This window comes from Mytilus edulis, chromosome 13 (genome assembly GCF_963676685.1).
Source record: "Mytilus edulis chromosome 13, xbMytEdul2.2, whole genome shotgun sequence".
NCBI classification, from domain to species: Eukaryota; Metazoa; Mollusca; class Bivalvia; order Mytilida; family Mytilidae; genus Mytilus; species Mytilus edulis.
Genome location: NC_092356.1, coordinates 69556421 through 69628509, shown reverse-complemented (window position 1 = coordinate 69628509; position 72089 = coordinate 69556421). Strand labels below are relative to the sequence as shown.

At 35.8% G+C, this 72089-nt stretch overlaps 2 protein-coding genes and 1 long non-coding RNA gene across 3 annotated transcripts in view; 2 read left to right on the top strand and 1 right to left on the bottom strand.

Annotated features, from left to right (window-relative positions):
• LOC139501367 (uncharacterized) overlaps positions 1-93 on the top strand; it is a 2654-nt gene extending 2561 nt beyond the window's left edge. The window contains exon 3 of the long non-coding RNA XR_011658530.1: positions 1-93. This exon is cut by the window's left edge and continues 456 nt beyond it. This is a non-coding gene — a long non-coding RNA (uncharacterized lncRNA).
• Positions 94-20868: 20775 nt separating this feature from the next.
• LOC139501559 (C-type lectin domain family 10 member A-like) lies at positions 20869-28210 on the bottom strand. Its single transcript, XM_071290677.1, has 6 exons — positions 28111-28210; positions 24800-24894; positions 23216-23306; positions 22323-22451; positions 21718-21811; positions 20869-20946 (listed from the first exon to the last, which is right to left on the bottom strand). Exons 1-6 carry the CDS (start codon positions 28157-28159, stop codon positions 20916-20918), a joined length of 489 nt encoding a protein of 162 aa, XP_071146778.1. The 5' UTR covers positions 28160-28210; the 3' UTR covers positions 20869-20915.
• A 4151-nt stretch (positions 28211-32361) lies between these two features.
• Positions 32362-33273, top strand: LOC139500518 (uncharacterized). Its single transcript, XM_071289264.1, has one exon. It carries the CDS (start codon positions 32362-32364, stop codon positions 33271-33273), a length of 912 nt encoding a protein of 303 aa, XP_071145365.1.
• Positions 33274-72089: the final 38816 nt, after the last annotated feature.

Below are 72089 nucleotides of genomic sequence, written 5' to 3'. Positions count from 1 at the left end.
ATCATACATGTTCAAGTAAACGATATGGACTGAGCAACGGAGGAAAACGTTACCATTACGGCCTATGGAGAATTAATTGTAAATGTATACCCATATACCAACGGCAAAGTTCCGAACCGGACCTAGCTCATTTTAAAGGTATTGACCCAAGCTATTCCCCACTTAAATATTTTTCTGGGATCCGGGCCCGTCTGGCCACCACAGAGGTTCAAAGTTGCCAATTTACGTATTTTCCAGATCAACCACACATTCGGTACTTTTCGGCATATACCAACGGCAAAGTTCCGAACCGGACCTAGCTCATTTCAAAGGTGTTGACCCAGGCTATTCCCCACTTAAATATTTTTCTGGGATCCGGGCCCGTCTGGCCACCACAGAGGTTCAAAGTTGCCAATTTACGTATTTTCCATATCAACCACACATTCGGTACTTTTCGGCATATACCAACGGCAAAGTTCCGAACCGGACCTAGCTCATTTCAAAGGTGTTGACCCAGGCTATTCCCCACTTAAATATTTTTCTGGGATCCGGGCCCGTCTGGCCACCACAGAGGTTCAAAGTTGCCAATTTACGTATTTTCCATATCAACCACACATTCGGTACTTTTCGGCATATACCAACGGCAAAGTTCCGAACCGGACCTAGCTCATTTCAAAGGTGTTGACCCAGGCTATTCCCCACTTAAATATTTTTCTGGGATCCGGGCCCGTCTGGGCCACCACAGAGGTTCAAAGTTGCCCATTTATGTATTTTCCAGATCGACCACACATTCGGTACTTTTCGGCATATACCAACGGCAAAGTTCCGAACCGGACCTAGCTCATTTCAAAGGTATTGACCCAAGCTATTCCCCACTTAAATATTTTTCTGGGATCCGGGCCCGTCTGGCCACCACAGAGGTTCAAAGTTGCCAATTTACGTATTTTCCAGATCGACCACACATTCGGTACTTTTCGGCATATACCAACGGCAAAGTTCCGAACCGGACCTAGCTCATTTTAAAGGTATTGACCCAAGCTATTCCCCACTTAAATATTTTTCTGGGATCCGGGCCCGTCTGGCCACCACAGAGGTTCAAAGTTGCCAATTTACGTATTTTCCAGATCGACCACACATTCGGTACTTTTCGGCATATACCAACGGCAAAGTTCCGAACCGGACCTAGCTCATTTTAAAGGTATTGACCCAAGCTATTCCCCACTTAAATATTTTTCTGGGATCCGGGCCCGTCTGGCCACCACAGAGGTTCAAAGTTGCCAATTTACGTATTTTCCATATCAACCACACATTCGGTACTTTTCGGCATATACCAACGGCAAAGTTCCGAACCGGACCTAGCTCATTTTAAAGGTGTTGACCCAGGCTATTCCCCACTTAAATATTTTTCTGGGATCCGGGCCCGTCTGGCCACCACAGAGGTTCAAAGTTGCCAATTTACGTATTTTCCATATCAACCACACATTCGGTACTTTTCGGCATATACCAACGGCAAAGTTCCGAACCGGACCTAGCTCATTTCAAAGGTGTTGACCCAGGCTATTCCCCACTTAAATATTTTTCTGGGATCCGGGCCCGTCTGGGCCACCACAGAGGTTCAAAGTTGCCCATTTATGTATTTTCCAGATCGACCACACATTCGGTACTTTTCGGCATATACCAACGGCAAAGTTCCGAACCGGACCTAGCTCATTTCAAAGGTATTGACCCAAGCTATTCCCCACTTAAATATTTTTCTGGGATCCGGGCCCGTCTGGCCACCACAGAGGTTCAAAGTTGCCAATTTACGTATTTTCCAGATCGACCACACATTCGGTACTTTTCGGCATATACCAACGGCAAAGTTCCGAACCGGACCTAGCTCATTTTAAAGGTATTGACCCAAGCTATTCCCCACTTAAATATTTTTCTGGGATCCGGGCCCGTCTGGCCACCACAGAGGTTCAAAGTTGCCAATTTACGTATTTTCCATATCAACCACACATTCGGTACTTTTCGGCATATACCAACGGCAAAGTTCCGAACCGGACCTAGCTCATTTTAAAGGTGTTGACCCAGGCTATTCCCCACTTAAATATATTTCTGGGATCCGGGCCCGTTTGGCCACCACAGAGGTTCAAAGTTGCCAATTTACGTATTTTCCATATCAACCACACATTCGGTACTTTTCGGCATATACCAACGGCAAAGTTCCGAACCGGACCTAGCTCATTTCAAAGGTGTTGACCCAGGCTATTCCCCACTTAAATATTTTTCTGGGATCCGGGCCCGTCTGGGCCACCACAGAGGTTCAAAGTTGCCCATTTATGTATTTTCCAGATCGACCACACATTCGGTACTTTTCGGCATATACCAACGGCAAAGTTCCGAACCGGACCTAGCTCATTTCAAAGGTATTGACCCAAGCTATTCCCCACTTAAATATTTTTCTGGGATCCGGGCCCGTCTGGCCACCACAGAGGTTCAAAGTTGCCAATTTACGTATTTTCCAGATCGACCACACATTCGGTACTTTTCGGCATATACCAACGGCAAAGTTTCGAACCGGACCTAGCTCATTTTAAAGGTATTGACCCAAGCTATTCCCCACTTAAATATTTTTCTGGGATCCGGGCCCGTCTGGCCACCACAGAGGTTCAAAGTTGCCAATTTACGTATTTTCCATATCAACCACACATTCGGTACTTTTCGGCATATACCAACGGCAAAGTTCCGAACCGGACCTAGCTCATTTCAAAGGTGTTGACCCAGGCTATTCCTCACTTAAATATTTTTCTGGGATCCGGGCCCGTCTGGCCACCACAGAGGTTCAAAGTTGCCAATTTACGTATTTTCCATATCAACCACACATTCGGTACTTTTCGGCATATACCAACGGCAAAGTTCCGAACCGGACCTAGCTCATTTCAAAGGTGTTGACCCAGGCTATTCCCCACTTAAATATTTTTCTGGGATCCGGGCCCGTCTGGGCCACCACAGAGGTTCAAAGTTGCCCATTTATGTATTTTCCAGATCGACCACACATTCGGTACTTTTCGGCATATACCAACGGCAAAGTTCCGAACCGGACCTAGCTCATTTCAAAGGTATTGACCCAAGCTATTCCCCACTTAAATATTTTTCTGGGATCCGGGCCCGTCTGGCCACCACAGAGGTTCAAAGTTGCCAATTTACGTATTTTCCAGATCGACCACACATTCGGTACTTTTCGGCATATACCAACGGCAAAGTTCCGAACCGGACCTAGCTCATTTTAAAGGTATTGACCCAAGCTATTCCCCACTTAAATATTTTTCTGGGATCCGGGCCCGTCTGGCCACCACAGAGGTTCAAAGTTGCCAATTTACGTATTTTCCAGATCGACCACACATTCGGTACTTTTCGGCATATACCAACGGCAAAGTTCCGAACCGGACCTAGCTCATTTTAAAGGTATTGACCCAAGCTATTCCCCACTTAAATATTTTTCTGGGATCCGGGCCCGTCTGGCCACCACAGAGGTTCAAAGTTGCCAATTTACGTATTTTCCATATCAACCACACATTCGGTACTTTTCGGCATATACCAACGGCAAAGTTCCGAACCGGACCTAGTTCATTTTAAAGGTGTTGACCCAGGCTATTCCCCACTTAAATATTTTTCTGGGATCCGGGCCCGTCTGGCCACCACAGAGGTTCAAAGTTGCCAATTTACGTATTTTCCATATCAACCACACATTCGGTACTTTTCGGCATATACCAACGGCAAAGTTCCGAACCGGACCTAGCTCATTTCAAAGGTGTTGACCCAGGCTATTCCCCACTTAAATATTTTTCTGGGATCCGGGCCCGTCTGGGCCACCACAGAGGTTCAAAGTTGCCCATTTATGTATTTTCCAGATCGACCACACATTCGGTACTTTTCGGCATATACCAACGGCAAAGTTCCGAACCGGACCTAGCTCATTTCAAAGGTATTGACCCAAGCTATTCCCCACTTAAATATTTTTCTGGGATCCGGGCCCGTCTGGCCACCACAGAGGTTCAAAGTTGCCAATTTACGTATTTTCCAGATCGACCACACATTCGGTACTTTTCGGCATATACCAACGGCAAAGTTCCGAACCGGACCTAGCTCATTTTAAAGGTATTGACCCAAGCTATTCCCCACTTAAATATTTTTCTGGGATCCGGGCCCGTCTGGCCACCACAGAGGTTCAAAGTTGCCAATTTACGTATTTTCCATATCAACCACACATTCGGTACTTTTCGGCATATACCAACGGCAAAGTTCCGAACCGGACCTAGCTCATTTTAAAGGTGTTGACCCAGGCTATTCCCCACTTAAATATATTTCTGGGATCCGGGCCCGTTTGGCCACCACAGAGGTTCAAAGTTGCCAATTTACGTATTTTCCATATCAACCACACATTCGGTACTTTTCGGCATATACCAACGGCAAAGTTCCGAACCGGACCTAGCTCATTTCAAAGGTGTTGACCCAGGCTATTCCCCACTTAAATATTTTTCTGGGATCCGGGCCCGTCTGGGCCACCACAGAGGTTCAAAGTTGCCCATTTATGTATTTTCCAGATCGACCACACATTCGGTACTTTTCGGCATATACCAACGGCAAAGTTCCGAACCGGACCTAGCTCATTTCAAAGGTGTTGACCCAGGCTATTCCCCACTTAAATATTTTTCTGGGATCCGGGCCCGTCTGGCCACCACAGAGGTTCAAAGTTGCCAATCTACGTATTTTCCATATCAACCACACATTCGGTACTTTTCGGCATATACCAACGGCAAAGTTCCGAACCGGACCTAGCTCATTTCAAAGGTGTTGACCCAGGCTATTCCCCACTTAAATATTTTTCTGGGATCCGGGCCCGTCTGGGCCACCACAGAGGTTCAAAGTTGCCCATTTATGTATTTTCCAGATCGACCACACATTCGGTACTTTTCGGCATATACCAACGGCAAAGTTCCGAACCGGACCTAGCTCATTTTAAAGGTATTGACCCAAGCTATTCCCCACTTAAATATTTTTCTGGGATCCGGGCCCGTCTGGCCACCACAGAGGTTCAAAGTTGCCAATTTACGTATTTTCCATATCAACCACACATTCGGTACTTTTCGGCATATACCAACGGCAAAGTTCCGAACCGGACCTAGCTCATTTTAAAGGTGTTGACCCAGGCTATTCCCCACTTAAATATTTTTCTGGGATCCGGGCCCGTCTGGCCACCACAGAGGTTCAAAGTTGCCAATTTACGTATTTTCCATATCAACCACACATTCGGTACTTTTCGGCATATACCAAAGGCAAAGTTCCGAACCGGACCTAGCTCATTTCAAAGGTGTTGACCCAGGCTATTCCCCACTTCAATATTTTTCTGGGATCCGGGCCCGTCTGGGCCACCACAGAGGTTCAAAGTTGCCCATTTATGTATTTTCCAGATCGACCACACATTCGGTACTTTTCGGCATATACCAACGGCAAAGTTCCGAACCGGACCTAGCTCATTTCAAAGGTATTGACCCAAGCTATTCCCCACTTAAATATTTTTCTGGGATCCGGGCCCGTCTGGCCACCACAGAGGTTCAAAGTTGCCAATTTACGTATTTTCCAGATCGACCACACATTCGGTACTTTTCGGCATATACCAACGGCAAAGTTCCGAACCGGACCTAGCTCATTTTAAAGGTATTGACCCAAGCTATTCCCCACTTAAATATTTTTCTGGGATCCGGGCCCGTCTGGCCACCACAGAGGTTCAAAGTTGCCAATTTACGTATTTTCCATATCAACCACACATTCGGTACTTTTCGGCATATACCAACGGCAAAGTTCCGAACCGGACCTAGCTCATTTCAAAGGTGTTGACCCAGGCTATTCCCCACTTAAATATTTTTCTGGGATCCGGGCCCGTCTGGCCACCACAGAGGTTCAAAGTTGCCAATTTACGTATTTTCCATATCAACCACACATTCGGTACTTTTCGGCATATACCAACGGCAAAGTTCCGAACTGGACCTAGCTCATTTCAAAGGTGTTGACCCAGGCTATTCCCCACTTAAATATTTTTCTGGGATCCGGGCCCGTCTGGGCCACCACAGAGGTTCAAAGTTGCCCATTTATGTATTTTCCAGATCGACCACACATTCGGTACTTTTCGGCATATACCAACGGCAAAGTTCCGAACCGAACCTAACTCATTTCAAAGGTATTGACCCAAGCTATTCCCCACTTAAATATTTTTCTGGGATCCGGGCCCGTCTGGCCACCACAGAGGTTCAAAGTTGCCAATTTACGTATTTTCCAGATCGACCACACATTCGGTACTTTTCGGCATATACCAACGGCAAAGTTCCGAACCGGACCTAGCTCATTTTAAAGGTATTGACCCAAGCTATTCCCCACTTAAATATTTTTCTGGGATCCGGGCCCGTCTGGCCACCACAGAGGTTCAAAGTTGCCAATTTACGTATTTTCCATATCAACCACACATTCGGTACTTTTCGGCATATACCAACGGCAAAGTTCCGAACCGGACCTAGCTCATTTCAAAGGTGTTGACCCAGGCTATTCCCCACTTAAATATTTTTCTGGGATCCGGGCCCGTCTGGCCACCACAGAGGTTCAAAGTTGCCAATTTACGTATTTTCCATATCAACCACACATTCGGTACTTTTCGGCATATACCAACGGCAAAGTTCCGAACCGGACCTAGCTCATTTCAAAGGTGTTGACCCAGGCTATTCCCCACTTAAATATTTTTCTGGGATCCGGGCCCGTCTGGGCCACCACAGAGGTTCAAAGTTGCCCATTTATGTATTTTCCAGATCGACCACACATTCGGTACTTTTCGGCATATACCAACGGCAAAGTTCCGAACCGGACCTAGCTCATTTTAAAGGTATTGACCCAAGCTATTCCCCACTTAAATATTTTTCTGGGATCCGGGCCCGTCTGGCCACCACAGAGGTTCAAAGTTGCCAATTTACGTATTTTCCATATCAACCACACATTCGGTACTTTTCGGCATATACCAACGGCAAAGTTCCGAACCGGACCTAGCTCATTTTAAAGGTGTTGACCTAGGCTATTCCCCACTTAAATATTTTTCTGGGATCCGGGCCCGTCTGGCCACCACAGAGGTTCAAAGTTGCCAATTTACGTATTTTCCATATCAACCACACATTCGGTACTTTTCGGCATATACCAACGGCAAAGTTCCGAACCGGACCTAGCTCATTTGAAAGGTGTTGACCCAGGCTATTCCCCACTTAAATATTTTTCTGGGATCCGGGCCCGTCTGGGCCACCACAGAGGTTCAAAGTTGCCCATTTATGTATTTTCCAGATCGACCACACATTCGGTACTTTTCGGCATATACCAACGGCAAAGTTCCGAACCGGACCTAGCTCATTTCAAAGGTATTGACCCAAGCTATTCCCCACTTAAATATTTTTCTGGGATCCGGGCCCGTCTGGCCACCACAGAGGTTCAAAGTTGCCAATTTACGTATTTTCCAGATCGACCACACATTCGGTACTTTTCGGCATATACCAACGGCAAAGTTCCGAACCGGACCTAGCTCATTTTAAAGGTATTGACCCAAGCTATTCCCCACTTAAATATTTTTCTGGGATCCGGGCCCGTCTGGCCACCACAGAGGTTCAAAGTTGCCAATTTACGTATTTTCCATATCAACCACACATTCGGTACTTTTCGGCATATACCAACGGCAAAGTTCCGAACCGGACCTAGCTCATTTCAAAGGTGTTGACCCAGGCTATTCCCCACTTAAATATTTTTCTGGGATCCGGGCCCGTCTGGCCACCACAGAGGTTCAAAGTTGCCAATTTACGTATTTTCCATATCAACCACACATTCGGTACTTTTCGGCATATACCAACGGCAAAGTTCCGAACTGGACCTAGCTCATTTCAAAGGTGTTGACCCAGGCTATTCCCCACTTAAATATTTTTCTGGGATCCGGGCCCGTCTGGGCCACCACAGAGGTTCAAAGTTGCCCATTTATGTATTTTCCAGATCGACCACACATTCGGTACTTTTCGGCATATACCAACGGCAAAGTTCCGAACCGGACCTAGCTCATTTCAAAGGTATTGACCAAAGCTATTCCCCACTTAAATATTTTTCTGGGATCCGGGCCCGTCTGGCCACCACAGAGGTTCAAAGTTGCCAATTTACGTATTTTCCAGATCGACCACACATTCGGTACTTTTCGGCATATACCAACGGCAAAGTTCCGAACCGGACCTAGCTCATTTTAAAGGTATTGACCCAAGCTATTCCCCACTTAAATATTTTTCTGGGATCCGGGCCCGTCTGGCCACCACAGAGGTTCAAAGTTGCCAATTTACGTATTTTCCATATCAACCACACATTCGGTACTTTTCGGCATATACCAACGGCAAAGTTCCGAACCGGACCTAGCTCATTTCAAAGGTGTTGACCCAGGCTATTCCCCACTTAAATATTTTTCTGGGATCCGGGCCCGTCTGGCCACCACAGAGGTTCAAAGTTGCCAATTTACGTATTTTCCATATCAACCACACATTCGGTACTTTTCGGCATATACCAACGGCAAAGTTCCGAACCGGACCTAGCTCATTTCAAAGGTGTTGACCCAGGCTATTCCCCACTTAAATATTTTTCTGGGATCCGGGCCCGTCTGGGCCACCACAGAGGTTCAAAGTTGCCCATTTATGTATTTTCCAGATCGACCACACATTCGGTACTTTTCGGCATATACCAACGGCAAAGTTCCGAACCGGACCTAGCTCATTTTAAAGGTATTGACCCAAGCTATTCCCCACTTAAATATTTTTCTGGGATCCGGGCCCGTCTGGCCACCACAGAGGTTCAAAGTTGCCAATTTACGTATTTTCCATATCAACCACACATTCGGTACTTTTCGGCATATACCAACGGCAAAGTTCCGAACCGGACCTAGCTCATTTTAAAGGTGTTGACCCAGGCTATTCCCCACTTAAATATTTTTCTGGGATCCGGGCCCGTCTGGCCACCACAGAGGTTCAAAGTTGCCAATTTACGTATTTTCCATATCAACCACACATTCGGTACTTTTCGGCATATACCAACGGCAAAGTTCCGAACCGGACCTAGCTCATTTCAAAGGTGTTGACCCAGGCTATTCCCCACTTAAATATTTTTCTGGGATCCGGGCCCGTCTGGGCCACCACAGAGGTTCAAAGTTGCCCATTTATGTATTTTCCAGATCGACCACACATTCGGTACTTTTCGGCATATACCAACGGCAAAGTTCCGAACCGGACCTAGCTCATTTCAAAGGTATTGACCCAAGCTATTCCCCACTTAAATATTTTTCTGGGATCCGGGCCCGTCTGGCCACCACAGAGGTTCAAAGTTGCCAATTTACGTATTTTCCAGATCGACCAGACATTCGGTACTTTTCGGCATATACCAACGGCAAAGTTCCGAACCGGACCTAGCTCATTTTAAAGGTATTGACCCAAGCTATTCCCCACTTAAATATTTTTCTGGGATCCGGGCCCGTCTGGCCACCACAGAGGTTCAAAGTTGCCAATTTACGTATTTTCCATATCAACCACACATTCGGTACTTTTCGGCATATACCAACGGCAAAGTTCCGAACCGGACCTAGCTCATTTCAAAGGTGTTGACCCAGGCTATTCCCCACTTAAATATTTTTCTGGGATCCGGGCCCGTCTGGCCACCACAGAGGTTCAAAGTTGCCAATTTACGTATTTTCCATATCAACCACACATTCGGTACTTTTCGGCATATACCAACGGCAAAGTTCCGAACCGGACCTAGCTCATTTCAAAGGTGTTGACCCAGGCTATTCCCCACTTAAATATTTTTCTGGGATCCGGGCCCGTCTGGCCACCACAGAGGTTCAAAGTTGCCAATTTACGTATTTTCCATATCAACCACACATTCGGTACTTTTCGGCATATACCAACGGCAAAGTTCCGAACTGGACCTAGCTCATTTCAAAGGTGTTGACCCAGGCTATTCCCCACTTAAATATTTTTCTGGGATCCGGGCCCGTCTGGGCCACCACAGAGGTTCAAAGTTGCCCATTTATGTATTTTCCAGATCGACCACACATTCGGTACTTTTCGGCATATACCAACGGCAAAGTTCCGAACCGGACCTAGCTCATTTCAAAGGTATTGACCCAAGCTATTCCCCACTTAAATATTTTTCTGGGATCCGGGCCCGTCTGGCCACCACAGAGGTTCAAAGTTGCCAATTTACGTATTTTCCAGATCGACCACACATTCGGTACTTTTCGGCATATACCAACGGCAAAGTTCCGAACCGGACCTAGCTCATTTTAAAGGTATTGACCCAAGCTATTCCCCACTTAAATATTTTTCTGGGATCCGGGCCCGTCTGGCCACCACAGAGGTTCAAAGTTGCCAATTTACGTATTTTCCATATCAACCACACATTCGGTACTTTTCGGCATATACCAACGGCAAAGTTCCGAACCGGACCTAGCTCATTTCAAAGGTGTTGACCCAGGCTATTCCCCACTTAAATATTTTTCTGGGATCCGGGCCCGTCTGGCCACCACAGAGGTTCAAAGTTGCCAATTTACGTATTTTCCATATCAACCACACATTCGGTACTTTTCGGCATATACCAACGGCAAAGTTCCGAACCGGACCTAGCTCATTTCAAAGGTGTTGACCCAGGCTATTCCCCACTTAAATATTTTTCTGGGATCCGGGCCCGTCTGGGCCACCACAGAGGTTCAAAGTTGCCCATTTATGTATTTTCCAGATCGACCACACATTCGGTACTTTTCGGCATATACCAACGGCAAAGTTCCGAACCGGACCTAGCTCATTTTAAAGGTATTGACCCAAGCTATTCCCCACTTAAATATTTTTCTGGGATCCGGGCCCGTCTGGCCACCACAGAGGTTCAAAGTTGCCAATTTACGTATTTTCCAGATCGACCACACATTCGGTACTTTTCGGCATATACCAACGGCAAAGTTCCGAACCGGACCTAGCTCATTTTAAAGGTATTGACCCAAGCTATTCCCCACTTAAATATTTTTCTGGGATCCGGGCCCGTCTGGCCACCACAGAGGTTCAAAGTTGCCAATTTACGTATTTTCCATATCAACCACACATTCGGTACTTTTCGGCATATACCAACGGCAAAGTTCCGAACCGGACCTAGCTCATTTCAAAGGTGTTGACCCAGGCTATTCCCCACTTAAATATTTTTCTGGGATCCGGGCCCGTCTGGCCACCACAGAGGTTCAAAGTTGCAAATTTACGTATTTTCCATATCAACCACACATTCGGTACTTTTCGGCATATACCAACGGCAAAGTTCCGAACCGGACCTAGCTCATTTCAAAGGTGTTGACCCAGGCTATTCCCCACTTAAATATTTTTCTGGGATCCGGGCCCGTCTGGGCCACCACAGAGGTTCAAAGTTGCCCATTTATGTATTTTCCAGATCGACCACACATTCGGTACTTTTCGGCATATACCAACGGCAAAGTTCCGAACCGGACCTAGCTCATTTTAAAGGTATTGACCCAAGCTATTCCCCACTTAAATATTTTTCTGGGATCCGGGCCCGTCTGGCCACCACAGAGGTTCAAAGTTGCCAATTTACGTATTTTCCATATCAACCACACATTCGGTACTTTTCGGCATATACCAACGGCAAAGTTCCGAACCGGACCTAGCTCATTTCAAAGGTGTTGACCCAGGCTATTCCCCACTTAAATATTTTTCTGGGATCCGGGCCCGTCTGGCCACCACAGAGGTTCAAAGTTGCCAATTTACGTATTTTCCATATCAACCACACATTCGGTACTTTTCGGCATATACCAACGGCAAAGTTCCGAACCGGACCTAGCTCATTTCAAAGGTGTTGACCCAGGCTATTCCCCACTTAAATATTTTTCTGGGATCCGGGCCCGTCTGGGCCACCACAGAGGTTCAAAGTTGCCCATTTATGTATTTTCCAGATCGACCACACATTCGGTACTTTTCGGCATATACCAACGGCAAAGTTCCGAACCGGACCTAGCTCATTTTAAAGGTATTGACCCAAGCTATTCCCCACTTAAATATTTTTCTGGGATCCGGGCCCGTCTGGCCACCACAGAGGTTCAAAGTTGCCAATTTACGTATTTTCCATATCAACCACACATTCGGTACTTTTCGGCATATACCAACGGCAAAGTTCCGAACCGGACCTAGCTCATTTCAAAGGTGTTGACCCAGGCTATTCCCCACTTAAATATTTTTCTGGGATCCGGGCCCGTCTGGCCACCACAGAGGTTCAAAGTTGCCAATTTACGTATTTTCCATATCAACCACACATTCGGTACTTTTCGGCATATACCAACGGCAAAGTTCCGAACCGGACCTAGCTCATTTCAAAGGTGTTGACCCAGGCTATTCCCCACTTAAATATTTTTCTGGGATCCGGGCCCGTCTGGGCCACCACAGAGGTTCAAAGTTGCCCATTTATGTATTTTCCAGATCGACCACACATTCGGTACTTTTCGGCATATACCAACGGCAAAGTTCCGAACCGGACCTAGCTCATTTTAAAGGTATTGACCCAAGCTATTCCCCACTTAAATATTTTTCTGGGATCCGGGCCCGTCTGGCCACCACAGAGGTTCAAAGTTGCCAATTTACGTATTTTCCATATCAACCACACATTCGGTACTTTTCGGCATATACCAACGGCAAAGTTCCGAACCGGACCTAGCTCATTTCAAAGGTGTTGACCCAGGCTATTCCCCACTTAAATATTTTTCTGGGATCCGGGCCCGTCTGGCCACCACAGAGGTTCAAAGTTGCCAATTTACGTATTTTCCATATCAACCACACATTCGGTACTTTTCGGCATATACCAACGGCAAAGTTCCGAACCGGACCTAGCTCATTTCAAAGGTGTTGACCCAGGCTATTCCCCACTTAAATATTTTTCTGGGATCCGGGCCCGTCTGGGCCACCACAGAGGTTCAAAGTTGCCCATTTATGTATTTTCCAGATCGACCACACATTCGGTACTTTTCGGCATATACCAACGGCAAAGTTCCGAACCGGACCTAGCTCATTTTAAAGGTATTGACCCAAGCTATTCCCCACTTAAATATTTTTCTGGGATCCGGGCCCGTCTGGCCACCACAGAGGTTCAAAGTTGCCAATTTACGTATTTTCCATATCAACCACACATTCGGTACTTTTCGGCATATACCAACGGCAAAGTTCCGAACCGGACCTAGCTCATTTCAAAGGTGTTGACCCAGGCTATTCCCCACTTAAATATTTTTCTGGGATCCGGGCCCGTCTGGCCACCACAGAGGTTCAAAGTTGCCAATTTACGTATTTTCCATATCAACCACACATTCGGTACTTTTCGGCATATACCAACGGCAAAGTTCCGAACCGGACCTAGCTCATTTCAAAGGTGTTGACCCAGGCTATTCCCCACTTAAATATTTTTCTGGGATCCGGGCCCGTCTGGGCCACCACAGAGGTTCAAAGTTGCCCATTTATGTATTTTCCAGATCGACCACACATTCGGTACTTTTCGGCATATACCAACGGCAAAGTTCCGAACCGGACCTAGCTCATTTTAAAGGTATTGACCCAAGCTATTCCCCACTTAAATATTTTTCTGGGATCCGGGCCCGTCTGGCCACCACAGAGGTTCAAAGTTGCCAATTTACGTATTTTCCATATCAACCACACATTCGGTACTTTTCGGCATATACCAACGGCAAAGTTCCGAACCGGACCTAGCTCATTTCAAAGGTGTTGACCCAGGCTATTCCCCACTTAAATATTTTTCTGGGATCCGGGCCCGTCTGGCCACCACAGAGGTTCAAAGTTGCCAATTTACGTATTTTCCATATCAACCACACATTCGGTACTTTTCGGCATATACCAACGGCAAAGTTCCGAACCGGACCTAGCTCATTTCAAAGGTGTTGACCCAGGCTATTCCCCACTTAAATATTTTTCTGGGATCCGGGCCCGTCTGGGCCACCACAGAGGTTCAAAGTTGCCCATTTATGTATTTTCCAGATCGACCACACAGTCGGTACTTTTCGGCATATACCAACGGCAAAGTTCCGAACCGGACCTAGCTCATTTTAAAGGTATTGACCCAAGCTATTCCCCACTTAAATATTTTTCTGGGATCCGGGCCCGTCTGGCCACCACAGAGGTTCAAAGTTGCCAATTTACGTATTTTCCATATCAACCACACATTCGGTACTTTTCGGCATATACCAACGGCAAAGTTCCGAACCGGACCTAGCTCATTTCAAAGGTGTTGACCCAGGCTATTCCCCACTTAAATATTTTTCTGGGATCCGGGCCCGTCTGGCCACCACAGAGGTTCAAAGTTGCCAATTTACGTATTTTCCATATCAACCACACATTCGGTACTTTTCGGCATATACCAACGGCAAAGTTCCGAACCGGACCTAGCTCATTTCAAAGGTGTTGACCCAGGCTATTCCCCACTTAAATATTTTTCTGGGATCCGGGCCCGTCTGGGCCACCACAGAGGTTCAAAGTTGCCCATTTATGTATTTTCCAGATCGACCACACATTCGGTACTTTTCGGCATATACCAACGGCAAAGTTCCGAACCGGACCTAGCTCATTTTAAAGGTATTGACCCAAGCTATTCCCCACTTAAATATTTTTCTGGGATCCGGGCCCGTCTGGCCACCACAGAGGTTCAAAGTTGCCAATTTACGTATTTTCCATATCAACCACACATTCGGTACTTTTCGGCATATACCAACGGCAAAGTTCCGAACCGGACCTAGCTCATTTCAAAGGTGTTGACCCAGGCTATTCCCCACTTAAATATTTTTCTGGGATCCGGGCCCGTCTGGCCACCACAGAGGTTCAAAGTTGCCAATTTACGTATTTTCCATATCAACCACACATTCGGTACTTTTCGGCATATACCAACGGCAAAGTTCCGAACCGGACCTAGCTCATTTCAAAGGTGTTGACCCAGGCTATTCCCCACTTAAATATTTTTCTGGGATCCGGGCCCGTCTGGGCCACCACAGAGGTTCAAAGTTGCCCATTTATGTATTTTCCAGATCGACCACACATTCGGTACTTTTCGGCATATACCAACGGCAAAGTTCCAAACCGGACCTAGCTCATTTTAAAGGTATTGACCCAAGCTATTCCCCACTTAAATATTTTTCTGGGATCCGGGCCCGTCTGGCCACCACAGAGGTTCAAAGTTGCCAATTTACGTATTTTCCATATCAACCACACATTCGGTACTTTTCGGCATATACCAACGGCAAAGTTCCGAACCGGACCTAGCTCATTTCAAAGGTGTTGACCCAGGCTATTCCCCACTTAAATATTTTTCTGGGATCCGGGCCCGTCTGGCCACCACAGAGGTTCAAAGTTGCCAATTTACGTATTTTCCATATCAACCACACATTCGGTACTTTTCGGCATATACCAACGGCAAAGTTCCGAACCGGACCTAGCTCATTTCAAAGGTGTTGACCCAGGCTATTCCCCACTTAAATATTTTTCTGGGATCCGGGCCCGTCTGGGCCACCACAGAGGTTCAAAGTTGCCCATTTATGTATTTTCCAGATCGACCACACATTCGGTACTTTTCGGCATATACCAACGGCAAAGTTCCGAACCGGACCTAGCTCATTTTAAAGGTATTGACCCAAGCTATTCCCCACTTAAATATTTTTCTGGGATCCGGGCCCGTCTGGCCACCACAGAGGTTCAAAGTTGCCAATTTACGTATTTTCCATATCAACCACACATTCGGTACTTTTCGGCATATACCAACGGCAAAGTTCCGAACCGGACCTAGCTCATTTCAAAGGTGTTGACCCAGGCTATTCCCCACTTAAATATTTTTCTGGGATCCGGGCCCGTCTGGCCACCACAGAGGTTCAAAGTTGCCAATTTACGTATTTTCCATATCAACCACACATTCGGTACTTTTCGGCATATACCAACGGCAAAGTTCCGAACCGGACCTAGCTCATTTCAAAGGTGTTGACCCAGGCTATTCCCCACTTAAATATTTTTCTGGGATCCGGGCCCGTCTGGGCCACCACAGAGGTTCAAAGTTGCCCATTTATGTATTTTCCAGATCGACCACACATTCGGTACTTTTCGGCATATACCAACGGCAAAGTTCCGAACCGGACCTAGCTCATTTTAAAGGTATTGACCCAAGCTATTCCCCACTTAAATATTTTTCTGGGATCCGGGCCCGTCTGGCCACCACAGAGGTTCAAAGTTGCCAATTTACGTATTTTCCATATCAACCACACATTCGGTACTTTTCGGCATATACCAACGGCAAAGTTCCGAACCGGACCTAGCTCATTTCAAAGGTGTTGACCCAGGCTATTCCCCACTTAAATATTTTTCTGGGATCCGGGCCCGTCTGGCCACCACAGAGGTTCAAAGTTGCCAATTTACGTATTTTCCATATCAACCACACATTCGGTACTTTTCGGCATATACCAACGGCAAAGTTCCGAACCGGACCTAGCTCATTTCAAAGGTGTTGACCCAGGCTATTCCCCACTTAAATATTTTTCTGGGATCCGGGCCCGTCTGGGCCACCACAGAGGTTCAAAGTTGCCCATTTATGTATTTTCCAGATCGACCACACATTCGGTACTTTTCGGCATATACCAACGGCAAAGTTCCGAACCGGACCTAGCTCATTTTAAAGGTATTGACCCAAGCTATTCCCCACTTAAATATTTTTCTGGGATCCGGGCCCGTCTGGCCACCACAGAGGTTCAAAGTTGCCAATTTACGTATTTTCCATATCAACCACACATTCGGTACTTTTCGGCATATACCAACGGCAAAGTTCCGAACCGGACCTAGCTCATTTCAAAGGTGTTGACCCAGGCTATTCCCCACTTAAATATTTTTCTGGGATCCGGGCCCGTCTGGCCACCACAGAGGTTCAAAGTTGCCAATTTACGTATTTTCCATATCAACCACACATTCGGTACTTTTCGGCATATACCAACGGCAAAGTTCCGAACCGGACCTAGCTCATTTCAAAGGTGTTGACCCAGGCTATTCCCCACTTAAATATTTTTCTGGGATCCGGGCCCGTCTGGGCCACCACAGAGGTTCAAAGTTGCCCATTTATGTATTTTCCAGATCGACCACACATTCGGTACTTTTCGGCATATACCAACGGCAAAGTTCCGAACCGGACCTAGCTCATTTTAAAGGTATTGACCCAAGCTATTCCCCACTTAAATATTTTTCTGGGATCCGGGCCCGTCTGGCCACCACAGAGGTTCAAAGTTGCCAATTTACGTATTTTCCATATCAACCACACATTCGGTACTTTTCGGCATATACCAACGGCAAAGTTCCGAACCGGACCTAGCTCATTTCAAAGGTGTTGACCCAGGCTATTCCCCACTTAAATATTTTTCTGGGATCCGGGCCCGTCTGGCCACCACAGAGGTTCAAAGTTGCCAATTTACGTATTTTCCATATCAACCACACATTCGGTACTTTTCGGCATATACCAACGGCAAAGTTCCGAACCGGACCTAGCTCATTTCAAAGGTGTTGACCCAGGCTATTCCCCACTTAAATATTTTTCTGGGATCCGGGCCCGTCTGGGCCACCACAGAGGTTCAAAGTTGCCCATTTATGTATTTTCCAGATCGACCACACATTCGGTACTTTTCGGCATATACCAACGGCAAAGTTCCAAACCGGACCTAGCTCATTTTAAAGGTATTGACCCAAGCTATTCCCCACTTAAATATTTTTCTGGGATCCGGGCCCGTCTGGCCACCACAGAGGTTCAAAGTTGCCAATTTACGTATTTTCCATATCAACCACACATTCGGTACTTTTCGGCATATACCAACGGCAAAGTTCCGAACCGGACCTAGCTCATTTCAAAGGTGTTGACCCAGGCTATTCCCCACTTAAATATTTTTCTGGGATCCGGGCCCGTCTGGCCACCACAGAGGTTCAAAGTTGCCAATTTACGTATTTTCCATATCAACCACACATTCGGTACTTTTCGGCATATACCAACGGCAAAGTTCCGAACCGGACCTAGCTCATTTCAAAGGTGTTGACCCAGGCTATTCCCCACTTAAATATTTTTCTGGGATCCGGGCCCGTCTGGGCCACCACAGAGGTTCAAAGTTGCCCATTTATGTATTTTCCAGATCGACCACACATTCGGTACTTTTCGGCATATACCAACGGCAAAGTTCCGAACCGGACCTAGCTCATTTTAAAGGTATTGACCCAAGCTATTCCCCACTTAAATATTTTTCTGGGATCCGGGCCCGTCTGGCCACCACAGAGGTTCAAAGTCGTCTTAGGGTGGTCACCGTCATTTAAGCAGTCTCTGGTAGGTGTTCACTATTATTTTCTTTTCTTTTTTGGCTTTCCATAAGTATTTCTATGTATATTTCTATATGTTTCTGGAGTAATTGGATTTTGTTTCATATTTTATATATTAAATTACATCTTTGGTGAATACTCTGTAATGTTTTATTGATAAAAATCTATATAACATAAAGACAAATATACAACTTGTATCAGGGTTTATATTCGAGGACAACGAAAATTTATGACAGCTTGAAGGGGTCATAAAATGGTATCTTTTCCCTCAGGCTTTATAGTGATTTTCAACTAAATTTAAACATTGAACCGACCGCTAGCAGTCGGTTGGATATTGAATATCAATTATCGAATGTCAAATAAAGGACAGACCGCTTACATACATATTTAAAACGGAATGAAATGCTTTAGAAATTAGCAGAAACCGTGAAATTGTCGATTTCCGCTGTTAGATTGCATTTAACTAAGATTTAGCGATTTTTGGAACGTTTGAGCCTCACGCAGTTTTTTGGTTTTTAGACATATCGTCAAAATTGGCTGATGGAAAAAAGTGGCTGCTATCTTGATTGGCCGATAAAAGTGGCTGCCAGCTTGAGTCTGGTGCTAAGGACATTTCAGAACTATTGTATGTTTAAAGATGTTACTTTCAATATATCGTTTAACTATCTTTGATGAGTTTTAAACTTGTGATATATATGTTTATAATTAAGTTTACAAATAAAATTTAGATAAACCAGCTTACAATGTATCTACATAATCCTGAATCCACTGCTTTTAATTGTCGAAAAGTCATGCAAAACCGAATCAAAAAAAAATAATTGTGAAAGCAATAAATGAGAAAAATATGACAAAAAACGAAAAACTATTAAACATTATTTGTAGAAAATAGCAGGGAAACTAAAATAATTAAATATTTTTTGTCTTTTTTCTCCCCCTATTCCCTTCCAATGATATCAATAGTAATTTTATAAAAGCGTATTAGGTAGTATTGAACAATATCGTTCTATCTTATTTTACTCGCGTGTTTCTTAAAACGAAATTGCACCGATAATACTAATTATTATACCTCAGTTATCATTTTCACTATTTTTCAAATTGCAAGCGTTGAACTATTTGACCGGTCAATAGTTTCCAACTATTGGACCTCGGTGAAACTATTTGACCGCAAGCGTCATTATATTTCGCGGAATTTTAAATGCAGCTATTGGATAATGTCGAGAATACCGCTGGAGTTGCGCCGTCGTGTTTTACCTTTTGTATCTAGAGTTGACGTCAGTGCAGGACGTAGCCTTCAGAATATCAAACGTGAAACATGAAACAGTATGGTTGTGTTTCTGCTTTTAATATTACGATAGTTGATTTAGCCCCGACACTTATTGTCTCTTTCGGTATAATAAAACACTTACTGACTGGATATAAGAAAAATGGTAAGTTTATTGTCCCCTCGGATACAACTATTGCCCTCGGCTACGCTTCAGGTCAATAATTGAACCTCGGGGACAATAAACTTACTATTCCACTCATACCCATTCAATAAATATAAATTTTCTCATGACAATATGCGAATAGCATTAAATCATTCAGATCGTACAACCGAAATGGGTTATTGAGGTCAACACTCGATGGACGTATATGCATACTCGAACGACTTTGTTTTAGACCGATTGAATTGTTTATCTTCAATATTTTTACGCTCTGAAATTATATATTGAAGTTTATTAAAGTACATTGCGGCAAAAAGGTATAATACTGAGTATAAATTCAGCGGAAGTGTCACATGTATTGATCGTTTCCTTGAGTTTGTTTACAAAAATGACACGTATAAGGTGTGCAACTGTGGGTTTCGACTTATTCTTTATCAGAATATTTATGGAAATTTCACTGAATCTTATAATCTGCTTACTGTTTTTATTTGATGTATCAAAACCCTAAATCATATTTGCAAATACCAGAAGATTTGAAAATATAGACAGTTGACGATAGAGTTAAGTATACATAAAAATGATAACCGAAATTACCAAAATTATTAGAAATTACAACAGCCATACCCACCACACCCCGATAACAAATAGACTTAAAAGAAAGGACAAACAGCAAAGAACAGCACCTGATACATATTTTTTGACTTGATACAGCCATACATGATGAAGAGTACAACAAGTTTTAGCATAAAATTAAACAAAAATGGTTACAGGGAAGATTTTGAGAAGCAGTATGTTAATTTTAGTTAAACAGCCAACACTTCGTCTCCTCCTGAGAAACTTAACTGAATAAAGGGAAAGCTCACTGTACGCAGACTTGAACTGGATTATCAAGTTGTATCGTGTCTGTCAGCTTCCTTCTTGTCTTCTAGTGTAGAAAATACTTGTTTCCAATCATACATTACCATGTTACTATGTTATGTTTGAAAATTAAACAACAAAATCCATTCAAAATTGGTTCATTCTTTATTTGAACTATTTCGATACATGCTAACTATCCAATAATAGTCTCACCGGATTCGCTGCTAAAAAAAGATGAATTCACACATATATCATAAGACAACTATAATAAATAACTGCAGTATGCTTATGTTGTCGTCAAACATTAATAAAACTTGAAAATATTTCAATAATATAATAATTTAATGAATACATTTCACCGGATATATTTTAATAATATAATAATTCTATGAAAATATTCGTTTTTTTAATAAGTTGTTTAAACAACAACTTTATAATCATTATACTATGTGAGCAATCTTTGGATACTCTTTTGTCCGAATATGTGTTAATATGTGTTAATATGTGAGCGGTGTTTAACCGCAATCAATAAATGATTTAATCCGACTTTGCTCACCAACGAATACGCTTGTCGATATGTACATGTAGTAGTCAATCAATCTTTTCCAATAAACGCAATATTAAAGGATTGAATACGTAATTATAATCTGTCATACATGTATCACCAAATGAAACTTAAAACCAATTTTTTACTAACACGACCAACACCACATATGCCACATGATAAGCAGGAACTGATTACTCTTCCGGAGCATTTTCATAAAGTATCGTATTCGTTTACTAAAACCCCATATAACATCCACACTTTTATCAACCAACATCTGATCTATTTCAATAAATGATGTCATACAGTACGCTGTATTTATAAATATTAATTGAACACATACTGCAAATTTTACAGGAGAAGTTGCAGAAACCTCGAACAAGTTGTACCTGGCCATAATCCAACATCATGAAGAAATTTCCTACATGCAATGTAGTTATTAGAAACTTACGATGATTCACAAATGTATCCATGGTTTTCAGCACAATAGTCATCAGTCCATTTGTAATTAAAATCTTTTCGCATTGCCAGACAGTGCTGTTTTCCTACATTTTAAGAAAAAAGTAAGACACATGAAGATTTATTCAATTCATAATAATAATTTATAGCTTCAGATTTGCAGTTACAATTTACAATACACCATGACTGATTGCTTTATTGTTTGTCAAAACTTGCACAGTTTTACCGGCTCCATGAATTGGTTAACCAACAAAACGTGTATGTTGTTCAACAATAAAATGTTAGAAAGTAAGACCGCTCAATCAGATTTGAAAACTTTCCGATAATTACCTATTCATTGTCGTGACATTTTTGACCGAATCTCAAATCTCCAAATAATACATGATGGATGGCAAGAAACGCTTACAAAATTCTCGCTCCGTTTGGATTTATATCAAATGTATTCTCTAAAATATTGGTAACATATTGTCACTTCCTATTTATTGATTTAAAACTAGTTGACGGTCTGATTTATAGAAACGAGTGTACATGTATGTTTTTTTTAATGTACAAGTAATTTGTAATTGTGGTCTTGTTTAATTATGTTAATGCGAATACCAGGATGATCTGGTTCTGTCGGGTGCCAGTCTGTATATCCTTCATTTATTTTCTGCTCTGTCATCACCCAGGTCCATTCTGCGCTGTTGTCAAACTGGTCTGTACCTCCAAGCCAGAACATGAAACTTGCTGGTAATTGTACACAGAAAAAGTAAATATAATGATTTACTACCTAATACATCATCAATTAACGTACATGTATCAACGAATTCATACCTTCCATGATCATTATAACGGGTCTCACATATGAAACAGGATCTGATTCGCCGAAGCACTTGAGATCAACCTGGTTTATGGTTAGGATCGTGTTGCTAAGTCTTGGGCAATCAGTTCCTGCTTCATACATGTATGTGGCATCCGTCGAGTTGCTGGTACAAGTACAAATCGGGTGAAAATAACATGCTATGTGATATTATAATATGAATAAATGAAGATGTTGTGCGGTCGTCAATGAGACACAAAGAATTCAACCAAAAGACATTTCATAAACATAAAATTGTCCAAATAACAAAACTTATTAATGTATAACATAAGACCTGCAACCACTGACAAAGTTTCTGATTTTGAACTGGAGCATGGACATGCGATAGCTTGAATCAAATTAGTTTTTAAGATCGCAGTACTTTAAGATTCCTGTGCACCGTAATCATTGGACTTACAAATGGTTCTTAAACAAAAGGCAGCTTCGTTTTTAAAGGAAAATCGATGTATTTTATTTCTTTTCGAACAGTCTAAAAATTTTCAATAAAACATCTGTAAATCAGTAATTCAAACCAATAAATCTTTTTCGATGATAACGGGTGTTAAAGAATTAAACATTTTATATATAGCAGCTTACATTAATTTAGCTTTGTTCCTCTGGAAGTGAAAAGACTTTTAAAATGTATATTTACCGAACTCGTAGTGAAGACGTGACTCTATAAAAGTTTCCTCCGATTGTGATTCAATAGCCACAAGAGATGAAGATACGCTTTGGCATATATCCTGCAAAAAAATTTGACAAACCACAAATCATTTTGAAAAATACAATGGTTCCAATATTATACTTCATAAAGTTTTGTGCTATCCTATCTAGCGCATATGAAGCATCTCATTCAGTTAATGTATTTTACTTCTATTGGCGACAAACTGCAGACTCCTTCCCAGCGTATCGGGTGTACCTGAATAAGGTTTTCTAGAAACATGACACTCATGCACCAATTTAATATAATTCAGCCGTTTATGTCTCGAAAGCTGTGTATTTGCTCGTTGTATTGAGTGTACTCGATTATTTTTTCCAGAATTACGTGTCGTAGTGTACCACCCTTAATAATATCAGCTGCTTATTTAGCTCCAGTTATGGCCTTGTACTTACTAAGTAGATCCATTCTATAAGATTGCAGTCGCACTATTGCAAGTTTATATCATTTTGATTTTATGCCCCACCTACGATAGTAGAGGGGCATTATGTTTTCTGGTCTGTGCGTCCGTTCGTTCGTTCGTTCGTCCGTTCGTTCGTCCGTCTGTCCCGCTTCAGGTTAAAGTTTTTGGTCGAGGTAGTTTTTGATGAAGTTGAAGTCCAATCGACTTCAAACTTGGTACACATGTTCCCTATGATATAATCTTTCTAATTTTAATGCCAAATTAGAGATTTTACTCCAATTTCACGGTCCACTGAACATAGAAAATGATAGTGCGAGTGGGGCATTCGTGTACTGAGGACACATTCTTGTTAGGAATATATTGAGTCCTAAAAATCAATAACCCTTCAGAATGATAAAAAAACCAGAACTAATCTTCTTGCCAAAATGGTATATTCTTGGATTGAGAAATGCTGCATTCATTTCCACAATGAGTTTATAGAAATAGATATATAATTGCGGGAGGCATTTTTTGAAAATGTTTCTGTAAACTGATGCAATTCATGTATTCGTTCTTTTCAAACAATTTTAAGTACTTTAAACGTAATTGAAAGTCCCTTTCATATGCAGAAATCATCGTTCATATAGTTTTAATTTCAACGTTATATTGTCATATTGAATAGCAGCACAGTAATAATAATAACTGTTCAACTGTAACAGCAGAACAAGTTGATCCTCGCGGTATTAGTTATCATGTATCATTCAGGATAGAACCTGAATCCCTGATTACGAAAATTTAATTCCAATGGTAAAACGATTGGGTTTTGTACAAGGGGTTCACGGGTTCATCGAGTGAGAGGAGCAGTCCTTGCAGAAAAGTAACACATACAATTTGGAAATCTTTGATTCGGCATAGCCGGTGGTTGCATTAGCAATTTTCGTCACGTAAGTATGCACGCAACCACCAGACAAGGGTTTTCATTCTATATTTATCAATCATATAACACCTGAGTTGAAATTACATTGTCTTTATATAAGAATGCTTTTTTTTTTAAACTTTTTTCCTTTAGAAAACACATGTATTATCTTTTAAAAATATTTAATGATAAGTGCTATGATAAAAAATGTATAACATACCCTCGCAGATTCCCAGTTTAGAGTGTCTTTACTAAACAGATAACACGAGCTGCCATGATGATCCCAGCCAGGTCGGCAATTGATTGCTGATGCCCCTGTTAAATTATTACAGAATAATGATGAACTCTGCTCGGTAAAACGGAACACCCTTAATCTTAATCGTGTTTGCTACCGGGTAGTTCTAGAAAAAATAGTGAAAATAAAGAAAGATCATAACTTAAAACGCATAATTTTCTATGCAGAGAAATACACAATATATTTTTGGTGCACTTAATTCAGGGGTACTGAACACCTAAAGGAGTTTACACTTTAAAAATAGCTTAAAGTTTTAGTCAAAGTGTTGGGGACCCCCTTAAATGGGAATTGACAGAATGATTGATTGTTGGTGTTTTACGCCACTTTCAGCACTTTTGGCCTCATCGTGGTGGGCAGTTTTTATTGGCAATGAAAGTTTGAATGCACAGAAAGAATCACCAACCTACGGCAGGTATTGCTATTTAAGTATTAGCTAAAGGATCAATACAGATAGAGAGTATTTTTAAAAAAAAATTTTTATCTTAATATATTGCTGATCATTGAAGTCTGTTTAGTTTCTCTCTGTCTTATTTAGCTTTTGCACCAAACACAAAAGAGGGTAAAAAAATTCCCAATTTAAGTGCAATTACTCCTATAAAGAGTAACAGTCTTCTTATTATATCGGAAAAATTTGACTTGTTATAAGGTCTTGTCTTGCTTATCATTTTTGATTATTTAAGTTTCTATCTATCTATTATAATTTTTATCATATATGGCTAAACGCAAAAAAATAAAATGGTAAAAATCGTCAATAAAGGGCAATAACTCCAATAAGGAGTCATCGGACAATTTCCACCATTTGTCTTAATTGTAGATCTTGTCTTGCTGATCATTTTTGTTTATTTAAGTTTTTTTCTATCTATTATAAGTTTTAAGAAATAAGACAAAAACGCCTGAAAAATTGTACAAATCGTCATCAAAGGGCAATAACTCTAATAAGGAGTCAACTGATGATTTCCACCATAAAACTTATTTGTAGAACTTCTGATCATTTTTGCAATTTAAAGTTTCTCTCTATCTATAATAGTTTTGACGATAATAGGCAAAAATGGTAAAATTTGACTTATTTGGACAATTGGTAGAGCTCAACATTCTGAACAATTTTACAATTTTCAGATTTCCTCTTTTTATAACGGTTATCAGAATAATAGACAAAACTTGCATTTTACCCCATATGTTCTATTTTTAGCCACGTCGGTCATCTTTGTTGGCTGGATGGGTCATGGAACACATTTTTTTTTAAACTAAATACCCTATGATGACTGTGGCCAAGTTTGATTCTATTTGGTTCAGTAGTTTCAGAGGAGAAGATTTTTGTAAAAGATTACAAAAAGATTACAAAAATTTACGAAATATTGTTAAAAATTGACTATAAAGGGCAATAACTCCTTAAGGGGACCATTTTGGTCATGTTGACTTATTTGTAGATCTTACTTTGCTGTACATTATTGCTGTTTACAGTTTATCTCTATCTATAATAATATTGAAGATAATAACCAAAAACTGTAAAATTTTCTTAAAATTACCAATTCAGGGGCAGCAACCCAACAACGGGTTGTCTGATTCGTCTGAAATTTCAGGGCACATATATCTTGACCTGATGAATAATTTTAGTCATGTACATTTTACCCCTATGTTCTATTTTTAGTCATGGCGGCCGTCTTGGTTGGCGGGTCGGGTCATCGGACACATTTTTATGCCCCACCTACAATAGTAGAGGGGCATTATGTTTTCTGGTCTGTGGCTCCGTTCGTCCGTCCGTTCAGGTTAAAGTTTTTGGTCAAGGTAGTTTTTGATGAAGCTGAAGTTCAATCAACTTGAAACTTAATACACTTGTTGCTTATGATATGATCTTTTTTATTTTAAGCCAAATTAGACTGACCCCAATTTCACGGTCCACTGAACATAGAAAATGAAAGTGGGAGTTTCAGGTTAAAGTTTTTGGTCAAGGTAGTTTTTGATGAAGCTGAAGTTCGATCAACTTGAAACTTAGTACACTTGTTGCTTATGATATGATCTTTCTAATTTTTAAGCCAAATTAGACTTTTGACCCCAATTTCATGGTCCACTGAACATAGAAAATGAAAGTGGGAGTTTCAGGTTAAAATTTTTGGTCAAGGTAGTTTTTGATGAAGCTGAAGTCCAATCAACTTGAAACTTAGTACAATTGTTGCTTATGATATGATCTTTCTAATTTTTAAGCCAAATTAGACTTTTGACCCCAATTTCACGGTCCACTGAACATAGAAAATGAAAGTGGGAGTTTCAGGTTAAAGTTTTTGGTAAAGGTAGTATTTGATGAAGCTGAAGTCCAATCAACTTGAAACTTAGTAAACTTGTTGCTTATGATATGATCTTTTTAATTTTAATGCCAAATTAGATAATTACCCAATTTCACGGTCCATGGAACATGGAAAAGGATAGTGCGAGGGGGGCATCCGTGTATATACTTTGGACACATTCTTGTTTAAACTAGTTTGGTTAACTTTGGCCTAGTAGTTTCAGAGGAGAAGATTCTTGTAAAAGTTAAAGACGGACGACCTCGGACGAAGACGGACACCAAGTGATGAGAAAAGCTCACCTGAACCTGGCCCTTTGGGTCAGGTGAGCTAAAAAATCAGTCTCGTTAATCGTACAAAATGCATATAAAAAGAAGATCTGGTATGATTGCCAATGAGACAACTCTTCACAAGAGACAGAAATTAACAAATATAGGTCACCGTACGGTCTTCAACAATGAGCAAAGGTCATACCGCAAAGTCAGGCATACAAGGTCATAAAATGACAAATGTAAAACAATTCAAACAAGAAAACTAATGGCCTAATGTATGTACAAAAAATGAACGAAAAACAAATATGTAACACAGCAACAAACGACAACCCCTGAACTACGGGCTCCTGACTTGGGACAGGCACATACATACATAATGTGGCGGATGCCTTGATACTAAATAACCTGCAGCAATATGTTGATATAACTTGAAGTAGTGTGGGTTTTTCTTAAAGAAATGTCTAAAATATGAAATCAAACGTGACCTTATTATCTTGCTTTTTTTTCTTATTTTAAAGATTTCTGTAAGCATAGTTAAATAATTTCGCATTTTGTTCTAAATATGAAATGAATAGCAAAATGTAAACAATATTATAAAATGTAATAATAAAAACCCAATACGAATTACAAAGAAAAGGAAGAGGGAGAACAAAGAACCAACAAGGCTGATAATTGCTGTACTTACTGAAAACGAACAATACTGGAATAGTAAATATGACAACAAAACTAAACATAGTTATTCGGAACTAACGATGGCGCTTACTTAATAGATTGATATTCTTAACATGATAAACTATTTGATAAGGAAACCAAACTATGTCAGATTAATGTTAGAATGATAATTACGTTTTAACATGCAAACATTCTAAAAATAAGGATTTAAAACTAACATATTGATAAATACTTGTACTAATAAACTAGAAAATGAAGAAAAACATTCTTTGATTTGAATTAGCATGTTTGTAGTACACAATGTCACACAATATTTTCAATTTATAGAAAGAAGTGCATGCATTCACTTAAGACAATTCAATATTGTACAGTAACTATACAAATAAATTACAGTCCTCAGTGCAAAGCCTAACTGTACAGATCCACACAGATATAAATTTACTGCAAATATAAAACAACTGGATCCTGAGCACTAAATTGGAAAGAAGTGTGATACAAAAGGGTGTACATCAGACGCGTGGTTCGTCCACAACAGACTCATCAGTGACGCTCAAATGCAAAAAGTTACTAAGGCCAAATAAAGTATGAAAGTGAAGAGCATTGAGCAACCAAACAGCACAACATAATAACAAACTATCAAAATCAGTTGGAAAGTGCTAACAGATCAGATATATACAAAGCTCAAAAACATAGTAGCACACTTAAGAAACAAAGTACAGATATGCGAGTACTAGCATTTACTGAAAGCTAGTTCAAAACCACTAACAACGTATAAACAAACCCATACGTGCGTTTTGTCTTTAAAAGACTCATTGATGAGCTTCGAATTCAAACAATTAAAAAGCCAAATAAATTACGAAGTTAAAGAGCATAAAAGATAAACGCTTCAATCAGTACACACCCAAATGATTTATTGTAAATACATCATAAACAGTCAGAGAAAAATATGATCGTGTGACAAGTAAAGGTATAGCCAGAATGTAGGCTCAAACGTGTTCATAATTTCATAACAATTCATAATTAGGTATGCTCTTACTGTCTTTGTATTTTAACTGTTTTTTACGTTACCATTATTGTACTGCCCACCTATTCACCACCTACAAAACGCTGTCCGCGTCTTAAAATTTAACAGAAAACTTAATAAGAACGAATGTTCATAGCTGTATAGCAATATTGTTTAGTTAAGATTTATTGAAAGTCAATATTTATACCAATAAAATAATATTTAAAGATCCAACTTTAGTGTCGAATTGTTTACCGTGTAGATATACAATGTACTTTGTTGGAAAATATAAACTTTATTTGTACGAGCTTTAAAAGGAGGACGACAATGATTTGTTGTTACGAAATCCTTGACTTAATTATCTTATCAGTAATTTATAGATTACGTTCATTAAAATCCAAAACATCACACTTACAGACACTGGCATAGCGAACAAACCGTAAGAATGGGCCAAGGGAACATCATTGTCCAAGAAAAGGAAAATTAACGAAAAATCGTCCCTATTGTCGTAAATATGCTAATTTAGAGTTTCCTGTGTGAATCTGAAATATTATAAATCTAAGAAAGGACAATAATTGCGTTTTTTTTTGGATCTATTAAGTTAATTCCCTTGAGTAAACTTCGGCAGTTTATTTCGAGAATTTTCGAATATGTAACGCGAATATCGTCAAGTTAACGGTAAGTGTTTTTTAATTTATTAATTAATTGGAATTTAGACATGTCTTTAGTTTGACCATAAACTGTGATTCATAGCAAAACAGGAACAACAAATGATGTCCAAAAAATAACTTCAATCTGTCGATAAGACGAAACTTACATTTATGTTGTTAAGGAAAACAATTCAGCTTCAAACATCTCATTACACTTCCAATGAGAATAGCTAGCGCATTCACCATGGTCTTCACAGAATAAGCTTTTATGTGAGTTGCAGCAAATAAATAAGCAATCAGATTTTTCAAACGACCATTTATTTGAAAAGGAAACGTTTTATGTTAATAAGATCTTGTGGGCGTGTAACGTAGAGAGTCGAAAAGACCTAACCGAATTAAAAGGAACATCTAAAGCACGTAATTTATCTACAACATCCAAAGAATTTTGTACACTATAAAATAATTATATTCCATTATTTTTATAAGCTATGGCTTTGTTGTTCAATTCACAGCGGTGTCGTGATCGTCAGTTTGCAAATAATTCCGCTCAAATTGGTTTTATATGCCGTTTTAAACTACCTGTGAGGTGAGTTTTTTTTCGCCTATTGAAAACACCATATAGTTATATAATATCATCTGCTCGGTTGTGTTAATTTGAGTCAAAATGCACCTTTTCTACAAGTTATGACGAAATAGCAAGACAATTGTTTATTGGATGTGTGTCAGTTTTTATTGTTATATTTCGCTAGCTGGATTAAGATTGATATAAGTTTAATGTTAAGAAAGATTAAAAGAGACTGAGAAATTCTGCTTCTACATTTTATAGTAATTTATCGATTTTCCTGTTCCAGTTGGTTAATCTGGCTGATTTAATTTTCAATTACTAGTTAATTAAAGTGTTATTATTATTGATTTAGTAGATTTTATAACTATTGAATGAATGCATTATCATGTACACAGGAAACGAAACAATCTCTTACAGTGTGTTTTATGACGTAAAAAAAAGGTACTTAAACCTTGTAAAAAATACCTATTAACATATTGATTTTAACTGCATGTGCACTTTACGACGTTTCATGATTATTCATTTTGTAACTTTACTTTTAAGAGAAAGAAACAGCGTGGCAAGACATTTTAGAGCAAACTTTTGATGTGTATATAATGAAAGTGTTGATTTATGCTGATTTACTGTTGCCCAGTCTTTAGTTTTCTATGTTGTGCATTGAGTTCGGTTCTTTGCCTTTTTGTTGTTTTTCGTTTTTTGCCAAGGCATTGTCAGTTTGTTTTCGAATGATGAGTTTGAATATTCCTTTGGTATCTTTTGCCTCTCTTTTATTGGTTCAGAAGTAAAATGAACTTTGCATCCATAACCACAGTGTGTTCAAATATGGGCAGCGAACCTGTTATGTAGGCAAATAATTAAATATATTGTAATCAAGTATAAATAAAGAGCTTCTTCGTGCATCGAAAGAAGGCGAAGTTTTCGTGATATTAAATTGAAAGAACTCACAAATTGTCAAATAAGGAATTCCAAGAAGTTTGCGAAATAATAATATAGCCAAAATGTATAGGTTGTGAACCTGAGATGAATGATACTACCCAAAATCAAAGTTTTGTTTCATAGTTGATCTTTTCAACGATATTGACAAAGATTACAGAAATGCTTCAGCACTATTTTAACAGCTTTATAATGAGGTTTACAGTTGCAGACTACACAACAGCGTGGCAAAGGCTAGAAGTGGGAATCGTTACAGGATGAACCATATCAGTAGTATTATTCTCAGCAGCAATGAATATGCTAGTAAAATCAGCAGAGAAGATGAACAGAGGACCTGTAATGTCATCTGGGGTCAGTCAGCCACCAACAAGAGAATTCATGGATGACATGACAATAACAGCAAAGTCAGTTCTAGAAGGCAAGTGGATGCTGCAAGATCTAGGTGAGCTTATAGACTGGGCACGTATGAAGTTCAAGCCTTCAAAGTCAAGGAGTCTGATATTAAAGAAGGGAAAGGTGCAGGACAGAAAGATCAGATTTGGAGGAGACAGCATTCCAACAATCATGGAGAAAGCAGTCAAAAGTTTGGGCAAGTAGTTTAGAGACTCCCTGAACGACAGAGAAAGTGTAGATGAGATGGTATCACAGGCAGGAAAGTGGATGGACATTATTGACAAGTCTGGTTTACCTGGGAAGTACAAGGTGTGGTGCTATCAGCATGGAATATTACCAAGGATAACATGGCCTCTGTTGATGTTCGAAGTACCTCTAACCAAGGTTGAAAGTTTAGAGAGGATGTTAGGATGTTCAACAGACACTTACGCAAATGGCTTGGAGTTCCAAAGAGTTTTAGCAGCATTGGCTTGTACAGCACAAGTTCAAAACTTCAATTACCACTGTCTTCTATTACAGAGGAGTTTAAAGTCACCAAAACCAGACAAGTTATGATGCTAAGAGACAGTAAAAATGACAAGGTGAAAGAGGCAAATGTTGATGTCAGGACAGGAAGGAAATGGGCGCTGTTGAAGATGCAGAGAGCCGATTAAGACATAGAGACATAGTGGGAGTGGTAACATCAGGGCGAATTGGTTTTGGCAACATTCATCAACCATTATGGCAGTCAGCAGATGCAAGACACAGAAGGGAACTTGTTTAGCAAGAAGTTCATCGTGGAGAAGAAGAAGATCGACAAGTAACAGCCGTCAAGGGCAATATATGAAATGGAAAATGGCAAGACCAAGAAAGATCAGTTGGCATGAGATTTGGAGAATGGACGGCCAGAAGATAAGCTTCTTACTAAGAAGATTAGTATACGACGTACTACCAACACCCACAAACCTTACAATGTGGAAACTGATTGAAGACCCTAGTTGTAAGTTGTGCGGTAAGCCATCAAACATAGAACATGTTTTATCGTTTTACAGGACAGCTCTGAAGGATGTTAGATACACATGGCGCCATGACCAAGTACTTAGAGAAATAGCAGCAGTCTTGGACACACAGAGGAGGAAGAAGAGTAAGCTTGAGAAGGGGCCAAATTTTATCAACTTCATCAAAGGAGGTGGAGAGTCATCAAGAAACACATACAGCAAAGCAAATGGTATTCTAGAAACAGCAAATGACTGGGAGATGCAAGCCGATGTTGGGGGAAAGACCACCTTCCCAAGAGAGATTTTAACAACAACCTTTCGACCAGAAATTGTGCTGTGGTCCAGAATCAGCAGACAGGTCATTCTTGTAGAGCTAACAGTGCCATGGGAAACAAGACTGGAAGAAGCCCATGAGAGAAACCTTGCCAAGTACCAAGAATTGGTAATAGACATACAAGAGAAGAATTGGAGGACATGGTATTTTCCAGTGGAGGTAGTCTGTAGAGGCTTTGTTTCTCAAACATTTTGGAGAGCCTTGGGGTCTCTAGGACTAACTGAACCTGTAAGAAGAAGCTTGGTTGGAAAAGTTGGGAGACAGGCGGAGGAAGCCTCTGGTTGGGTATGGAGGAAGAGAGAAGAGCAGTGGAAGAGCTAGCCGGTTCCTTAGTGAGTCTGATCAACTCAGCCGGCGGACATCTGGAGATTGTCGTGGACAGCGCCGAAACAGTCGAGGAGAGGGGATCCACCTGATGATGGAAACAACTGAGCAGTGGAAACACTGTATTTAAGGTATTTAAGGTATTAGTTGCAATTGACTTTAAACTAGTATACCTTTCAGTGGCAGCCAATGAATTGTTTGTATGCTTTATATATATATTTTTTTATGTTTTGTTTAGCGTCGTATTGATTCATTGAGCTAAGCCTTTGATTTTTTAAGTTTTTTTTTATAGTGTGCTGTTACACCACAGTTAAGGTTTACAAGAGGACGGAGCGCTAAGCACGTAAAGCCGCGCCACATTCTGTTCGTGTCTATCACAAGTCAATTTTGTAATTTTGTGATTTTTCGTATAATTAATTTTTATGAATTAGAACGTTAGTTTTCTCGGCTGAGATTATTCATATTTTATGTCGTGGGCATTTATAGATGACTATATGGTATGAGTTTTTCTCATTATTGAAGGTCGTACGATGACCTATAGTTTGATTATATTCAAATTCATATGGAATCTGGAGGGTAAATATCTCATTGGCAATCCTACCACATCTCCTCATTATTATATCAGTTTTATAAAAGCATATAATTGTTTAAAATGTTTAACTCTACAAAAAAGAATTTGTCGAGGCACAAAGCCGCACGCTTATTTCATGGAGCTATCTTTTTTATTCAAATTAAAGTTTACAATCCTATTTTAACCAACTATACGGATATTTTTTTAATTATTACATCCCATTATTAAATTAAACATGTTATTATAGTAATTACAGGCTATGTGTTGATTCTGTTCTTTGATACATGAAATGACGTTATGCATGTTTACTTATTGGAAATCAGTCCTCCAAATTTCATCTTATCTTAAATTATTCAAAATTATTGATAAGATGTATTATATTATTGTCCAAAGAAATGTGCAAACACGATTATAACATGGTGACGTAACATGATTGTCGGTAATTGAACTGTTCAAAAGTACCTTTACTTGCAGAAAGTTCATGTGAAGCTTTATACTTCTTAATGTGAATATATATGTATTCAATTGAAAACTTTGTATCAAAAAATGACAAGATGAATTGGAAACTTGTATTGGTAATTAGGTTCACCTTGTTAACCGATTGTCCTGCATTAAATGTCAAAACTCAAAATTATGCTCATCGGTGTTGCTCGGCTAGTTACGAATTAGTAACAAAGGAATATCTACTGAAATCCTGTTGCACTCCAGAAATACAGCCGTCTGAAAGTAGTATATTCATACAGAAAACAGGTAAGTTACATATTATATTTCGTATCATATTTGATACCTAGTTTGATGGTCAACATACAGTTTTACCATAGGCTAGTGTATACATTATATTAAACAGTTTATATAACAGAACTTACAGGTCGTAAAACACTTGTTCATGAATTTAGCACAGATAATGAAAGATAGGATAACATCGACAAATGGTCCAAAGGACAGAGACATTAAAATATGATAACACCATCAAATGGTCCAAAGGAAAGAGACATTCAAATATGATAACATCATCAAATGGTCCAAAGGACAGATACATTTAAATATGATAACATCATCAAATGGTCCAAAGGACAGAGACATGAAAATACGATAACATCATCAAATGGTCCAAAGGACAAAGACATTTAAATATGATAACATCATCAAATGGTTCAAAGGACAGAGACATTAAGATATGATAACATCATCAAACGGTCCAAAGGACAGAGAGATTTAAATATGATAACACCATCAAATGGTCCAAAGGACAGAGACATTAAAATATGATAACACCATCAAATGGTCCAAAGGACAGACATTTAAATATGATTACATCATCAATTGGTCCAAAGGAAAGCGACATTTAAATATTATAACACCATCACATGGTCCAAAGGAAAGAGACATTTAAATATGATAACACCATCAAATGGTCCAAAGGACAGAGACATTAAAATATGATAACACCATCAAATGGTCCAAAGGACAGATACATTTAAATATGATAACATCATCAAATGGTCCAAAGGACAGAGACATTTTAATATGATAACACCATCAAATGGTCCAAAGGAAAGAGAATTTAAAATATGATAACATCATCAAATGGTCCAAAGGACAGAGACATTTAAATATGATAACATCATCAAATGGTCCAAAGGACAGAGACATTTAAATATGATAACACCATCAAATGGTCCAAAGGACAGATACATTTAAATATGATAACATCATCAAATGGTCCAAAGGAAAGAGACATTTAAATATGATAACATCATCAAATGGTCCAAAGGACAGAGACATTTAAATATGATAACACCATCAAATGGTCCAAAGGAAAGAGACATTTAAATATGATAACACTATCAAATGGTCCAAAGGAAAAAGACATTAAAATATGATAACATCATCAAATGGTCAAAAGGAAAGATAATTTAAAATATGACATCATCATCAAATGGTCCAAAGGAAAGAGACATTAATATATGATAACATCATCCAATGGGCCAAATGACAGAGACATTAAAATATGATAACACCATCAAATGGTCCAAAGGACAGAGAGATTTAAATATGATAACATCATCAAATGGTCCAAAGGACAGAGACATTAAAATATGATAACATCACCAAACGGTCCAAAGGACAGAAACATTTAAATATGATAACACCATCAAATGGTCCAAAGGACAGAGACATTTAAATATGATAACATCATCAAATGGTCCAAAAGGAAAGAGAATTTAAAATATGATAACATCATCAAATGGTCCAAAGGAAAGATACATTAAAATATGATAACATCATCCAATGGGCCAAAGGACAGAAACATTAAAATATGATTACATCATCAATTGGTCCAAAGGACAGAGATATTAAAATATGATAACATCTTCAAATGGTCCAAAAGACAGAGACATTAAAATATGATAACACCATCAAATGGTCGAAAGGAAAGATAATTTAAAATATGATAACACCACCAAATGGTCCAAAGGAGAGAGGCATTTAAATATGATAACATCATCAAATGGTCCAAAGGAAAGTGACATTAAAATATGATGACATCATCAAATGGTCCAAAGGAAAGATACATTAAGATATGATAACATTATCAAATGGTCCAAAGGACAGAGACATTTATATATGATAACACCATCAAATGGTCCAAAGGAAAAAGACATTAAAATATGATAACATCATCAAATGGTCAAAAGGAAAGATAATTTAAAATATGACATCATCATCAAATGGTCCAAAGGAAAGAGACATTAATATATGATAACATCATCCAATGGGCCAAATGACAGAGACATTAAAATATGATAACACCATCAAATGGTCCAAAGGACAGAGAGATTTAAATATGATAACATCATCAAATGGTCCAAAGGACAGAGACATTAAAATATGATAACATCACCAAACGGTCCAAAGGACAGAAACATTTAAATATGATAACACCATCAAATGGTCCAAAGGACAGAGACATTTAAATATGACAACATCATCAAATGGTCCAAAGGGAAGAGACATTAAAATATGATAAAACCATCAAATGGTCCAATGGACAGAGACATTTAAATATGATAACATCATCCAATGGGCCAAAGGACAGAGAGATTTAAATATGATAACACCATCAAATGGTCTAAAGGAAAGAGACATTAAAATATGATAACACCATCAAATGGTCCAATGGACAGAGACATTTAAATATGATAACATCATTAACTGGTCCAAAGGACAGAGACATAAAAATATGATAACACCACCAAATGGTCCAAAGGACAGAGACATTTTAATATGATAACATCATCAAATGTTCAAAAGGAAAGAGACATTAAAATATGATGGCATCATCAAATGGTCCAACGGAAAGAGACATTAAGATATGATAACATCATCAAACGGTCCAAAGGACAGAGACATTTTAATATGATAACATCATCAAATGGTCAAAAGCAAAGAGACATTAAAATATGATAACACCATCAAATAGTCCAAAGGAAAGAGAATTTAAAATATGATAACACCATCAAATGGTCAAAAGGAAAGAGAATTTAAAATATGATAACATCATCAAATGGTCCAAACGACAGAGACATTTAAATATGACAACATCACCAAATGGGCCAAAGGACAGAGACATTAAAATATGATAACACCATCAAATGGTCCAAAGGACAGAGAGATTTAAATATGATAACATCATCAAATGGTCCAAAGGACAGAGACATTAAAATATGATAACATCACCAAACGGTTCAAAGGACAGAGACATTTAAATATGATAACACCATCAAATGGTCAAAAGGAAAGAGACATTAAGATATGATAACATCATCAAACGGTCCAAAGGACAGAGACATTTAAATATGATAACACCATCAAATGGTCCAAAGGAAAGAGACATTAAGATATGATAACATCATCAAATGGTCCAAAGGAAAGAGACATTTAAATATGATAACACTATCAAATGGTCCAAAGGAAAGAGACATTAAAATATGATAACATCATCAAATGGTCCAAAGGACAGAGACATTTAAATATGACAACATCATCAAATGGTCCAAAGGGAAGAGACATTAAAATATGATAACACCATCAAATGGTCCAAAGGACAGAGACATTAAAATATGATAACACCATCAAATGTTCCAAAGGACAGAGACATTTATATATGATAACACCATCAAATGGTCCAAAGGAAAAAGACATTAAAATATGATAACATCATCAAATGGTCAAAAGGACAGAGACATTTAAATATGACAGCATCATCAAATGGTCCAAAGAAAAAAGACATTAAAATATGATAACATCATCCAATGGGCCAAAGGACAGAGACATTAAAATATGATAACACCATCAAATGGTCCAAAGGACAGAGACATTTAAATATGATAACACCATCAAATGGTCCAAAGGAAAGAGACATTAAGATATGATAACATCATCAAATGGTCCAAAGGACAGAGACATTAAAATATGATAACACCATCAAATGTTCCAAAGGACAGAGACATTTATATATGATAACACCATCAAATGGTCCAAAGGAAAAAGACATTAAAATATGATAACATCATCAAATGGTCAAAAGGACAGAGACATTTAAATATGACAGCATCATCAAATGGTCCAAAGAAAAAAGACATTAAAATATGATAACATCATCCAATGGGCCAAAGGACAGAGACATTAAAATATGATAACACCATCAAATGGTCCAAAGGACAGAGACATTTAAATATGATAACACCATCAAATGGTCCAAAGGAAAGAGACATTAAGATATGATAACATCATCAAATGGTCCAAAGGACAGAGACATTTAAATATGACAACATCATCAAATGGTCCAAAGGAAAGAGACATTAAAATATGATAACACCACCAAATGGTCCAACGGACAGAGACATTTAAATATGATAACACCATCAAATGGTCTAAAGGAAAGAGACATTAAAAAATGATAACACCATCAAATGTTCCAAATGACAGAGACATTTAAATATGATAACATCATCAAATGGTCCAAAGGACAGAGACATTAAAAAATGATAACACCACCAAATGGTCCAAAGGACAGAGACATTTAAATATGATAACATCATCAAATGGTCCAAAGGAAAGAGACATTAAAAAATGATAACACCATCAAATGGTCCAAAGGAAAGAGACATTAAGATATGATAACATTATCAAATGGTCCAAAGGACAGAGACATTTATATATGATAACACCATCAAATGGTCCAAAGGAAAAAGACATTAAAATATGATAACATCATCAAATGGTCAAAAGGAAAGATAATTTAAAATATGACATCATCATCAAATGGTCCAAAGGAAAGAGACATTAATATATGATAACATCATCCAATGGGCCAAATGACTGAGACATTAAAAAATGATAACACCATCAAATGGTCCAAAGGACAGAGACATTTAAATATGATAACATCATCAAATGGTCCAAAGGACAGAGACATTAAAATATGATAACACCATCAAATGGTCCAAAGGACAGAGACATTAAAATATGATAACACCACCAAATGGTCCAAAGGGAAGAGACATTAAAATATGATAACATCTTCAAATGGTCCAAAAGACAGAGACATTTAAATATGATAACATCATCAAATGGTCCAAAGGACAGAGACATTAAAATATGATAACACCACCAAATGATCCAAAGGACAGAGACATTTTAATATGATAACATCATCAAATGGTCAAAAGGAAAGAGACATTAAAATATGATGGCATCATCAAATGGTCCAAAGGAAAGAGACATTAAGATATGATAACATCATCAAATGGTCCAAAGGACAGAGACATTAAAATATGATAACATCACCAAATGGTCCAAAGGAAAAAGACATTTAAATATGATAACATCACCAAATGGTCCAAAGGAAAGAGACATTAAGATATGATGGCATCATCAAATGGTCCAAAGGAAAGAGACATTAAGATATGATAACATCATCAAATGGTCCAACGGAAAGAGACATTTAAATATGATAACACCATCAAATAGTTTAAAGGAAAGATAATTTAAAATATGATAACACCATCAAATGGTCCAAAGGAAAGAGAATTTAAAATATGATAACATCATCAAATGGTCCAAAGGACAGAGACATTTAAATATGACAACATCATCAAATGGTCCAAAGGACAGAGACATTAAAATATGATAACATCACCAAACGGTCCAAAGGGAAGAGACATTAAAATATGATAACACCATCAAATGGTCCAAAGGAAAGAGACATTAAAATATGATAACATCATCAAATGGTCCAAAGGAAAAAGACATTTAAATATGATAACACCATCAAATGGTCCAAAGGAAAGAGACATTAAAATATGATAACATCTTCAAATGGTCCAAAGGGCAGAGACATTAAAATATGATAACACCACCAAATGGTTCAAAGGAAAGGGACATTAAAATATGATAACACCATCAAATGGTCCAAAGGAAAAAGACATTTAAATATGATAACATCATCAAATGGTCCAAAGGAAAGAGACATTTAAATATGATAACACCATCAAATGGTCCAAAGGAAAGAGAATTTAAGATATGATATCATTTTTACTAACTTAGTACAAGCATATCATAACGGAAAGTTTAGCATTCTTAATGCAATAGGTAGTTGTAGGTTATACGATGACATATATTCGATTTTGTATAAACAAGTTTAAATCAGTGCAGAAAAAGGAAAATGGTTGTCTTGCTTCTTACTATAAACGAACAAGGAAGCTATATCTCTCACAATAACAGACGAAATGTTTGAGAAACAACAGTATAATCATATTCATGATTAAGGTAAAAAAAATTGAAAAAAAACCAAGAAAATACGTTATGAATTTAATTCAGTCGATTCAGACAAAAGAAATGATTTGACGGAAAATGCCTATACATTTATAGACAATCTAAGGAAACTTATCTATTGATAAAGAATCGTGCAATTTCATGCTCTAATACCGGCTGCTGCACTTCCTATGAAATGTTATACTACAACATAATGGACTATCGAGACAATTATGACATGAATGACCAACAAAGATCTAAACATTCACTTTTTAAACATGCTCAGAGACGTTTCTAAGCTAACCCGAATTAATGATGGTATGGTTGCGCGTACATATTATGCAGATAGAGACCAAATTTACCATATTCTGAATTTGTTCAGTTAAATGTTTTAACGAAATAGATATATGTTTTGTTATTGTAATACAAATATTATACTATAATGACAGGCCTATCTTTCATTTTGATAACTCTGTACAATGTATTAATCAAAGGCTAGGAATTCAACATTGCCAATGGACTATTAATTTCGTTGATTTCGTATGAAAAGGAAAACTTCAACAAACTTATATTTTTCTTTAAAATTGAGAATGGAAATGGGGAATGTGTCAAAGAGACAACAACCCGAGCATATAACAGACAACAGCAGAAGGTCACCAATGGGTCTACAATGCAGCGAGAAATTCCCGCACCCGGAGGCGTCCTTCAGCTGGCCCCTAAATAAATAGAATGAAATTCAAAACAGTGTGGATGTGGCCATTGATTGACACATTAAATTCATCCATTGACTGGGACAATTTACGTGAACGTTTGTCTGTAACGACCACTGTTCACGACGTACCTACGATAGACATTTAAACTGTGGGGTCACCAAGGTTTCTTAACGCCTTTTATTATTTAAAATAATTCGAAAAATTAATCAGAAATAACCTTTATGTTTTGATTTATATAATTGATATAAATAAAAAATCGTGTTATTTCTGATTATTTTTTTCGAATTACTTTATTAAGGTGTTGAGAACCTTTGGTGACCCAATAGTTTAAGTGTCTTTAAAAAGTACACAGTGAGCAATGGTCGTTACATACAAACGTTCACCTAAATTGTCCAAGTCAATGGATGAATTTAATGTGTCAATCAATGACCACAGCCAAACTGTTTTGAATTTCATTCTATATATACTAGTTCAGTGATAATGAACGCCATACTAAACTCCAAATTATACACAAGAAACTAAAGTTAAAAATAATACAAGACTAACAAAGGCCAGAGGCTCCTGACTTGGGACAGGCGCACAATGCTTTAGACTGCTATGTCCACAGAATTTTTCAAAACCACGAAATCAAGTGTCCAAAGATTTTTTTAACCTCAATCCACGCAACTAAACCAATATACACTACACCTAGTATCCAACGAGGAACATATCCGTTGATTTATATCATTGTCTCTCCTTGTAATTAAAGTTTGAACAAACATTGTCGTTTGGATGCAAATAGAAAGTGAATTTGAAATGAGATGGTATACCCCTCTTCCTATTTGATAGATTCAATGGACAAATAAGTGCACTGAAACGTGCAGGAAACGTAAGAAGGGTGTACATTAGGCCGTTAGTATTCTCGTTTGAATTGTTTCACAATTTATTTATGTCGGGGCCTTTTATAGCTGACTTTACGGTTGTATGGACTTAAATGTTATAATGTGAATCACCCACATCCAAGACTTGGTTATATTTCAAATGAAATGCTGATTCAAACATTGTGAAGCCTATTTTGTGTATACTGGTTGTACTAGTAACATGCAGACATGAATACTACAGGATGATCTAGGAAAGGGATTAACGATAAACTACAACAAACCAGATTTTGAACGACGTGCTGCAGACATTGCCGTATTTGAACAGTTAAACGGTTAATCGGTCGAAAGAATTGTTAGTATCCTGTAAGCTAAACATTTTCAATTCGACAACACTATTGAAAATTAACTTTTGTATTAACAACGTTGATTGGCTTGATATCTTGGGATGATGTTAAAAATTCCATATGAAAATTGCCCTATCAATATATATAAATATATTTTAAAAAAGTATTCAAAATAAATTGTAGTTTTATTTTGAAGATGAGATTGTTTTTTTAGTTTCAGACAACTCAGCTTATAGATATAGGAAGATGTGGTATGAGTGCCAATGAGACAACTCTCCATCCAAGTAACAATTTATAAAATAAAACATTATCTATCCAAGTAACAATTTATAAAAGTAAACCATTATGTATGCATACAGGGAAATAACAAAAACCTTGATCTATAATATCGATTTGACGATGGCTTAGAAATGACGTTTTTTATTTGGGACAACCGCAATCTCCGACTACAGACCATTATATTATACTAAGAAAATCCACATCTTACAAGTGGCATGATGTTTCAACCGAAAGACCAAATCGTCGATGTACTTTTATTTGTGAGAAGTAATATGAAAAGTACACATGAGATTGGTTACTTATTTGAAATATGTTTATATAAAAGAACTTCCTGCCATAAGTTTTCCAATATCATTTTGTATGTATTTATGGCAGACAACAATAACTTTTGCATACTTTAAACTAGATGTTTTATGGTCTGCTTTTTTAATTTTTTGAAATTTATACTTTAGTTAAAATTAACGTTATAAATCACGCAAACACGATGCAACTAAAACATTTGTTTATAATGACTGTATTTTAGTAATAATCAGTTCTCAGTATTTATATATAAACAAATATTCATAAGTCACAGTCTTCTCCACTGGTGACTTTAAATGTATATTTGATATCTTCCTTACTGGCTTTATTATATTTGTCCGCATTTTATCAACTATTGCATCTCTTATAAATAAAAGTAAAACAACAAAAATACCGATCTCCGAGGAAAATAAAAAAACGAAAAGTCCCTTAATAATTGTCAAAATCAAAAACTCAAACACATCAAACGAATGGAAACAACTGTCATATTCTTGACTTGGCACAAGAATTTCCTTCTGTAGACAATGGTGGATTAAACCTGATTTTAAACTAGCTAAACCTCTCCCTTGTATGGCAGTCGATAAAAAAATCATCGTGGATTTGTTGTCTTTGTATTGTAATGATTACAATTGTCACTTCTGATTTGACGATAAAAAACCTAACCACATTAAAAGCATTGGTATCCAGACTATATTGATCGTGTTAGAATCATGCTCATAACATTGTAGACAACCGTTAAACTTTTGTTGGTAATAATATTGAATAATTTACCTTTATCGGCTATCGATAACAATGATGTTATGCTCACTCAGTCTATCAGAGGCCTTCCAGTGGGGATTTAAATAATCACTTGTTACACATTTCGATACAAAAAAATGAAACTTTCTTTTCACAAAACTTTATAGAAATTTGTTTTAAATATTTTTTATACCATCACATACAACAGTTTCATTTTTAAGAATAAAAATGTTCAGAGTTGATATCATCAAATAATAATAATAAAAAAAGGTATATTCAAGTTGGTGAGGTTAATTCACAAAATAATTTTTTGTTCAATACCTTAAATCGATTCATTTATTCAGATATTTATTAGTTTGCCTTGGCTATTCAAGTCCTACACAACTTCTCACAAAATTTGGTCTTTTTCTTACAAAACTTATATTCTTGTGATGTATTTTTTTGTTGAAGAATGAATGTTGCCCCTTTTTTATAATTTTTTTGTTGTATTTTGTGTCTCATTGACGTATAAGACAACCGGACTATCCCTTTCTTCATATTTAAAAACATACGAAATGACATCAATACCAATTCATGACACAAAATAACTAAATTAAAATTACAATAGAAGAAAGATAATGAACATCGCTTTTATGGTAATTTAAAGATTTAAATTATAGTTTATACGATAAATAATTCCTGCCTACGTCAGGTGAGATATTTATAGAATACAAATTGAGAGAACAGAGATATTTTTAGAAATTACTGAGAGAACTGAGATATTTTTAGAAGATTTGTTAGCCAATCAGATAGGAGATATAAGCAAAGTATTAATAAGCTCGTTTTAAGCTGTCTGTACATCGTAGCAGATTTTACCTCTTTAAAAATGTATACACGTATATAAAGAATTGAATATTGGGGCTACTTACTATTGGTCATGTTAATTTCGGGGAAATTATTTTTTACCCCCAAGTCAATTATACATCAGTATAGTAAATATTCTTAATTATCAGTTCCAATTATTATTTTATAAGTAAGCATGGGATTATTTGGCATATCGTGCTGCTGGTATCCACCGCAGCCGATACCCCGCTGCTGGTATCCACCGCATCCGAAACCCCGTTACTGGTATCCACCGCAGCCGAAAACCTCGCTGCTGGTATCCACCGCAGCCGACACAATGTTGCAGGTATCCACCGCATCCTATAGTTAATAGTTTATTTTCAAATGGCAAATCAGAAGCTCAAACGAATGGAAAACAACTGTCATATCCCGGACTTGGTACATGCATTTCCTAATGTGGAAAATGGTGGATTAAACCTGATTTTATAGCTAGCTAAACCTCTAACTTGTATGACAGTCACATTGAATTCCAGACATCAATTCGTGTGTCTTTCCGTGGGCGGTTGCCTGTATTTAAGGGATTTTTGTAGCTCGCTGTTTACAAAACTTAGTAGTTTGTTTATTAATTATCGTTTCTTTTTGTTTAAGTATAAACCTTGACGTTGGTATACTATTTTTAACTACTTCATATTCGATCGATCCAATGCCTATATTTATCATAATATAGGGAAGGGTTATTATTCATTCTTTTGTTGATAGTACATTTGTAGTATCAATGGCAAGTGACTACATTTCCTTTTATGAAGCAGAAGCAACTTACCTGTCAAAGAAATTGGTCTCATATTACGTTCAAGCCTTTCGTCCCATTTTTCTCTCTCTTGGCCGCTATATTTCAACTGAATTTAAGAGCATCTGGAAGGTACTTGTACTTTTTTATTGACATTTAATACTTGATGACAGGTTATTCATTGATAGCAATATATACTGATCTTGTCGGCGCATATGTTCTCATATATGTTACAATTCATAATATTCCGATTTGTTGTTGCCCTTTCTTGTTTCAATACTTGAAATTCTGAAATTTAAATCTTACAAATTTGTAGATTATAAAATCATTCCAGTGTAACATCTACATTGTAAATTAGCAAATCTAAAATGACTATTATCCCAACTTACAAAATTAAATTAGTTAAGTTGCGTTTAGTCTCCCTCCTGTATTCCTTATTTACATATTACCGATTAGTTTCATCTGTCTTGTATCTTTGCTATATTAAAATATGTTGTGTTTACTATTCTTTACTATATGTACAATATGTTTATGTGCTGATGTTTCATTTTACATGTACACCTATGGAAGCAAAGTGTTGTTGAGACATTTTCTTGTAAAAATTAACAAACTATGTATATTTAGATAATGCTTATTTGTTTTTCATATAAACACCTAGTTACACTAATGTCTTATGATTTTGGATTGTCCTTTGTTATTTGGAACATAGTAAATTATCTGTTCTTTCGACTTTGCTTTCCACATAATGTTTGACATTATATCAACATGTTTGCATTAGTGGTCATGCTGTTGAAAGATGGACTGTGCAGGTTTGCTTATTGTGTTTATATATCTCAGCTTTTTGTCTAGATAGGAAATAGAGGATATGAGGAGGGGGAGGGGTGTGAGCACGTAAACAATATTGAAGTTTTCAACGGTTTAGGGCTGTAATTAGTCATGCTATTTGGGTGACTGTGCTGTTTGTGTAGTTTGAACATTTATTATATTGTAGGTCTGGTGTCCATGAAGTTCGTTGTACGGTCCAATATTGTAGTTCTTGTTCACTTAATCGTAGTGCTAAAGATCCTTCTAAGGTCGTCTTCTTTGCTAAGAGCTTACCAAGAAGTGGTCAGTTGGTGATTGACAGCCGTCAAAATTCCATTTGTACGCGCAATTTTTAGGGTTCTATGATCTCTCTTGTAATGCTCTCTTAGTTTTTATCCTATTTACTATTTATTTAGTTTCAAAATATTTTAATGTTTGGACTTTCAAAACAATTAAATACTGTGACATTTAAAATTGATATTTGCATAACATCGGCCAACTATTATAATATCGGTTGGCGCTTCATGGTGTCAAATGATAGGTTATGTATATCGATTCTAAAATTTATGTTTCTATTTACTTGGCTATAAAATTTGTGTAAAACCTGGTTACTTCCGATTGACCTTTCTGTGGGTCATATGAAACCGAAAACCTTTTAAAAAATATGGCTTTATCATGTACAAGTTTTAAGAAATGATTTTTTAAACTTTCCTGTGGCAAAACTTTCTTTTAGAAGAAATCTGATATTTTTTAACCAAATGTACCATTTGTTACTCCGTTAATTATTGGGTTTTGTTGACTACTGTCGGACATACATGTTTATCGTTACTGTTTTAGAATAAATCATACAATTAGTTTTTCTTCTAAATTGTTTTACATTTCATTCATTGAAAGTAATAAACGCCGTACGATAACCTGTATTTGCTTACATCTACGTCAAATGTTTTCTGGTAGATAGTGGTCTCAGTGACAATTATACAACATCTCCTTATTTTATTTGGATCTAACGTGAAGTAACTGCAAGTACTCTTAAACCGTTACTTTGTCTCCCTGTTATTTTTTTTAGTGCGTTTTGTGCAGATAAAATTGTAACCTTCAATCAGACAGGCACGAGAGTATACACTTAAGGTTTTAAAAGAGCATCAGCAATTTAAAATAAGGACAACAACATCATTTTATTTCCCAACTTTCTGTAAAATAAAAAAGTTGTCACCTGAGTTATTCAATAAATATGGCGAATATATTATTTTTCAGAATGTTTGAATTATGAGACCTCAAAGTGATGTTAATTGGAATCGTATTTTTGAAAATACGAGAAAAACATCGCCAAAAATGATTAAATAAAAAACAAAATCATTGTAGGTCGTGGAAGAAGACAAACACTACTTATATCAATTGACACTAGTTTTTGTTATTTGAATTAAAGTTTGCAACCCTTTAGCCATATCAATCAAATCGGGAAAAAAAATATGGAAATATTAGGAGAATACTAGTTATATGATAAATATTGAAAAATAATCTTTTTGAATTGCAAGATGCTTTTCCGAAATAAATAATGTAATAAAAGTTATTACAAGATATGCGTTGGTTTTAATATCCGCTTCTTTAATGAGTTTTTGCATGCTCAATTATTGAAAATCAGTACACATCATTTCATCTTATCACAAATGTATTCAAAGTTATTCATAAGATATCAGCTATTATAGTAGGGCCAATCAAAATGTGCATAAACGATTATCATAATGGGGCGTAACATGTGATATATTTATATGTATATATATATTATATTGAAAAGTTTGTATCAATATATGACATGATGAACTGGAAACTTGTATTCGGAGTTCAATTGATCTTGGTAACTGGTTATTCTGCATTAAAAGTAAAAACTCAAAATTATGCTTTGAAAAAACAAAAGATAATTGTTTCAAACGAAACAGTAATTGACATTGCGATAGTATTTTCTGAAATAGCATGTGCTCAACAGTGTTTAGGCACACCAACATGTTGCTCGGCTAGTTACGAAATAGTAACAAGGGAATGTCTGCTACATTCCTGCTGCAATCTAGACATGCAGCCGTCTGAAAATAGTATATTCATACAGAAAACAGGTAAGTTATCCTCTTACATATTATATTTCGTATGATATTTGTCTGAACGTCAATATATAGTCTTATCATAGGCTAGTTTATACATTATATCAAACTGTGTATATAACAAATGTAATAGATCATGCAAAACTTGTTCGTGAATTTAAATTGAATTTAACAGAAATTTTGGAAGATCTGATAACATCACCAAAATATCCACAGGACTGTGACATTAAAATGCGCCTAAACTCCAATAAATTTGTTTGATTCCTATCTAATAAATATCTGAAAATTGTGGATAAATAAACTCATCATAGATACCAGGATTGAATTTTGTATTTACGCCAGACGCGCGTTTCGTCTACAAAAGACTCTTATAATCCTGGTACCTTTGATAACTATCATCAGTGACGCTCGAATCCAAAAAAATTAAAAAGGCCAAATAAAGTACGAAGTTGAAGAGCATTGAGGACCAAAATTCCTAAAAGTTTGCCAAATACAGCTAAGGTAATCTATTTCTGAGGTAGAAAAGCCTTAGTATTTCTAAAATTAAAAAGTTTTGAAAACAGTTAATTTATAAATATGACCATATCACTAGTAATAATGATATTCATATATCACATTTCGAAAATAATATAGTAAAACAATAAAAGGTTACGTAAAATGTCAATGTCTAAGATGAAAAACAAAATTAATATTTTGTGAGCAACCCAAACAGATAGAATTGATTAACGTGACAATAATTGGGATCCAACAGTTAATTTTGATAACTCTGTACAATGTATTAATCAAAGGCTAGGAATTCAACATTGCCAATGGACTATTAATTTCGTTGATTTCGTATGAAAAGGAAAACTTCAACAAACTTATATTTTTCTTTAAAATTGAGAATGGAAATGGGGAATGTGTCAAAGAGACAACAACCCGAGCATATAACAGACAACAGCAGAAGGTCACCAATGGGTCTACAATGCAGCGAGAAATTCCCGCACCCGGAGGCGTCCTTCAGCTGGCCCCTAAATAAATAGAATGAAATTCAAAACAGTGTGGATGTGGCCATTGATTGACACATTAAATTCATCCATTGACTGGGACAATTTACGTGAACGTTTGTCTGTAACGACCACTATTCACGACGTACCTACGATAGACATTTAAACTGTGGGGTCACCAAGGTTTCTTAACGCCTTTTATTATTTAAAATAATTCGAAAAATTAATCAGAAATAACCTTTATGTTTTGATTTATATAATTGATATAAATAAAAAATCGTGTTATTTCTGATTATTTTTTTCGAATTACTTTATTAAGGTGTTGAGAACCTTTGGTGACCCCATAGTTTAAGTGTCTTTAAAAAGTACACAGTGAGCAATGGTCGTTACATACAAACGTTCACCTAAATTGTCCAAGTCAATGGATGAATTTAATGTGTCAATCAATGACCACAGCCAAACTGTTTTGAATTTCATTCTATATATACTAGTTCAGTGATAATGAACGCCATACTAAACTCCAAATTATACACAAGAAACTAAAGTTAAAAATAATACAAGACTAACAAAGGCCAGAGGCTCCTGACTTGGGACAGGCGCACAATGCTTTAGACTGCTATGTCCACAGAATTTTTCAAAACCACGAAATCAAGTGTCCAAAGATTTTTTTAACCTCAATCCACGCAATTAAACCAATATACACTACACCTAGTATCCAACGAGGAACATATCCGTTGATTTATATCATTGTCTCTCCTTGTAATTAAAGTTTGAACAAACATTGTCGTTTGGATGCAAATAGAAAGGGAATTTGAAATGAGATGGTATACCCCTCTTCCTATTTGATAGATTCAATGGACAAATAAGTGCACTGAAACGTACAGGAAACGTAAGAAGGGTGTACATTAGGCCGTTAGTATTCTCGTTTGAATTGTTTCACAATTTATTTATGTCGGGGCCTTTTATAGCTGACTTTACGGTTGTATGGACTTAAATGTTATAATGTGAATCACCCACATCCAAGACTTGGTTATATTTCAAATGAAATGCTGATTCAAACATTGTGAAGCCTATTTTGTGTATACTGGTTGTACTAGTAACATGCAGACATGAATACTACAGGATGATCTAGGAAAGGGATTAACGATAAACTACAACAAACCAGATTTTGAACGACGTGCTGCAGACATTGCCGTATTTGAACAGTTAAACGGTTAATCGGTCGAAAGAATTGTTAGTATCCTGTAAGCTAAACATTTTCAATTCGACAACACTATTGAAAATTAACTTTTGTATTAACAACGTTGATTGGCTTGATATCTTGGGATGATGTTAAAAATTCCATATGAAAATTGCCCTATCAATATATATAAATATATTTTAAAAAAGTATTCAAAATAAATTGTAGTTTTATTTTGAAGATGAGATTGTTTTTTTAGTTTCAGACAACTCAGCTTATAGATATAGGAAGATGTGGTATGAGTGCCAATGAGACAACTCTCCATCCAAGTAACAATTTATAAAATAAAACATTATCTATCCAAGTAACAATTTATAAAAGTAAACCATTATGTATGCATACAGGGAAATAACAAAAACCTTGATCTATAATATCGATTTGACGATGGCTTAGAAATGACGTTTTTTATTTGGGACAACCGCAATCTCCGACTACAGACCATTATATTATACTAAGAAAATCCACATCTTACAAGTGGCATGATGTTTCAACCGAAAGACCAAATCGTCGATGTACTTTTATTTGTGAGAAGTAATATGAAAAGTACACATGAGATTGGTTACTTATTTGAAATATGTTTATATAAAAGAACTTCCTGCCATAAGTTTTCCAATATCATTTTGTATGTATTTATGGCAGACAACAATAACTTTTGCATACTTTAAACTAGATGTTTTATGGTCTGCTTTTTTAATTTTTTGAAATTTATACTTTAGTTAAAATTAACGTTATAAATCACGCAAACACGATGCAACTAAAACATTTGTTTATAATGACTGCATTTTAGTAATAATCAGTTCTCAGTATTTATATATAAACAAATATTCATAAGTCACAGTCTTCTCCACTGGTGACTTTAAATGTATATTTGATATCTTCCTTACTGGCTTTATTATATTTGTCCGCATTTTATCAACTATTGCATCTCTTATAAATAAAAGTAAAACAACAAAAATACCGATCTCCGAGGAAAATAAAAAAACGAAAAGTCCCTTAATAATTGTCAAAATCAAAAACTCAAACACATCAAACGAATGGAAACAACTGTCATATTCTTGACTTGGCACAAGAATTTCCTTCTGTAGACAATGGTGGATTAAACCTGATTTTAAACTAGCTAAACCTCTCCCTTGTATGGCAGTCGATAAAAAAATCATCGTGGATTTGTTGTCTTTGTATTGTAATGATTACAATTGTCACTTCTGATTTGACGATAAAAAACCTAACCACATTAAAAGCATTGGTATCCAGACTATATTGATCGTGTTAGAATCATGCTCATAACAGTGTAGACAACCGTTAAACTTTTGTTGGTAATAATATTGAATAATTTACCTTTATCGGCTATCGATAACAATGATGTTATGCTCACTCAGTCTATCAGAGGCCTTCCAGTGGGGATTTAAATAATCACTTGTTACACATTTCGATACAAAAAAATGAAACTTTCTTTTCACAAAACTTTATAGAAATTTGTTTTAAATATTTTTTATACCATCACATACAACAGTTTCATTTTTAAGAATAAAAATGTTCAGAGTTGATATCATCAAATAATAATAATAAAAAAAGGTATATTCAAGTTGGTGAGGTTAATTCACAAAATAATTTTTTGTTCAATACCTTAAATCGATTCATTTATTCAGATATTTATTAGTTTGCCTTGGCTATTCAAGTCCTACACAACTTCTCACAAAATTTGGTCTTTTTCTTACAAAACTTATATTCTTGTGATGTATTTTTTTTGTTGAAGAATGAATGTTGCCCCTTTTTTATAATTTTTTTGTTGTATTTTGTGTCTCATTGACGTATAAGACAACCGGACTATCCCTTTCTTCATATTTAAAAACATACGAAATGACATCAATACCAATTCATGACACAAAATAACTAAATTAAAATTACAATAGAAGAAAGATAATGAACATCGCTTTTATGGTAATTTAAAGATTTAAATTATAGTTTATACGATAAATAATTCCTGCCTACGTCAGGTGAGATATTTATAGAATACAAATTGAGAGAACAGAGATATTTTTAGAAATTACTGAGAGAACTGAGATATTTTTAGAAGATTTGTTAGCCAATCAGATAGGAGATATAAGCAAAGTATTAATAAGCTCGTTTTAAGCTGTCTGTACATCGTAGCAGATTTTACCTCTTTAAAAATGTATACACGTATATAAAGAATTGAATATTGGGGCTACTTACTATTGGTCATGTTAATTTCGGGGAAATTATTTTTTACCCCCAAGTCAATTATACATCAGTATAGTAAATATTCTTAATTATCAGTTCCAATTATTATTTTATAAGTAAGCATGGGATTATTTGGCATATCGTGCTGCTGGTATCCACCGCAGCCGATACCCCGCTGCTGGTATCCACCGCATCCGAAACCCCGTTACTGGTATCCACCGCAGCCGAAAACCTCGCTGCTGGTATCCACCGCAGCCGACACAATGTTGCAGGTATCCACCGCATCCTATAGTTAATAGTTTATTTTCAAATGGCAAATCAGAAGCTCAAACGAATGGAAAACAACTGTCATATTCCGGACTTGGTACATGCATTTCCTAATGTGGAAAATGGTGGATTAAACCTGATTTTATAGCTAGCTAAACCTCTAACTTGTATGACAGTCACATTCAATTCCAGACATCAATTCGTGTGTCTTTCCGTGGGCGGTTGCCTGTATTTAAGGGATTTTTGTAGCTCGCTGTTTACAAAAAGTAGTTTGTTTATTAATTATCGTTTCTTTTTGTTTAAGTATAAACCTTGACGTTGGTATACTATTTTTAACTACTTCATATTCGATCGATCCAATGCCTATATTTATCTTAATATAGGGAAGGGTTATTATTCATTCTTTTGTTGATAGTACATTTGTAGTATCAATGGCAAGTGACTACATTTCCTTTTATGAAGCAGAAGCAACTTACCTGTCAAAGAAATTGGTCTCATATTACGTTCAAGCCTTTCGTCCCATTTTTCTCTCTCTTGGCCGCTATATTTCAACTGAATTTAAGAGCATCTGGAAGGTACTTGTACTTTTTTATTGACATTTAATACTTGATACCCTGTAATCGAATGACAGGTTATTCATGGATAGCAATATATACTGATCTTGTCGGCGCATATGTTCTCATATATGTTACAATTCATAATATTCCGATTTGTTGTTGCCCTTTCTTGTTTCAATACTTGAAATTCTGAAATTTAAATCTTACAAATTTGTAGATTATAAAATCATTCCAGTGTAACATCTACATTGTAAATTAGCAAATCTAAAATGACTATTATCCCAACTTACAAAATTAAATTAGTTAAGTTGCGTTTAGTCTCCCTCCTGTATTCCTTATTTACATATTACCGATTAGTTTCATCTGTCTTGTATCTTTGCTATATTAAAATATGTTGTGTTTACTATTCTTTACTATATGTACAATATGTTTATGTGCTGATGTTTCATTTTACATGTACACCTATGGAAGCAAAGTGTTGTTGAGACATTTTCTTGTAAAAATTAACAAACTATGTATATTTAGATAATGCTTATTTGTTTTTCATATAAACACCTAGTTACACTAATGTCTTATGATTTTGGATTGTCCTTTGTTATTTGGAACATAGTAAATTATCTGTTCTTTCGACTTTGCTTTCCACATAATGTTTGACATTATATTAACATGTTTGCATTAGTGGTCATGCTGTTGAAAGATGGACTGTGCAGGTTTGCTTATTGTGTTTATATATCTCAGCTTTTTGTCTAGATAGGAAATAGAGGATATGAGGAGGGGGAGGGGTGTGAGCACGTAAACAATATTGAAGTTTTCAACGGTTTAGGGCTGTAATTAGTCATGCTATTTGGGTGACTGTGCTGTTTGTGTAGTTTGAACATTTATTATATTGTAGGTCTGGTGTCCATGTAGTTCGTTGTACGGTCCAATATTGTAGTTCTTGTTCACTTAATCGTAGTGCTAAAGATCCTTCTAAGGTCGTCTTCTTTGCTATGAGCTTACCAAGAAGTGGTCAGTTGGTGATTGACAGCCGTCAAAATTCCATTTGTACGCGCAATTTTTAGGGTTCTATGATCTCTCTTGTAATGCTCTCTTAGTTTTTATCCTATTTACTATTTATTTAGTTTCAAAATATTTTAATGTTTGGACTTTCAAAACAATTAAATACTGTGACATTTAAAATTGATATTTGCATAACATCGGCCAACTATTATAATATCGGTTGGCGCTTCATGGTGTCAAATGATAGGTTATGTATATCGATTCTAAAATTTATGTTTCTATTTACTTGGCTATAAAATTTGTGTAAAACCTGGTTACTTCCGATTGACCTTTCTGTGGGTCATATGAAACCGAAAACCTTTTAAAAAATATGGCTTTATCATGTACAAGTTTTAAGAAATGATTTTTTAAACATTCCTGTGGCAAAACTTTCTTTTAGAAGAAATCTGATATTTTTTAACCAAATGTACCATTTGTTACTCCGTTAATTATTGGGTTTTGTTGACTACTGTCGGACATACATGTTTATCGTTACTGTTTTAGAATAAATCATACAATTAGTTTTTCTTCTAAATTGTTTTACATTTCATTCATTGAAAGTAATAATCGCCGTACGATAACCTGTATTTGCTTACATCTACGTCAAATGTTTTCTGGTAGATAGTGGTCTCAGTGACAATTATACAACATCTCCTTATTTTATTTGGATCTAACGTGAAGTAACTGCAAGTACTCTTAAACCGTTACTTTGTCTCCCTGTTATTTTTTTTAGTGCGTTTTGTGCAGATAAAATTGCAACCTTCAATCAGACAGGCACGAGAGTATACACTTAAGGTTTTAAAAGAGCATCAGCAATTTAAAATAAGGACAACAACATCATTTTATTTCCAAACTTTCTGTAAAATAAAAAAGTTGTCACCTGAGTTATTCAATAAATATGGCGAATATATTATTTTTCAGAATGTTTGAATTATGAGACCTCAAAGTGATGTTAATTGGAATCGTATTTTTGAAAATACGAGAAAAACATCGCCAAAAATGATTAAATAAAAAACAAAATCATTGTAGGTCGTGGAAGAAGACAAACACTACTTATATCAATTGACACTAGTTTTTGTTATTTGAATTAAAGTTTGCAACCCTTTAGCCATATCAATCAAATCGGGAAAAAAAATATGGAAATATTAGGAGAATACTAGTTATATGATGAATATTGAAAAATAATCTTTTTGAATTGCAAGATGCTTTTCCGAAATAAATAATGTAATAAAAGTTATTACAAGATATGCGTTGGTTTTAATATCCGCTTCTTTAATGAGTTTTTGCATGCTCAATTATTGAAAATCAGTACACATCATTTCATCTTATCACAAATGTATTCAAAGTTATTCATAAGATATCAGCTATTATAGTAGGGCCAATCAAAATGTGCATAAACGATTATCATAATGGGGCGTAACATGTGATATATTTATATGTATATATATATTATATTGAAAAGTTTGTATCAATATATGACATGATGAACTGGAAACTTGTATTCGGAGTTCAATTGATCTTGGTAACTGGTTATTCTGCATTAAAAGTAAAAACTCAAAATTATGCTTTGAAAAAACAAAAGATAATTGTTTCAAACGAAACAGTAATTGACATTGCGATAGTATTTTCTGAAATAGCATGTGCTCAACAGTGTTTAGGCACACCAACATGTTGCTCGGCTAGTTACGAAATAGTAACAAGGGAATGTCTGCTACATTCCTGCTGCAATCTAGACATGCAGCCGTCTGAAAATAGTATATTCATACAGAAAACAGGTAAGTTATCCTCTTACATATTATATTTCGTATGATATTTGTCTGAACGTCAATATATAGTCTTATCATAGGCTAGTTTATACATTATATCAAACTGTGTATATAACAAATGTAATAGATCATGCAAAACTTGTTCGTGAATTTAAATTGAATTTAACAGAAATTTTGGAAGATCTGATAACATCACCAAAATATCCACAGGACTGTGACATTAAAATGCGCCTAAACTCCAATAAATTTGTTTGATTCCTATCTAAATAAATATCTGAAAATTGTGGATAAATAAACTCATCATAGATACCAGGATTGAATTTTGTATTTACGCCAGACGCGCGTTTCGTCTACAAAAGACTCTTATAATCCTGGTACCTTTGATAACTATCATCAGTGACGCTCGAATCCAAAAAAATTAAAAAGGCCAAATAAAGTACGAAGTTGAAGAGCATTGAGGACCAAAATTCCTAAAAGTTTGCCAAATACAGCTAAGGTAATCTATTTCTGAGGTAGAAAAGCCTAAGTATTTCTAAAATTAAAAAGTTTTGAAAACAGTTAATTTATAAATATGACCATATCACTAGTAATAATGATATTCATATATCACATTTCGAAAATAATATAGTAAAACAATAAAAGGTTACGTAAAATGTCAATGTCTAAGATGAAAAACAAAATTAATATTTTGTGAGCAACCCAAACAGATAGAATTGATTAACGTGACAATAATTGGGATCCAACAGTTAATTTTGATAACTCTGTACAATGTATTAATCAAAGGCTAGGAATTCAACATTGCCAATGGACTATTAATTTCGTTGATTTCGTATGAAAAGGAAAACTTCAACAAACTTATATTTTTCTTTAAAATTGAGAATGGAAATGGGGAATGTGTCAAAGAGACAACAACCCGAGCATATAACAGACAACAGCAGTTGGTCACCAATGGGTCTACAATGCAGCGAGAAATTCCCGCACCCGGAGGCGTCCTTCAGCTGGCCCCTAAATAAATAGAATGAAATTCAAAACAGTGTGGATGTGGCCATTGATTGACACATTAAATTCATCCATTGACTGGGACAATTTACGTGAACGTTTGTCTGTAACGACCACTGTTCACGACGTACCTACGATAGACATTTAAACTGTGGGGTCACCAAGGTTTCTTAACGCCTTTTATTATTTAAAATAATTCGAAAAATTAATCAGAAATAACCTTTATGTTTTGATTTATATAATTGATATAAATAAAAAATCGTGTTATTTCTGATTATTTTTTTCGAATTACTTTATTAAGGTGTTGAGAACCTTTGGTGACCCCATAGTTTAAGTGTCTTTAAAAAGTACACAGTGAGCAATGGTCGTTACATACAAACGTTCACCTAAATTGTCCAAGTCAATGGATGAATTTAATGTGTCAATCAATGACCACAGCCAAACTGTTTTGAATTTCATTCTATATATACTAGTTCAGTGATAATGAACGCCATACTAAACTCCAAATTATACACAAGAAACTAAAGTTAAAAATAATACAAGACTAACAAAGGCCAGAGGCTCCTGACTTGGGACAGGCGCACAATGCTTTAGACTGCTATGTCCACAGAATTTTTCAAAACCACGAAATCAAGTGTCCAAAGATTTTTTTAACCTCAATCCACGCAATTAAACCAATATACACTACACCTAGTATCCAACGAGGAACATATCCGTTGATTTATATCATTGTCTCTCCTTGTAATTAAAGTTTGAACAAACATTGTCGTTTGGATGCAAATAGAAAGGGAATTTGAAATGAGATGGTATACCCCTCTTCCTATTTGATAGATTCAATGGACAAATAAGTGCACTGAAACGTACAGGAAACGTAAGAAGGGTGTACATTAGGCCGTTAGTATTCTCGTTTGAATTGTTTCACAATTTATTTATGTCGGGGCCTTTTATAGCTGACTTTACGGTTGTATGGACTTAAATGTTATAATGTGAATCACCCACATCCAAGACTTGGTTATATTTCAAATGAAATGCTGATTCAAACATTGTGAAGCCTATTTTGTGTATACTGGTTGTACTAGTAACATGCAGACATGAATACTACAGGATGATCTAGGAAAGGGATTAACGATAAACTACAACAAACCAGATTTTGAACGACGTGCTGCAGACATTGCCGTATTTGAACAGTTAAACGGTTAATCGGTCGAAAGAATTGTTAGTATCCTGTAAGCTAAACATTTTCAATTCGACAACACTATTGAAAATTAACTTTTGTATTAACAACGTTGATTGGCTTGATATCTTGGGATGATGTTAAAAATTCCATATGAAAATTGCCCTATCAATATATATAAATATATTTTAAAAAAGTATTCAAAATAAATTGTAGTTTTATTTTGAAGATGAGATTGTTTTTTTAGTTTCAGACAACTCAGCTTATAGATATAGGAAGATGTGGTATGAGTGCCAATGAGACAACTCTCCATCCAAGTAACAATTTATAAAATAAAACATTATCTATCCAAGTAACAATTTATAAAAGTAAACCATTATGTATGCATACAGGGAAATAACAAAAACCTTGATCTATAATATCGATTTGACGATGGCTTAGAAATGACGTTTTTTATTTGGGACAACCGCAATCTCCGACTACAGACCATTATATTATACTAAGAAAATCCACATCTTACAAGTGGCATGATGTTTCAACCGAAAGACCAAATCGTCGATGTACTTTTATTTGTGAGAAGTAATATGAAAAGTACACATGAGATTGGTTACTTATTTGAAATATGTTTATATAAAAGAACTTCCTGCCATAAGTTTTCCAATATCATTTTGTATGTATTTATGGCAGACAACAATAACTTTTGCATACTTTAAACTAGATGTTTTATGGTCTGCTTTTTTAATTTTTTGAAATTTATACTTTAGTTAAAATTAACGTTATAAATCACGCAAACACGATGCAACTAAAACATTTGTTTATAATGACTGCATTTTAGTAATAATCAGTTCTCAGTATTTATATATAAACAAATATTCATAAGTCACAGTCTTCTCCACTGGTGACTTTAAATGTATATTTGATATCTTCCTTACTGGCTTTATTATATTTGTCCGCATTTTATCAACTATTGCATCTCTTATAAATAAAAGTAAAACAACAAAAATACCGATCTCCGAGGAAAATAAAAAAAACGAAAAGTCCCTTAATAATTGTCAAAATCAAAAACTCAAACACATCAAACGAATGGAAACAACTGTCATATTCTTGACTTGGCACAAGAATTTCCTTCTGTAGACAATGGTGGATTAAACCTGATTTTAAACTAGCTAAACCTCTCCCTTGTATGGCAGTCGATAAAAAAATCATCGTGGATTTGTTGTCTTTGTATTGTAATGATTACAATTGTCACTTCTGATTTGACGATAAAAAACCTAACCACATTAAAAGCATTGGTATCCAGACTATATTGATCGTGTTAGAATCATGCTCATAACAGTGTAGACAACCGTTAAACTTTTGTTGGTAATAATATTGAATAATTTACCTTTATCGGCTATCGATAACAATGATGTTATGCTCACTCAGTCTATCAGAGGCCTTCCAGTGGGGATTTAAATAATCACTTGTTACACATTTCGATACAAAAAAATGAAACTTTCTTTTCACAAAACTTTATAGAAATTTGTTTTAAATATTTTTTATACCATCACATACAACAGTTTCATTTTTAAGAATAAAAATGTTCAGAGTTGATATCATCAAATAATAATAATAAAAAAAGGTATATTCAAGTTGGTGAGGTTAATTCACAAAATAATTTTTTGTTCAATACCTTAAATCGATTCATTTATTCAGATATTTATTAGTTTGCCTTGGCTATTCAAGTCCTACACAACTTCTCACAAAATTTGGTCTTTTTCTTACAAAACTTATATTCTTGTGATGTATTTTTTTGTTGAAGAATGAATGTTGCCCCTTTTTTATAATTTTTTTGTTGTATTTTGTGTCTCATTGACGTATAAGACAACCGGACTATCCCTTTCTTCATATTTAAAAACATACGAAATGACATCAATACCAATTCATGACACAAAATAACTAAATTAAAATTACAATAGAAGAAAGATAATGAACATCGCTTTTATGGTAATTTAAAGATTTAAATTATAGTTTATACGATAAATAATTCCTGCCTACGTCAGGTGAGATATTTATAGAATACAAATTGAGAGAACAGAGATATTTTTAGAAATTACTGAGAGAACTGAGATATTTTTAGAAGATTTGTTAGCCAATCAGATAGGAGATATAAGCAAAGTATTAATAAGCTCGTTTTAAGCTGTCTGTACATCGTAGCAGATTTTACCTCTTTAAAAATGTATACACGTATATAAAGAATTGAATATTGGGGCTACTTACTATTGGTCATGTTAATTTCGGGGAAATTATTTTTTACCCCCAAGTCAATTATACATCAGTATAGTAAATATTCTTAATTATCAGTTCCAATTATTATTTTATAAGTAAGCATGGGATTATTTGGCATATCGTGCTGCTGGTATCCACCGCAGCCGATACCCCGCTGCTGGTATCCACCGCATCCGAAACCCCGTTACTGGTATCCACCGCAGCCGAAAACCTCGCTGCTGGTATCCACCGCAGCCGACACAATGTTGCAGGTATCCACCGCATCCTATAGTTAATAGTTTATTTTCAAATGGCAAATCAGAAGCTCAAACGAATGGAAAACAACTGTCATATTCCGGACTTGGTACATGCATTTCCTAATGTGGAAAATGGTGGATTAAACCTGATTTTATAGCTAGCTAAACCTCTAACTTGTATGACAGTCACATTGAATTCCAGACATCAATTCGTGTGTCTTTCCGTGGGCGGTTGCCTGTATTTAAGGGATTTTTGTAGCTCGCTGTTTACAAAACTTAGTAGTTTGTTTATTAATTATCGTTTCTTTTTGTTTAAGTATAAACCTTGACGTTGGTATACTATTTTTAACTACTTCATATTCGATCGATCCAATGCCTATATTTATCTTAATATAGGGAAGGGTTATTATTCATTCTTTTGTTGATAGTACATTTGTAGTATCAATGGCAAGTGACTACATTTCCTTTTATGAAGCAGAAGCAACTTACCTGTCAAAGAAATTGGTCTCATATTACGTTCAAGCCTTTCGTCCCATTTTTCTCTCTCTTGGCCGCTATATTTCAACTGAATTTAAGAGCATCTGGAAGGTAATTGTACTTTTTTTATTGACATTTAATACTTGATACCCTGTAATCGAATGACAGGTTATTCATGGATAGCAATATATACTGATCTTGTCGGCGCATATGTTCTCATATATGTTACAATTCATAATATTCCGATTTGTTGTTGCCCTTTCTTGTTTCAATACTTGAAATTCTGAAATTTAAATCTTACAAATTTGTAGATTATAAAATCATTCCAGTGTAACATCTACATTGTAAATTAGCAAATCTAAAATGACTATTATCCCAACTTACAAAATTAAATTAGTTAAGTTGCGTTTAGTCTCCCTCCTGTATTCCTTATTTACATATTACCGATTAGTTTCATCTGTCTTGTATCTTTGCTATATTAAAATATGTTGTGTTTACTATTCTTTACTATATGTACAATATGTTTATGTGCTGATGTTTCATTTTACATGTACACCTATGGAAGCAAAGTGTTGTTGAGACATTTTCTTGTAAAAATTAACAAACTATGTATATTTAGATAATGCTTATTTGTTTTTCATATAAACACCTAGTTACACTAATGTCTTATGATTTTGGATTGTCCTTTGTTATTTGGAACATAGTAAATTATCTGTTCTTTCGACTTTGCTTTCCACATAATGTTTGACATTATATTAACATGTTTGCATTAGTGGTCATGCTGTTGAAAGATGGACTGTGCAGGTTTGCTTATTGTGTTTATATATCTCAGCTTTTTGTCTAGATAGGAAATAGAGGATATGAGGAGGGGGAGGGGTGTGAGCACGTAAACAATATTGAAGTTTTCAACGGTTTAGGGCTGTAATTAGTCATGCTATTTGGGTGACTGTGCTGTTTGTGTAGTTTGAACATTTATTATATTGTAGGTCTGGTGTCCATGTAGTTCGTTGTACGGTCCAATATTGTAGTTCTTGTTCACTTAATCGTAGTGCTAAAGATCCTTCTAAGGTCGTCTTCTTTGCTATGAGCTTACCAAGAAGTGGTCAGTTGGTGATTGACAGCCGTCAAAATTCCATTTGTACGCGCAATTTTTAGGGTTCTATGATCTCTCTTGTAATGCTCTCTTAGTTTTTATCCTATTTACTATTTATTTAGTTTCAAAATATTTTAATGTTTGGACTTTCAAAACAATTAAATACTGTGACATTTAAAATTGATATTTGCATAACATCGGCCAACTATTATAATATCGGTTGGCGCTTCATGGTGTCAAATGATAGGTTATGTATATCGATTCTAAAATTTATGTTTCTATTTACTTGGCTATAAAATTTGTGTAAAACCTGGTTACTTCCGATTGACCTTTCTGTGGGTCATATGAAACCGAAAACCTTTTAAAAAATATGGCTTTATCATGTACAAGTTTTAAGAAATGATTTTTTAAACTTTCCTGTGGCAAAACTTTCTTTTAGAAGAAATCTGATATTTTTGAACCAAATGTACCATTTGTTACTCCGTTAATTATTGGGTTTTGTTGACTACTGTCGGACATACATGTTTATCGTTACTGTTTTAGAATAAATCATACAATTAGTTTTTCTTCTAAATTGTTTTACATTTCATTCATTGAAAGTAATAAACGCCGTACGATAACCTGTATTTGCTTACATCTACGTCAAATGTTTTCTGGTAGATAGTGGTCTCAGTGACAATTATACAACATCTCCTTATTTTATTTGGATCTAACGTGAAGTAACTGCAAGTACTCTTAAACCGTTACTTTGTCTCCCTGTTATTTTTTTTAGTGCGTTTTGTGCAGATAAAATTGTAACCTTCAATCAGACAGGCACGAGAGTATACACTTAAGGTTTTAAAAGAGCATCAGCAATTTAAAATAAGGACAACAACATCATTTTATTTCCAAACTTTCTGTAAAATAAAAAAGTTGTCACCTGAGTTATTCAATAAATATGGCGAATATATTATTTTTCAGAATGTTTGAATTATGAGACCTCAAAGTGATGTTAATTGGAATCGTATTTTTGAAAATACGAGAAAAACATCGCCAAAAATGATTAAATAAAAAACAAAATCATTGTAGGTCGTGGAAGAAGACAAACACTACTTATATCAATTGACACTAGTTTTTGTTATTTGAATTAAAGTTTGCAACCCTTTAGCCATATCAATCAAATCGGAAAAAAAAATATGGAAATATTAGGAGAATACTAGTTATATGATAAATATTGAAAAATAATCTTTTTGAATTGCAAGATGCTTTTCCGAAATAAATAATGTAATAAAAGTTATTACAAGATATGCGTTGGTTTTAATATCCGCTTCTTTAATGAGTTTTTGCATGCTCAATTATTGAAAATCAGTACACATCATTTCATCTTATCACAAATGTATTCAAAGTTATTCATAAGATATCAGCTATTATAGTAGGGCCAATCAAAATGTGCATAAACGATTATCATAATGGGGCGTAACATGTGATATATTTATATGTATATATATATTATATTGAAAAGTTTGTATCAATATATGACATGATGAACTGGAAACTTGTATTCGGAGTTCAATTGATCTTGGTAACTGGTTATTCTGCATTAAAAGTAAAAACTCAAAATTATGCTTTGAAAAAACAAAAGATAATTGTTTCAAACGAAACAGTAATTGACATTGCGATAGTATTTTCTGAAATAGCATGTGCTCAACAGTGTTTAGGCACACCAACATGTTGCTCGGCTAGTTACGAAATAGTAACAAGGGAATGTCTGCTACATTCCTGCTGCAATCTAGACATGCAGCCGTCTGAAAATAGTATATTCATACAGAAAACAGGTAAGTTATCCTCTTACATATTATATTTCGTATGATATTTGTCTGAACGTCAATATATAGTCTTATCATAGGCTAGTTTATACATTATATCAAACTGTGTATATAACAAATGTAATAGATCATGCAAAACTTGTTCGTGAATTTAAATTGAATTTAACAGAAATTTTGGAAGATCTGATAACATCACCAAAATATCCACAGGACTGTGACATTAAAATGCGCCTAAACTCCAATAAATTTGTTTGATTCCTATCTAAATAAATATCTGAAAATTGTGGATAAATAAACTCATCATAGATACCAGGATTGAATTTTGTATTTACGCCAGACGCGCGTTTCGTCTACAAAAGACTCTTATAATCCTGGTACCTTTGATAACTATCATCAGTGACGCTCGAATCCAAAAAAATTAAAAAGGCCAAATAAAGTACGAAGTTGAAGAGCATTGAGGACCAAAATTCCTAAAAGTTTGCCAAATACAGCTAAGGTAATCTATTTCTGAGGTAGAAAAGCCTTAGTATTTCTAAAATTAAAAAGTTTTGAAAACAGTTAATTTATAAATATGACCATATCACTAGTAATAATGATATTCATATATCACATTTCGAAAATAATATAGTAAAACAATAAAAGGTTACGTAAAATGTCAATGTCTAAGATGAAAAACAAAATTAATATTTTGTGAGCAACCCAAACAGATAGAATTGATTAACGTGACAATAATTGGGATCCAACAGTTAATAGTGTGAAAACATACATTATATGTAATTTACACCTGTGATAACTATTTACACCTAACATCATAATAAAATTAATCCGAACAGACAATAAATTAAATCTAACAAAGACGCCAACAAAACAGTTTCTGTAGTTGATAGTACGAATAATATAGTACAGTGTATTGAAACATAATGAAACATATTTTATGTATAAAGGATACAACAGATACATTTAAATATGCTCTATATCTTGACTTACATCTAGAAATTGTCAATGAAGGTCGGTTAAAAGCTAAACTTTATTTCAGCTTTCAAATTGTGGAATTTTCATTTTTACATAGCAACAATCAAGCGGCACCTGCATATGGAGTATAGATCTCACAATTGCAACGATTTTCCAGAACTTGCATTTCCTATCATGATTTCCTTGATAGAGGGTTGCTGCCTACACGGAAACTATTAAACCAAGTGTTCCAAGTGGTAAAGTTAAAATCATCCCATCGTAAATTATACGGACGCCATCATGAGTTGGTTAACAATTTCGGAATATCTGTTTCACATGTGACGACGGATATATTACAATCGTCGAATCCACAATCCCGTCCTCTTGTCTCCGAATGTGACCTATGCCACATGTGGAGCAGTATCTACTTACCCTTCCGGGGACCTGAAATCACCTCCGGATTTTGGTCGGGTTCGTGTTGCCGAGTCTTTATTTTTCTATGTTGTGTTTTGTATATTGTTATTTGTCGTTTGTTTTTTTTTTTTCGGTTTTTGCAAACCCGTTATTTTCAACTTATGGGTTTGATTATCTTTCGCCTCTCTCTTATACAAAAATGAGGAGATGTGGTTTGATTGCAAATGAGACAACTATCCACCAAAGTGCAAATGAAGTGGATGTAAGCAATTATTGGCTACTGTACGGCCTTCCACAATGAGAAAATCCCATATCGTAGAGTCGGCTATAAAACCGTAATACACTTTCCAAATAACTTACCAATTAATATAAATACGAGGGAACCGAAAATAAGACTAAACATTTCATGTGTCGAAAAGAGTCCCTTTTGACCAACCTTAATGTTTTTCCCTCACCATATATACATGGTTTTATGATGAATTAGGTTAGTCTACAATTACAGATCATATTCGAGTGAATCATTTACTGGGATCCTTCTTTATTTAAAATTTCGAAAGGATAGTACAGTATAACTTAAACCTTTTTTCTGTAGTAGCTATTACGACTTCCTAATGAAACATTTATAATTACATATTGTCAATTGCATTTTGATAAAAATAATTTTATTAAAAATAGCCAGTAGTCGACGATATATATATGCGGTTTAGTTCATGATGCATGATTTATCATAGTTCATTGTGATTTTATCTTTAATATGAATTAAACATATGTATTCATATATCTCTATCACATCATTTCATTTTAAAACAAAATAAAAAAAAATGAAAACAATTAAGATCATAAGCATAAGTACGGGTCACTTTTTCATTATACAATATGATAATTAAATGTATCAATGTCTAGTTCTTATATAAATATAAATTTAAATATTAAAATATCCTTTTCTTAATTTTATCATAAAGATTAATAAAATATACGAAAACTTTGAAAGGTTATTGAAATTAGTTGTATTAATGAATTCCCGTATAAACTTATTGTATGCAATGTTCTCTTGGTATTTCATATTCTAAAGTATGTGGTCTCCATTGTCAAATTATCCGCCCTTATCAATACAATTTTATAACATGTACTTTAAAAAAAATATGACTCAAAACATGCTATCATTTGAAAATTAAAAAAACATTTTTCTTATTAAATGCATGGCTAACTACACGTAATTTTAACGTTAACGTTAAGATTGAAATCCGATATATTTTAACAAATAAAGAATAATTTCTAAGTTATTCCAATTCTTCAATAGCAGTAAATTTATTATGTATTAATAATGATAAAAAGTTATTATCAATAAATAAAATGCATACGCAAATCCTTCTTAAGGGACCAACATGGGAATGAAGACGATTTTGCGGATGAATAAAATTCAAAATGGAAATGGGGAATATGTCAAAGAGACAACAACCCGAAAAAAAGAGCAGATAACAGCCGAAGGCCACAAATGGGTCTTCAACGCAGCGAGAAAATCCGCACCCGATTGTGGGCCTCAGCTGGCCCCTAAATTAAAATGTGTTTCGTATTCGTTTGCTAGTATGCCGTCCTCTATAAATGCCATGCGAAATTTGTATACAACTGTTTTGCCGTATTTTACGGGACCGAATATTCATTTTCATACTATCTTTGTTTATTCTATATATTTTTTCTGTGTAGTGATTTGTAGACTTGTTTGTCTTTTCGTATTTTCTCCCTTTTGGCCCTGGTGTTGTCGATTTCTTTTATATGTATGAATACACTAATCAATAAAAGTAATAAAGGCCAAATTAAAAAAAAAGAGGACCTAAAATATATGTTATCCCCTCGGTATCGCCTGGTCTTGCATATTCCAGATACGATGTTTTCCACTGCACAATGTTCAGTAACTTCTTTCCTCTTTTAAGAATATCACCGTGATTTTTGCTCCTCTATCTGCAAACATATTGTTTTCAAACGAATGATTTAATTTTGTCGGATTTGTTAAACGGAACTAACTTAATAATGATTAATTTGCTGTCGATATTTGAAGGAAATTTCCACTTATCTGAAGTTTACGAATGAAAATATTATTTCTGTCTGTAATCTAAAATAAATGTCTGATCAAAAAAACAAAAACTCACAAAAAAAACCACAAAAACGATCTAAGAGTTTTCGCAGCTAGCAGTTGAAGGAAGCTAGTGTGAAGCCTTATTTCATCTAATACTAGTAGATAAACAATGTTCTTTGAGATTAGAATGTCAGTTATTAAATCTTATCAACCATCTTAGAAATATATGTTTTGTCTTAATTAAAATTGATACTTTCTATTTTATTAGACAAATCTTCTCGTGAACAACAGTGCCTAGAAAGTGTAGGATTCATCTATAATGCAGGTGCAGATGTTTGTTACTACATTCGTCCAGAAGTTGTCGTAAATTTCACTAACATAACTGCCTTCTGCAAATGTAAGGGAAGCGAACTCATCAAGATAGATTCTGTCGAGAAGCAACAATTCATTCAAGCAATTTTAGGTAAGCTGTTTAATCATTTGTTAGATTTGATATATGTATATAGACTTATTCAGGAACTTGATGTTCAGTGGATGTCGTTTGTCGATGTGGTTCATAAGTGTTTCGCCTTCTCGTATGTTATATAGATTATACCGTTGGTTTTCCTATTTGAACGGTTGTACACTTGTCATTTTTGGGGCCCTTTATAGCTTGCTGTTCGGTGTAAGCCAAGGCTCCGTGTTAAAGGCCGTACTTTGACCTATAATGATTTACTTTTACAATTTGGGACTTGGATGGAGAGTTGTCTCATTGGCACTCATACCACATCTTCTTATATCTATTGTATATAATCAAGTTGATCTATCCATTACTATATATTCATTATTATTATTAGGTCTTTCCACTTTTCTGTGGAAAGACCTATTGTTTTTCTTCTGATTATTTTTTTTTCTTCCGCCTAATTTTGTTCTTGCGATAAATATTTGTTTCGCTATATGTCGCTGAGATATTTGGTATATGATATCGAACAGTTTATGTGCTTTTGAAATTTACCCTGCGTAACCGAATACTTATCTTTGTAGGAGTTATCTCAAACACTGTTTTCCTCGTGATCACAACTCCTTCGCAACCGTAAGAGATCACAACAAATTTATTTTATAAAATTGCTCGTTATATCCTTCGCATGATTTGTCCAATTTCGACCGAAGCAATATGAACGCTCCATATGAGAGTTATTTCCCCTTTTGTATTTGAAATTTTGAAATGTATTTTAAACTGGATCACCATAAGTGATAGAGACCTAGGATCTTTTGATTTGAGGTCCTTGGTCCAAAAAAATGAAAATTAGGTCAAGGTCAAAGGTCAAGGTCATATTCTAATTTTTGAATTAGGCTTATTTCCACTCATTTCCAGAAACCGTATAAGATATCGACAAATTATTTTGACTAAATTGTTAGTTGCGACATGTCGTAACTTAATAATTTTAGTTGAAAGGGTGCGTAGACAATGAATGGGAGTTTTTGCCCCTATCATATCTAAAATTATGTTTAAAGTGATATAACTTATTAACCATACGTATTAGAGACCTATTATTATTATTATTATTATTATTATTATTATTATTATTATTATTATTATTATTATTATTATTATTATTATTATTATTATTATTATTATTATTTTTTTTTTTATTATTATTATTATTATTATTATTATTAAATATTATTATTATAGTTGCTATCGAGTCATATATATCCTAATGAATATGAGACATTAAGTTAAAAGTTATACTTTACCACAACTAATATATAACACCATTGTTATACTAACATGCAAACATCTACAAGACACTGTACGCTGACATAATCTTATCATATCAGGTACAATGTACGAACTCTGTAATAAGACCATATAGTATCACATGGGAAAAAACATAAAGAATATTAAAAAATAATAAAAACATTAATCTACTAAATATATTTTACAATCAGCAAACTGTTACATAATTACATAATTATATATATAAAGGGTGCCATATGTGGAGCAGGATTTGCTTATCATTCCGGGGCACCTTAGATCACCCCGATTTTTTGTTGGGGTTAGAGTTGATTAGTCTTTAGTTTTCAATGTTGTGTTTTGTGTGCTGTGGGTTAGCTTTCTGTCATTTTCTTTACACATGCCTTATGTATCTTTTGCCTCTCTCTTATATAATCGAATATCTAAATAAACCAATAGCGTAGCTCGTTTTGAAGTGTAAAAAGGAAAAGGACAACATACTGATCATTTTTAATCTACACAATCTGAATGCATGGGTCTAGAGAAAAGAAAACACAACAAATTATTTTTAACAATGTAAGTTAAACTAATCAGGTATAACATAATTCTATTCATCAAAATGATAATATTGCTTTATAGATTGCATACGTATGAGGCGCGGGAATAACCTTCATATGGACAGTTAAAAAAAAAATGCGAAAGCCAAGAATGCCTAAAAACTGAAATACTGGAGGAGCTATATGACAAATTAATTATTGCATTCACTTATGGTCAACTTTACCTGACATAATTAGTTTCAATTTTTAAATAATCATCGTAGAAAGAAAGAAGGTGTGTTATTGAAATTACAGTACTTAATCACTGACTACTGAGCTGATGATAAAAAAGTCAGAAATATTATATGAAATCCCTCGAGCTCTGTGTGTCTGTGTTTGTGTGTGTTCCGTGTTAACCTAATTTGTCGTGTACGCATTATATTTTGTTCATCTTAATTTTTCATATCATTGACTAATCCATCATTGCATTTCTGTTTCTGATGTCCCTTTTTATGTGTTGTTTTTACAGGTTCAGACACATCTAACTTTGTATGCATACAAGGGAATAACGACAATCCTCAAGGCCAATATCAATTCAACAATGGCTCTAAAATGACGTATGAAAACTGGGACACCCAAAACAAACAACCAGAACATCCTGATACTGACCATTATATAGTTTTAAGAAAAGACCAATTTTACAGATGGCATGATGTAAAGAAAGAAAGAACAGACCTTCAATGCATTTTCATTTGTGAAAAGTAATAAAGCGTTAACACAACAAGGTCGGTACGAAATCAGTCATCTGAACCAACTCATGAGAACTGTTTATTATTTTGTAATTTTACCATAGTAGTTTGAGTGCATTAAAAATTTGAAGCTTTGTCATTTCGTTTTTTATGGATGAAATAGTTATTCCCCTTCCAAAATCCGTGTACAACCTGTTTTTGCTTGATATCGGTTATTGATTTCAAAAGATGTCACAAAACAGACTGTCATGACTTCAAATCTTGAAGTTTATTTGTCATGTAAAATATTTGATATGATGCATTTGAAAAATCCAAAAACAATATTAAGAATGTTGTAGCATTTTCCCGATTCAGGCCGTCTAGCTAAGATAAAATTGATATAATTATGTATAACTTTTGGTACTTGTTTTTACCTTTACTAATTATAGCGCAATTGTCACTACCTAGAGGCACTCTTATATCAGAAAATTAAGATTTGTTTCGTTCTTGAATACTCTTCCTGAATCTATACTTTATAATACTTAACTCAGTTTGGGATGTATTCATTTTTCAAAAAAAGCTGATATCTTATAACATTCTTTATTCATACTAAAAAAACATCGTGTAAGTATGTAAATTTATACCTCTATTTGGTTTTTTTTTTCTTTTTAAAAGGATAGGTATATATGGATCTGAGGAGTCAAGCCATCTCCAACTGGTTGACAGTTTGTTCCTATGGTGTGCTGTTACACCAATGTCCCTGGTGATTCAAAGGTTGAGCGCTTACACATATGGTTTACCCCGCAATATTCTATTACTGCCTGTCTCAAATTATGGGTCTGCCATCCAGTGAGTTTCATTGCTTGCTGTCTGCAGTTGACTTTCATTATTGTTTTGTCATAAATCAGACAGTTGTATTGATTGACACGTTGGCATGCCGGGATAGTTTAAAGATAAATTTATGGGTTAATCATTGTTAAAGGTCATTTGTAACCTTCAGTTGCTTAGATCCTCTCTGTTTTGGACGTTGAATAGTAATATCATTTACAATCATACCACACCTCCTAATTTCATAAAAAAAACCGCATCGTACTTTTTGTTTTTTGTGCATTAAAATTTCCTTTAGAAAATATTGTAAAACGTTTAAATTTTTGAAAT

Excerpts from the sequence above, each read along its gene's own strand:
- LOC139500518 (XM_071289264.1), top strand. The coding sequence starts at position 32,362 with ATGGCAGTCAGCAGATGCAAGACACAGAAGGGAACTTGTTTAGCAAGA.
- LOC139501559 (XM_071290677.1), bottom strand. The coding sequence starts at position 28,159 with ATGTTTAGTTTTGTTGTCATATTTACTATTCCAGTATTGTTCGTTTTC. Across the intron at positions 22,452-23,215 it reads ACGTCTTCACTACGAGTTCG|CAAGTTTCATGTTCTGGCTT; the intron begins GTAAATATACAT and ends TACAATTACCAG. Across the intron at positions 21,812-22,322 it reads GACAGAACCAGATCATCCTG|GAAAACAGCACTGTCTGGCA; the intron begins GTATTCGCATTA and ends CTTAAAATGTAG.